This window comes from Pongo abelii, chromosome 2 (assembly GCF_028885655.2).
Source record: "Pongo abelii isolate AG06213 chromosome 2, NHGRI_mPonAbe1-v2.0_pri, whole genome shotgun sequence".
NCBI classification, from domain to species: Eukaryota; Metazoa; Chordata; class Mammalia; order Primates; family Hominidae; genus Pongo; species Pongo abelii.
Genome location: NC_085928.1, coordinates 205,650,783 through 205,722,871, shown reverse-complemented (window position 1 = coordinate 205,722,871; position 72,089 = coordinate 205,650,783). Strand labels below are relative to the sequence as shown.

Here is a 72,089-nt window from a genome sequence, read left to right as displayed (position 1 = left end):
ACATCAGCTCCTCCCCCAGTCTTCAGCTGGATGACCCTCAAATTAGAACATCAGCTCCTCTCCAGGTGTGCAGCTGCACGACCCTCAATATAGACCATCAGCTCCTCTCCAGGTGTGCAGCTGCACGACCCTCAAACTACAACATCAGCTCCTCTCCAGGTCTGCAGCTAAAAGATCCTTAAACTAGAACATCAGCTCCTCTACAGGTCTGCAACTGCAAGATCCACAAAACAGAACATCAGCTCCTCTCCGGGTCTGCAGTTGCAAGATCCTCAAACTACATCATCAGCTCCTCACTGGGTCTGCAGCTGTAAGACACTCAAATTAGAATATCAGCTCCTCTCCGGGTCTGCAGCTGCACGACACTCAATCCAAAACATTAGCTCCTCCCCGGGTCTTCAGCTGCACGAAACTCAAACTAGACCTTCAGCTCCTACCCGGGTCTTCACCTGTGCAACACTCAAACTAGAACATCAGCTCCTACCTGGGTCTGCAGCTGGAAGATCCACTAACTAGAACATCAACTCCTGTCCGGGACTCCAGCTCCATCACACTCAATCAAGATTATCAGCTCCTCCCTGAGTCTCCAGCTGAAAGACCCTCAATGCGAACAACATCAGCTCCTCCCCGAGTCCTCAAATGCACGAACCTCAAACTACAACATCAGCTCCTCCCCGAGTCTTCAGCTGCACGACCCTCAATCTAGAACATCAGCTCCTCTGCTGGTCTGCAGCTACAAGAACGTAAAACTAGAACATCAGCTCCTCCCTGGGTCTGCAGCTGGAAGATCCACCAACTAGAACATCAGCTCCTGTCCGGGTTTCCAACTCCATGACCCACAATGAAGATTATCAGCTCCTCCCTGAGTCTCCACCTGAAAGACCTTCTACGCAAACAACAGCAGCTCCTCCCCGAATCCTCAACTGCACGAACCTCTAACTACAACATCAGCTCCTCCCCGAATCTTCAGCTGCATGACCCTCAATCTGAAACATCAGCTCCTCTCCGGGTCTGCAGCTACAAGAACCTAACAGTAGAACATCAGCTCCTCCCTGGGTCTGCAGCTGGAAGATCCACTGACTACAACATCAGCTCCTCTCCGGCTCTCCAGCTCCATGACCCTCAATCAAGATTATCAGCTTCTCCCTGAGTCTCTCCCTGAAAGAACCTCAACGAGAACCACTTCAGCTCCTCCCCGAGTCCTCAACTGAATGAACCTCTAAGTACAATATCAGCTCCTCCCCGAGTCTTCAGCTGCATGACCCTCAATCTAGAACATCAGCTCCTCTCCGCGTCTGCAGCTGCAAGAACCTAACAGCACAACATCAGCTCCTCTCTGAGTCTGCAGCTGGAAGATCCACTGAGTAGAACATCAGCTCCTGTCTGGGTCTCCAGCTCCATGACCCTCAATCAAGATTATCAGCTTCTCCCTGAGTCTCCTGCTGAACAACCCTCAACACGAACAACATCAGCTCCTCTCCGAGTCCTTAATGGCACGAACCTCTGACAACAACAACAGCTCCTCCCCGAATCTTTAGCTGCATGACCCTCAATCTAGAACATCAGCTCCTCTCTGGGTTTGCAGCTGCAAGAACCTAACAGTAGAACATCAGCTTCTCCCTGGGTCTGCAGCTGGAAGATCCACTGACTAGAACATCAGCTCCTCTACGGGTGTCCAGCTCCATGACCCTCAATAAAGATTATCAGATCCTCCCTGAGTCTCCAGCTGAAAGACCCTGAACGCAAACATCAGCTCCTTCCCAAGTCTTCAGCTGCACGACCCTCAATGTAGAACATCAGCTCCCTTCCAGGTTTGCAGCAGCATGACCCTCAAATTAGAACATCAGCTCCTCTCCCGGACCGCAGCTGCAAGACGCTCAAACTAGAACATCAGATCCCCTCCGGGTCTGCAGCTGCAAGACTCTCAAACTAGAACATCACCTTCTCTCCAAGTCTCCAGTTCCGTGACCCTAAATCTAGAACATCAGCTCCTCCCTCAGTGTCCAACTGAAAGACCCTAAACGCGAACAACATCAGCTCCTCCTCAAGTCTTCAGCTGCAAGACCCTCAATCTAGAACATCAGCTCCATTCCAGGTCTGCAGCTGCACGATCCTCAAACAAGAACATCAGCTAATCTCCAGGTATGCAGCTGCAAAACCTTCAAAGTAGCACATCAGTTCCTCTCCAGGTCTTCAACTGCTCGACCCTCAAACTAGAACGTCAGCTCCTCTCCAGGTCTGCAGTTGCAAGACCCTCAAACTAGAACATAAGCTCCTCTCCAGCTCTCCAGCTGCAGGTCCCTCAATCTAGAACATCAGCTCCTCTCTGGGTCTGCAGCTGCAGGGCCCTCAAGGTAGAACATCAGCTCCTCCCCGAGCTAGAACACCTCTCCCACCTGGATCTCCAGCTCCACGACTCTCACAGAACAGCCACACTGGCTCCTTCGTTGTCTTCAGCTCCACAACCTAAGACATCAGTGAGAGCACCGGCTCCTTCCTGGACGTCCACCTCAACGACTCTCATAGACTTAAAAGGTAGCACCTGCTCCTCCCCAAGGCTCCATCTCCACCACCCTCAGATTTGAACAGCGGTAGCACCAGCTCCTCTCCAGGTCTTCAGCCCCACGACCCTCCCTGAACAATCCCTTCTCATGAAATTCAGCAGTCAAGAAATCTGCAGCAGAAGTAAATGAATAAATGTTTTGTTTTCAAATCCATATCTCTTTTATGTTCAGGAGTTAACTTTTCTACTTTCCATTAGCCTTGAAATCTACTTATGTCCAATATGAAACAGAAACACACCATTTGAAATCACGTTTTAAAACTTAGTAATATTTTTAAATAAAATCATCACACAGCTGTAGTCACGATCTTATTTCTCTCTGCCTTTGCAGAAGTCTTATGAAAATTCCAACTATGAATTTGCTTTGTTGAGATTCCCAGAATACACATTCATCCCAACTCTTACTCCCCTCCTTAAAATCTTTTCACACATTCCCATCACCTGAGCATAAATGCCAGCTCCCATCCACAGCCCGAAGTGCCCAGCACGGCCCTGCCCTCTGCCCTGGTCTATGGTCTCCCCTCTTAAATGCCAGCACCATCCACAGCCCACTGTGCCCAGCACAGCCCTGCCCTCTGCTCTGGCCTAAGGTCTCTCCCCTGTGCCGTTCCCTTCCTGCTGGACAGGCCTCTGTCCGTTCCTCAAAACACACAGACTCAGGCCTGACTCCAGGCCTTTGCCCTGCTGTGCCCTCTGCCTGGGGTGCCTTTCCTGGGCTCTGCATCCTCCTCTAAACCCGCTGAGCTCCAGCCTGCTGGTCGCCCCTCAGGTGGATGAACACACGGTGTCCTCTCACCCCGCCAGCTTTTGCACAGGCTCTTCTCTGTGCCAGACACACACCTTCTCTATCGGGGTTTACTCTCTGAACACCATTCATCCTTGCAGTCTCCACTGAAATATCGCTCCCGGCCCACCCACCTCACTTGGACTTCACCTTTGTTAGGTTGCCAACCCCTGTCTCCTGACTCCGGGAAGCTAGATGCTCTCCTAGCACTCGGAACTCGCCCATCGCCACATTTTGCACAGCCGTGGTTACTGTGTTAGCTTGGTGCACAAGTCATCGCGGTTTTTGCCATTACTATTAATGAACTGCAGCATCGGCTCCTGCCCGTTTTTTTTTTTTTTTTTACCATTACTTTTAATGACTGCTGCACCAACCTATTAGAATCATTTACAGTTATTATCCATCATCTGCCCTCCCCTCTAGAAAGGAAGCGTCATGAGAATAGAGGCCAAATCTACTCAAATCTCTCCACCTTCCCAGCACATGGTTTGTCAATAATCATTTACCAACTGACTGATAGAGAAATGCCTTCCCTGTTGCTGGGATGAGGCACATGACACGCCCCTTTGAAAGTCAATTCCATAGACAGTTAGCATTTGCTCTTCACTCCTGCACCTGTGGCGTGGCTGGCCTTAGGCTGATCTAGTCTGGCCTTAGGCTGATCTAGTCTGGCCTTGACTCCAGGCTTAGGATGGGAACCATGTCTGCTCCACACGCCTCTCATCATGCAGCCAGAGCCGCCGTTCCCTGCGGCACGCACATCTCATGGGGAAAATCAAGAGCCTTAGAGGGCAGGCCTGGCCAGTGCCCACACATTCCAGGATTCTCCTTGTGCCGTATCTGTGAAAATCTCGTTGGCAGAAGCAAGTCACCCAGCCACGAGCATCACCTATGGGATGGATAAGTCCATCCACCCTCCCTCGGGCCCTGGTAAGGTTGTGGCTATGTCATACTCTTACGGCGGGAGTGAAAAATTGAGGCCCAACATTAAATCACCCATGCAAGAAATGTCAGCCTCTGTCCCCACGCTGGAATCATTCTTCACCAGCGGGTTTGCCTGAATTCCCTTTGCAATGGTGTCTGCAGGTTTAGGCCAATGCTGTTCCCCGTGGAGGACAGAGAAGCCTCCATGGGCCTCCGTCTGTTGGGAAGAAGAAGATATTAGGTTGGTGCAAAACCACCGCAAGCCCCAGGGGGCCCTTGCACCATGAGACAGGAGAGGGGCAGAGAACTGTGGGAAATCAGGAAAGCTTGCATCCCCAGCCCCTCCCATGCATCCCCAGCCCCTCCCCTGTGACCCCAGCACCAGCCCTCTCTCCTGCTTGCCCCATCTCTGCTTTCTTTTTTTCATGTTCTTTCATTTTTTTTGAGACAGGGTCTGGCTCTGTCACCCTGGCTGGAGTGCAATGGCACAATCTCGGCTTACTGCAACCTTCACCACCTGGGCTGAAGCAATTCTCCCTCCTCAACCTCCCCAGTGGCTGGGACTATAGGTGCATGTCACCACACCCAGCTAATTTTTTTTTTTTTTTTTTTTTTTTTTGTAGAGACAGGATTTGCCATGTTGCCCAGGCTGGTCTCAAATTCCTGAGCTCAAGTAATCCTCCCACCTCAGCCTTCCAAAGTGCTGGGATTACAGGCGTGAGCCACCGAGTCCAACCTACTTTATTTTTCTCTACAGTACTTGAAACCTTCTAATGTACTAAGGACACGTGTATTTTCTTTCTTTTCTGTCTTCCCTAAAACAGGAGCTTAATGTGGACAGGTATTTTTGTTGATCTCACTTATCACCCTATCCCCAGTGCCTGGAACAGGGTCTGGCACATGAATGGTGTGTTCTAAATAAATATTTTTAATAGATAAATAAATGAAATATCCTACAAGAGAAAGCCAGTATCTGGAACTCACCCATCAACAGAACCTAAAAGCCAAAGACCTTTAGCCTGTCTCCGCCTCTGAACACACCCAACCCCGGAGGAGCCAGCAGAGGAAAAACAGGAACAAAGGTGGGGAAGTGAGCAGGTGGTGCCCACCAAGTAGGGAACCCTGAGGCTTAGGCCGAACCTGAGCTGGAGAATGGACTAATCTAGGAACTGGGTGTGAGATTAAAGTTTAGATTTGTCTGGCCTGGGTTTTGTAACACCTAAACAAGAGTTATTCTATGTTTTTTTTTTTTTTTGAGACGGAGTCTCACTGTCCCCCAGGCTGGAGTGCAGTGGCACTATCTCAGCTCAATGCAACCTCTGCCTCCCGGGTTCAAGTGATTCTCATGCCTCAGCCTCCCGAGTAGCTGGGATTACAGGCGCACACCACCATTCGCAGTTAATTTTGTATTTTTAGTAGAGATAGGGTTTCACCATGTTGGCCTCTTGGCTCACGCCTCTAATCCCAGCACTTTGGGAGGCCGAGCTGCGCGGATCACGAGGTCAGAACTTTGAGACCATCCTGGCAAACACGGTGAAACTCTGTCTCTACTAAAAATACAAAAAATTAGCTGGGCATGTGGCAGGTGCCTGTAGTCCCAGCTACTCAGGAGGCTGCAGCAGGAGAATCACTTGAACTCTAGATGCAGAGGTTACAGTGAGCCAAGATCAATGCCACTGCACTCCAGCCTGGGTGACAGAGTGAGCCTCCATCTCAAAAACAAACAAACAAAAAACCTTCAAACGAATGTAACAATTATTATTTTTTTAAAGTACAGCTTTAAAAATGCCCCTTACAAATACATCAGTGTTATATTAAGGCAAACCCGCTTCAGAAGCACAAAGTTAATTTCTTATAATTCCAAGAAATATGTGAATGTTAAAAAAAATCCAAACACCCAAAAAGGGATCAAACTCAAGATACTTTGTAACATTTTATTGCAAAAAGAAGGGCAGAGAACAGTCTTCTTCTTCATACCTGTTCACCACAGTAATTTTTGCAACTCTCCTTTGCAAAGAAATCTAATCAATGAATCAGCATACCGGCCACAAATACCATCTCAGTGCGGATTCACCTAGAATACAAGCACTCAGAAGCAGAAATTTAACTGAAGTGACAAACCAGGCCATTTTGTAGCTTCAGTATTTCTATCAGTAATATATTAATTTCTTCAAATAGCCTAATAATTTAGTTCTACTATCAAAACAGAAGCCAATCTGGGAGAACATTATAGAAGTCAAACTAATTTGAATCATATTAGTATAGGAATTCATATTAGTATAGGCTAATAATTCATATTAGCAGAGGCGGGAGGATCGCTTGAGCCTAGGAGTTTGAGACCAGGCTGGGCAAGACAGTGAGACTCCATCTCTAATTTTTTTTTTAAATAAAGAAATTTAGAGAGGAGAAGGAAGCAGATTGATATGTGTCTATCCAAGGACAAATTTTGTGTGCCTGTACAGACAACACAACTATGAACCTTCCTTCACGCAGCTCACAATCTACCAGTGAGAGGAAACTACAAAAACATGAGCTCCCACGGTGAGGAAAAAGTGCACATCAGAGAAAAGAAAATGGCTGTGATGATCCAATGGCAGGAGCAGCGCACATCCACTTTCTTTGCTTTTTTTTTGAGATATGGTTTCCCTCTGTCTCCCAGGCTGGAGTGCAGTGGATTGGTCTCAGCTCAATGCAGCCTCAACCTCCCAGGCTCAAGTGATCTTCCCATCTCAGCCTCCCAAGTAGCTGGGACTACAGGCAGGCATCACCACACTTGTTTAGTTTTTGTAGAAACAGGGTCTCACAATGTTGCCAAGGCTGGCATCCTGAAGGGTGGGTGCGGCTTCATCCTTCAGAGATGAAAGGCAGAAGAAGCTCAGAGCCCAAAGCAAAGGGGTGGACGACAATGGCACCTTCAGAACAGAGTGGCTCAACTGAGACATCCAGTAGGATGCCACCAGGCAGAGGTGTGGTGCAAAAACACAGGGCCACAGGGTGAATGCTCACATGTGAGGAGCAAACCACCACAGAACATGACAGAAACACGGTGTACTAAATCACGTTTCAAATCGCAGCCCTGCAACTTCAGAGCTACCACAGGTAACCCAGAAAAGGAGCAGGGACAGCACCACCCACTGCCTGAGGCTATGAGATAGACCAGAAACCTGTGCTTACTAACAACCTGCCTTATCCCAGAAGGAATTCAGGAAACACAAAGACACTCACAGTACAGCAAAATAAAGTAAATGTGAATCACGATGGCTGAGGAGAAAGTGAAGAGTCTAAGACTATGTCATAGAGTTTACCTCTACTCTAAACTCTCATTACTGGTGAGCCACCAATCTGACTTTAAGTTTTCTAGCAGCTAAATTGCAGAGGAAAATGTAATCAGGTAAAGGTTTATAAGATGCAAACAAAACAGAACAGCCACCACAGTTGCTGAGAACACACGCAGCTCCAGCTCCAGGAGAAACAGGGTGGCCATCTCCTGGGGCTGCCCCACAGCAGGCGTGTGAGCCCCAAAGCCAGCATCTCTCAGGGTGAACGGTGACTACGGGCTTCATGGGACCACATGCGTCCAGCATAAGCTGAGGAAATCTCCCAGGGCAATTCAAGGAACAGAGTCTCACAATGTTGCCCAGGCTGGTCTGAAACTCCTGGGCTCAAGTGATACCCCTGCCTCAGCCTCCCAAAGTGTTGGGAGGTCAGATGTGAGCCACTGCATCTGGCCCCGCATGCACAATATAGAGGAGGGGCCAGATGCATCCTGAAGGGTGGGTGGGGCTTCATCCTGCAGAGATGAAAGGCAGAGGAAGCTCAGAGCCCAAGGTGAAGGGGGGCACCTAAGAAAATGACTCCATTGGGACCACGGTGAGAGGGTCCCGATACACAGCTTGGGTTAAGCCAGACACTGATTTCAAAGTATCTCAGGAATGGTGGACTCGGCACCTGTCAGGCAGTTCTCTCTCTCAAGCAGGCTCCTGGTAGATATTTAGTAGCAGTTGAAATCAAGATTATGTTCTGACTGACACTTGCTGATGGTTAAAGAGCTATGTATGCTGTGAGGACAAGATGAACTGGGGCAGGACTAACGCCCTCTGGTGAAAATACGGGAACCCAAACACACAAGTCAGAGCGGGAGGTGTCTCCCCCATCCCCAAACAATAACGCTGACCTTGGATTTGGGTTAAGTGCCTAGCCCAGCATGTGAGTGTTCAGTAAGTGGAAACCATCATCACCGTCGTCAGGTAATGGAAAACCATCAAAGCTTTGAGCTGGCTTGTTAGCCAACAACAGTAGTAGTGTATTAGCTACTACTAATATTCACAGCTGACAATTACTGAGCACTTGCTCTGTGCCAGGAATCACGGGAAACACCTCACATGCATTTCCTCAATACTCCCTCCCAGTAACGGCGAGGACACAAAACTGGTAGAGCCAGGACTGGAATCCAGGCGGGCCCCAAAGCACTCCAGTGGAGCCTGCCAAGGTAGGCAGGCTATCATGCTAATGAGGTCCAGTATTTGACCACCACTCCTAGTTCAGCAAGTTTAACAGAAAACCTAAAACTAAACCTAAAATCTAAAAATTTCAGCAAATGCATAAAAAGCAGGCTGTTAAAATGGATCATAAATCTTGCATCACTCGCTGGAAACCCACTCAAAATAAACATCTCTGAGACATGGCCTCTGAGGAGGGCACTCCGTGTGGCTCGTATCACCCTGGTGACAAACCACTTGCACCTGGGTGGACATCTGATCATATTTAACAGATGATGCACGGAGCCATTTGCATCCACTGTGGTCAACATTTAGGAAGTTTTAAGCTAAGATTTGCCAAACTGTAGCCTACTGGATTCCAGGTTCTCTTGACATCTCTTTCTAGTAGCCGTGTCTTGCACTTCCCAAGCATAAGTGAACTGAGATGCAAAAAAAAAAGGAGGATTCAAGAATAATGAAAAGAGAAAAATGAAGAAAGCACAATCACTAGTGTAGAGATAACAGAATTTCTGAATTCCCTGAAAACAATCTATATAAATGCATGGGAAATAATACACCGGCATCTGTGGCCCACACGTCACATATTAGGAACTGATGTCATAATATAAGGTAAACATGTTACTCTGAAAACACAAATCCTCACAAATCATTAGGCACTAAGGCAAAATCCAGCACCCCCCACCCACAGCGCAGTGAGACAGTGTCTAGCAGCCGTAGTGCTCCCCGCGCCACAGTTCAGTCTCTGGCAACATCAGATACTTCCCACTAATAACGAGGAGCCTTTCAACATTTTCACAACATCTCAAAACTGACCCCTTTTCTAGCTTAAATGGCACGGATCTGGAAAGGCAAACTATACACAGCATCAGAAAAGATGACTGCCCCTGAGGGATTACAGAAAAAGCAGCAGTCAGGTGTTCAATGAAGTAAAATGTATCCAATGACAGCTCAGGGGAGGGGGATCAGTTGAGCTGAAACTGGCAAGAACGTAACTCCAGGGAGCTCACAACACGCCAGGACCCGGATTTCCCGCTGCCTGAACGCCAAGTATTCACACACTGGTAAGAACACCTCTCCATAACTCCCCTGCCAGCACCTCCAAAACCCCCAATCCTTTCCCCAGGAACCCAGTCCCAGTTTCTGGAGTTCCTGTAACAGCCACGTTCCCACACAAGTGCTGCCTGAGCTCCCCAACCCCTCCAACAATCACCCCTCAGTGCCCTCGAAGGTCCATTCAGAGAAGTCACCAAGATGCAGTCACCGAGGAAATTCAAGGACCTCCAACTTACCAAAAGGCTTTCGGCTGTACAGAGCTAACCTTCCTATTCCCCTCCTAAACCTACAACCTAGTTTTCATTTCTCAAGAAGCCTTTCCCTGTGCTCATGCACGCAGTTGTTAGCTGGCTCAGTGAGGCACTCCAAGCAGTAACAGCGGTAGCCACAAAATAAACCAGAAGCATCTCCACCATGAACCAGTAATAGTAATTTGTCCTAATGATTCCTTTGTCCTTGGAAAATCAACTTCAGAAAGAAAGTTATCCACTGTGAGCAGGGCAGACTAGCGGCTTCTTGGTCCCGAGGCCCAGGTCCCACTGGCCCACTCACCGTGGAGACAGCTTGCTGAAGCTCGGTGTCTGATATCACTCCACTCCTGTCTTTATCAACCCTACAACATCAAGAAGACCAAATAAGCTGGCGATCGAAACTTCAGGAAAAGCAAAATGAACGTCTCCTGTCAACCCTGCACCGACTCTGGAAGGCTCCCTCCTGGAACCTCCGCCTCTCCCACCCCGCTGAGGAGTACAGGGGAATCAAGGAAGTGCCCCAGGAGCCGACGTCCAAGTGTGGTCTTCCCCTAAGAGGACAATCATCTTTCTCTCTTCTCACACCTCAATCCTTCCCTTCCTTCCCTCCTGGACTGTCTGAATTCGCATTTGCACCAGTTTCCCTTTCTCAGAAACAAGAAAATATTCCCTCAGATAACTAAGCCATTCCCTGGCCATGAGTCACTACAGTTTCGGTCATTCATTCAGTGGAAAAGCGACCAGGGACAGAAGGCACCACCATAAAGGTCACCTGGCCCGACCAGACGCCAGGTCACTGCTTCTTCCTTGGCTGCTGACATTTTAACAGTGGTCCAGGCAGTCTGTTTCTGCTTTCCCCAAAAAAGCACCCTGGAGAACCTCCCCCTGACGGCTCCTGAGGCGAGAAAAAGGGCCTGGCCCACTGCAACCTCGTCTCCCGGGTTCAAGCGACTCTCCTGCCTCAGCCTCCTGAGTAACTGGGTTTACAGGCATCCACCATCATGCCTGGCTAATTTTTATGATCTTTAGAGATGAGGTTTCACTATGTTGGCCAGGCTGGGACAATTCTTAAACTGTCATTCTTTACTCACTTATTTGCAGGAATTCTTCTGTAAAGAACTTTCCCTAATCAACAAGGTTTCCCTGAATTGCAATTTGTAGAAACAAGGCAGGATAATCGCTGATCTTCCCCCAAGTGTCCATTCCCAGTGTTAGGAGTTAGTGTCCTGGGTACCTCCAAGAGTGACCAATTACATGTGTTTGTTTGTTTGGTTTGGGCTTTGAAACCATCACTATGAATTCATGGTTTTCATGTATTAGAGACCACTTTCTAGGTGCTTGATGTGTCTACTGCTACTGGGGCAGAGCTAGGAAATGTGTCTACAGTAAAAGAACAACAAATGAGTTCACGCTTATATTTCTATTTCAAATTTAGTATATGGTTTTACAACTTTTTCTCAGAAAAATCTTGTTTTATTTTTTGAGATAGAGTTTTGTTCCTGTTTTCCAGGCCGGAGTGCCATGGCACAATCTCGGCTCACTGCAATCTCCGCCTCCTGATTCAAGCGATTCTCCTGCCTCAGCCTCCTGAATAGCTGGGATTACAGGCACCTGCCACCATGCCCAGCTAATTTTTCAATTTTAGTAGAGATGGGGTTTCACCATGTTGGCCAGGCTGGTCTCAAACTCTTGACCTCATGTGATCTGCCCACCTCGGCCTCCCAAAGTGCTGGGATTACAGGCGTGAGCCACTGCATGTGGCCAGAAAAATCATTTTAGCATTAATACAGTTATTAGCTTTAACTCCCACCTCACATAATTTCAAAGGATTAATACCAATAAGACAAGTAACAAGGAGATGACGGATTGAAATTTAGGATTTAGTGGCTCTATTTGTCTTTAGACTATGGCTCACTAAATCTGCACACTTGAAGTGCTGTGTTCTAGCGATGCTCTGATGACACATGAAGTAATAGGCTGCATGACCGTCACCAGCCTGATGTGCAGTTGGGCTGCAGGAACCCGTGATGCTGCCTAGCCCATCCAGCCCCACATCACTCCTCAGACTCAAACTCCATTCTGACACCACCAGCACCTGGGACGCTGCCTAGGGGCTTCCCTGGTGGCAGGAGCATGTCCTGGAGCAGGCTGGGGGTTCCCAGAACTGACCATCTTGAACCTGTGGAGCATGGGCTGTTGAAGGAACACACCAGCTCCCACAGTGAGCACAGGCCCAGCTGCCCACGTGGGACCCGGCTCCTGGATGCCCCATGCCTCCGCCTCTTTCCTGTCTCACCTCCCACTTCCCTTCAGCTGCTGCTCAGGGCCACCTTGCAAATTTTGGTCTCAGGGTTGGCACCTGTAGAATGCAATCCAAAGAATTCAGATTCATTTATTTCAGATACTATTCTTTCAATTTTAGGGACTATCTTAAAAACTTAGTTTGGTAATATGTAAAACACTTACAATTTCAAAGTCCAGATATTACTTCAGAGTCTGTTTCGGTCTCACTTCCACCACTGACCCCTGTCCTCCACAGCAACCACTTTAGATTTTTATCTTTATACTGTTTTAAGAAAAAGCAAATATATATTTGCATTATATGATATGTACTCTGCCCCTTATCCATAGGCCTTCCTCATTCCTGCTTCTGGTACTGAGTTCCCCACTGCACGAATTAATGTTCCTAATCCCCTACTGATGGACATTTTGATGTTTCCAGTTTTACAAAGGCCACAGTGAAGAACTTTGTTGCAAACACATTAGGGCTGTGAAAAGAACTCTGTGCATAAAGTCCTTTCACTTCTTTGCCAGAGTTTTTTTTGAGGGAGGTTCTAGAATTGCTGAGTCAAAGGGCAAATGCCAGGTAGTTTTCTTAGACGCTGCCAAATCCTCTTCCATGAGGCTGCAACGTTCTGCATTCCACAGTGACGTATCAGAGTCCCTGTAACCCACAGCTTCATAAACAAAGCATGACAGCAAACCTGCACATTTACCCATCACACAGTTGAGAAATTTTATCCTAGTTTCACCTTTTTTTTTGGTTAGCATTTTTATTACCAGCTTTTTTGTGGCATAATGCGCAGAAGGTAATGAACACATTCTACCTGCAAGCTTCTTCCCGTGCCTTTGGAATCTGCTCCTGCTGGTCTCCAGGGAACCACGGATCTGCTTTCTGTCACGTAGAAGGCATTCTCAACACCTTCTGTACACAGCATCTACTTTATTTGGCTTCTGTTATGCAGCGTAGTGACTTTCAGATTTATTCAAGCTGCTGCGTGTGCCAATAGTCCACGCCTTCCTAGTGCTGAGGCCCCCATCACATGAACACAACTGTTCCCTGTGTGTGATGTGTTGTTCTCTCGCTGTGCACTGCCAAAAAAGACATCATTAAAAAAAAAAACTAAATATAATGTAAACCCTGCCTTAAGAAAAGTTTTTCTGGCTGTGGCTCACACCTATAATCCCAATACTCTGGGAGGCTGAGGCAGGAGGACTCCTTGAGCCCAGGAGTTTGAGACCAGCCTGGGCAAGATGCTGAAACCGTGTCTCTAAACATTAGCCAGGCATGGCGGCTCACACCTGTAGTCTCAGCTCCTAGGGAGGCTGAGGTGGGAGGATTGCTGGAGCCCGGGAGGTGGAGGTTGAAGTGAGCCGAGATCACACCACTGCACTCCAGCCTGGGCAGCATGACAAGACTCTGTCTCTACCAAGAAACAAAAAAAATAATAGAAGGAAAACCAGGTTTTTCTTACCAAAAATACACTTTAAGGAACAAATTTATCATATTAAGTTGGTACAAAAGTAATTCTGGCTTTTACCATTGAAAGCAATACAAAAACCGCAATTACTTTTGCTCCAACCTAATATTATTTTCTAATGACAAACTTGGAAATAACTGTCATTGCTCTCTAAAAGCAACAGCCTAAAAATAAAGCAGCAGCCCATTTACTTCTATGCCAGTTCTTTTAGCATTTGGTTATTTAAACTGGCAGTCCCTAACCTTTTTGGCACGAGGGACTGGTTTCATGGAAGACACTTTTTCCACTGACAAGTGTGGGGATGGTTTGGAGATGAAACGGTTCCACCTCAGATCATCAGCATTAGATTCTCATAAGTGGGGCATAACCTAGATCCTTCGCATACACAGTTCACAATAGGGTTCCACTCCTCAGAATCTAATGCCACCACTGATCTGACAGGAGGTGGAGCTCACACAGTAATGATCTGACAGGGGGCGGAGCTCAGACAGTAATGATGTAACAGGGGCGGGGCTCACACAGTAATGCTGACAGGAGGTGGAGCTCAGACAGTAATGACGTGATGGGGGCGGGGCTCACAGTAATGTTCTGACAGGAGGTGGAGTTCACACAGTAATGCTCTGGCAGTGAGTGGAGCTCACACAGTAATGCTCTGGCAGGGGCGGAGCTCACACAGTAAAGCTCTGGCAGGGGGCGGAGCTCACACAGTAATACTCTGGCAGGGGGCGGAGCTCACACAGTAAAGCTCTGGCAGGGGGTGGAGCTCACACAGTAATACTCTGGCAGGAGGCGGAGCTCACACAGTAATGCTCTGGCAGGGGGCGGGGCTCACATAGTAATGCTCTGGCAGGGGGCGGAGCTCACACAGTAATGCTCTGGCAGGGGGCGGAGCTCACACAGTAATGCTCACTGGCCGGCTGCTCACCTCCTATTGTGTGGCCTGGTTCCTAACAGGCCATGGACTGGTAACAATCTGTGGCCTGGGGATTGGGGACCCCTGTTTTAAATAATTGAGGACACACTCACCTAGTAAACCATCTGCCAACAAAAAAGGAGGAAAAGCACCAACATTAATTTGAACTTACAAATAAACTACAATAAGGCCAGACATGGTGGTTCACACCTATAATTCTAGCTCTTCGGGAGGCCAAGGAGGGACGATCACTTGAGCCCAGCAGTTTGAGACCAGCCTAGGCAACACAGTGAGACCCTGTCCCTACAATTACAAAATAAATGAGCTGGCCATGGTGGCGCACACCTGTATCCCCAACTACTCAGAAGGCTGAGTCGGGAAGATCACCTGAGCTGCCCAGGAGTTTTGACGCTGCAGTGAGCTGAGACTGCACCACTGCACCGATCCTGTCTCAAAAAAAAAAACAAAAAAAAACCTACAACAAAATATCTGGATTTTGATGTCACAGAATACAAAGATAATTACATTTGATTTTTAGGTCAACAAATATGACTAAAGTCACAACAGTAAAATATTTTAAATGGATTTGGAAATAAAAGAAAGTTTGTTCATTTCTATTTAAGAGCTGTGCCCAGTTTTATCATGTCACAAGAATGAAGCAAGGGACAAAGCTAAGTGCCACGCTCCCTGGCCACTGGGTTCCTGGCAAGCTCCTGGCCACTGGGTGCCAATCTCCCCTCAATGTACTCCTTCTTCCCCGGAGTGCAGAAGTGTATGAAGACAGTTATGACTTGGACACATGCAGGAGCTTTTATACGTAATTACAAAAGCTGATTCTGTCATCTCCGCATCTTGTCTCATCAGTAGGAGCGAATGGCTGAGGGGATGGTGGCACAGTCAGCCTCCTTCAAAGTTTTGTTGATTATGGGTCTATATTCCAGGGTGACCTTGAAAAGAAGAGTCAGTGGTAAGCACAAAAATGTACAAAAAGCCATCTCTTGTGTTCTTTTCGAAAAATTTTAACTATAAAAGTAGATTTACAGCATGTGAACTTTAAGATATTTGCTGCAGTATTTTCCAATAACAAATTCAAAAATGATCTACATGCACAACAGCGGACAGTAAATGATAGCAGATCCGTAGACTGGAACGGAGCAATGAAAATGACACCGTACCAGACTCTCAGTGCTTTACAAAAATGCTCCCGTCATGAAAAGTGGGAGAACCCTTGTCTATACGAAGACACTTGATGTTTAAACCATCTACTTCCAGTTTCTCTACCTCAAAGTAAATACTTATATAGGTTGAACATTCCTAATCCAAACATCTGAAATTCTCCCAAATCTAAAACTTTCTGAACACCAACATGACATTCAAAAGAAATGTGCTATGGAGTCAGATCTTCCGATTAGGGATGCTCAGACAGTAAGTATAACGCAAACATTCCAAAGTCTGAACAAGCCTGAACTCCAAAACACTTCTGGTCCCAAGGGTTTCAGAGAAGGAATACTCAAGCCGTGTATTAAATATGCACACATAGGAAAAGGTAGGCACATATACAAAGAAATTTAAACCATAATGGGTCATCTCTGGTTAGTGAGCTCTTATTTCAATCTCTTTGTACTTTCTAAAATGAGTATGTATTTCTTGAAAAATCACTGAAATGGCTGGGCGTGTTGGTTCATGCCTGTTGGGGAGGCCAAGACACGTGGATCACTTCAGCTCAGGAGTTCAAGACTAGCCTGGGCAACATGGCAAAACCCCGTCTCTACAAAACATACAAAAATTAGCCAGGCATGGTGGCATGTGCCCGGGAGGCTGAGGTGGGAGGATCACCTGAGCCGGGGGGAGGTTGAGGCTGCAGTGAGATGAGATCGAGCCACCACATTTCAGCCTGGGCAACAGAGATGAGACTCTTATCTCAGAAGAACAAAAACAAAACAAAAAACCCAAACCCGGAAACATGAAAAACAGACTTGTGCTGAGTGAGTGAAGTGTGACTTCTCTATACTATCAGGCAATGGCCTTCATGATAAATCCTGAAAATGACCTACTGCCTGAATCACAGACACACTAGATGATAGTGAGGGTCCAAAGGTAACTTCCACAGACACAGCTAAATGATTATACGACTATCTCTTTCAAGTTACGAAAAGCTTAAGGGTAAAAGCTTTCTATCTTCATTATTTCTGAATCTCAATGCCCAGCGGAAATGCCACATGGGTGAACTGTGCCTGTGTGGAACAAGGCTGCAATTCCCCTACCAAACCCTCAGCTGGCTGTTCCCAGGATGCTGCTTACCCCAACCCCTCCTCAATTTCTTTTTTTAGAGACGGAGTCTCGCTCAGTCGCCCAGGCTGGAGTGTGGTGGCGCAATCTCGGCTCACTGCAAGCTCCACCTCCTGGGTTCATGCCATTCTCCCGCTTCACCCTCCAGAGTAGCTGGGACTACAGGCGCCCACCACTACACCTGGCTGATTTTTTTGTATTTTTAGTAGAGACGGGGTTCCCCTCCTCCATTTCTGCCCTTCTCTGCTTGCTCAGTGCCCAGGGGATGCTAAGGGCTGCACCACATCCCCTCAGCTCCCCTGCAGACGCTTCTAGTTGGCCCAGCCCATGGGAGGAGAGGGGAGGGGTCTCTTCTGGGTTCCCTTGGCTTGGGACTGGTTTCTGGTAGTGGCTGTGTCCCCACCCCACAGATGCTGACTTTCTCGCCAGGTCCACAATCATCATCTCTTCCCCGCCACCAGGCCTTGGACATCTGCTCCTGCCCAGTGACTTCCATCTGGCCCACACCATGGAGCAACCCTTCCTTAAGGCTCCTCTGAACCACCTGCAGGCACTGGATTCTGTTTCCGCCCGAAGCCTGACTGCTGTCAGAGTGCCTTTTTCAGTGGTGCCTCAAATCTGTCAGGAGTTGATTTAAATCTGGCCTGCTCCTCCCCGTTCACCATCAGCAAGGCCAGCCCGCAGACCTGGGCGGGGCCATGTGGGTGCTGGGCTGTGGTGAGAACGAGCTCCACACTGACCTTCCCAGTGCTGACATACATATAGGACAGGGTGTGCTTCCTCCAGTGCTCCTCAAAGGGCTTCTTCTGTTGCCCCTGGATGGGCTTGGAGTGATCATACTCATCAATCCACACCTGAGGCCAGAAACACAATCACATTTCTCATTACTCTAACAGAGCAATACAGAAAAAACACAGGAAACATTAAAATGATCTAAGAGACAGATGCCCTAGAACTCATTCCATTTCCACTTCAGCCCAGGAGGTTGGTGCCATCAACACGTTCAGAACCCACAGAGGCCACATGGCTGGCCAGGGGTGTGCAGCCAGCAGTGAGTCCAGAGTAATCCACGTCCGCATGTTCCCTTAGACATCCTTTACGTACCTAGGAGTTTATCAAATACTTCGTCTTTTTGCTCCATGCACTAGGAGACTACCTCAATCCTTTCTTTCAGCCTGTTTTTATTTAAAAATTTTGTTTTTCTTTTGAGACAGGGTCTCGCTATGTCACCTGGGCTGGAGTGCAATGGTGTGATCACAGCTCACCAGAGCCTTGACTTCCCGGGCTCAATCATCCTGCCTCAGCCTCCTGGGCAGCTGGTACTTCAGGCGTGTACCACCACGCCTGGCTAATTTTTTAATTTTCGTAGAGACAGGTTTCGCCATGTTGCCCAGGCTGGTCTAGAATTCTGGGGCTCAAGTGACCTGCCTGCCTCAGCCTCCCAAATGCTGGGATTACAGGTGGGAGCCACTGCACCTGGCTTCTATTCTAATTAAAACTCATCACCAACTAAATTTATGCTCCTGGTCAGGGACAGTGGCTCATGCCTGTAATCCTAGCACTTTGGGAGGCCAATGTGGGTGGTTCACTTGAGATCAGGATTTCGAGACCAGCCCGGCCAACATGGTGAAACCCTGTCTCTACTGAAAATACAAAATTAGCCAGGCATGATGGCATGCATCTGTAATCCCAGCTACTTGGGAGGCTGAGGCAGGAGAATCACTTGAACCCGGGAAGCAGAGGTTGCAGTGAGCTGAGATGGCACTGCTGCACTCCCACCTGGGGGACAGTGAGACTCCATCTCAAAAAAATAAAAATAAAAATAATAAATTTATTATTATTCTGTATTCTGGCAAACACGGATTCATATACTTTGCAGGAAAGACTCTTAATATGTATAATGAGATGAGCAAGTTCTGAGCAGTGATCACAGCCATCAGCATATTGTAGTGGAGAGTAAATCAGTAAAATTTCACGGTGAATAAAAATGATTTTCCCATTCACCGTGTTCGGCTGACTGGAAAGGCTGACATTAGCCACCCACACACCGTCCTGAACCAGCCTGCGTGCCTGCCTTGTGGAGCCTTTGTCCTTTTGCTGATGTGGTTTGTCCTGAACTTGCATTTGCACTGCAAGCTTCCCTTTCCGTGGTTTTTTGCTATCATATGTGAAAAACTCTTACCCCGCAGAATCCAACACGTGTGCTCTACACAAAAATCAGTTCATTTGAAGAACAAGTGACCACAGGGCAGGCTCTATAATCAAACCACAGGGCAGGCTCTATAATACCTCTTCCAAACCACAAGACAGGTTTGAAACAGTGGCTTACTCGTTATTTAGTAAACTGGCATTTCCTCCACAGGGCAGGTCTGAAACAGCGACTTACTCATTATTTAATAAACTGGCATTTATTTCCCGGTCATGCCACTCTGGCTGCACTTCTAACCTTGGCCTTCTAACAGCAAAGCACATTGGCTTGGAGATGCCACTGCTGGCATCAGTGGATGCCGACCAAAAGCAAGGAAAAGGTCACAGTGATCCAGAAGATGGCAAGAACCCAGGGATCAAAGTTACCAGGGGGAAAAAGGCATGTTTTGGATTTACTTTCTGGGAAACGAAATAAAATGCAGAGAAAATGCAGGGGTGGGGCTGAGTCCCACCAGGCGGGAGGAAAAGGCAGGTGCAGGTGGGTGTGACGAGAAGGCGCACCTTGTATTCTTCCCTGGCGTACGCGCCCCATGACTCCTTCCGCGCCTCTGCTCCATTGATGGTCTCCAGCACACACAGCATCAGGTTCTGCAGCTCCAGGGTCTCCACCAGGTCCGTGTTCCAGACCATTCCTGGGGACACAAAAAGTTCCATCAGGGGCAGGCAGGGACCCAGTCACATGGGCCCTCTGAGCTGTCAGCCTGGACCTGCTAGTCCATGGAGTCACTGGTTGTGGCTTTACAGCTGAGGGCCAGGACCCATCCAGACAGCAAGCATGGAACTAAGTGAGCACTGATGGGACAGACACCACCCTACCCTGCAGAAGGCAGGGCCCAACAGTGTGCACACAACCCGCTGTCTGCTCACCCCGGTCAAACATCTGCAGGTGTTTCAGGTCTCTGTAGAGCTTGCTGATTTTCCCACAACCTTCTTGCAACACGCTTCCCACACGGAACATGGCAGCATGATTTTGCATTGACTGTGGCACAAAATATTATTTGTAAACTTTTAATCCATAGAAGCAGCCGTACCAAGAACTGCTTAACTTTTAGACCTGTTGTTTTGCATTTCATTTTATTTATGTAAATTAAACAGGAAAATTAGGAAATGCAGACTATGAGTTTATTACTCTGAACTTAAAAATGAAGTTCTGACTAAAGCTTCTGAATAAACAAATGTTTCTATTACATACATATCTTAGACCCACACACATCCTTTCCAGCGGGATACAGCCAGGGTCCAGGACTCCAAGCAGACTGCCTGTGAGGCACCATGTTCCATAAGGCTCCACAGCCAACCAGGCAGCACTGCCTCCCCACACCCCTGGCGGGACTCCTGACGTGGGGTCTGGTGGTCAACGTGACACGAGCCAGCAGCCCTGTGGTGACACACACAAGGAGGAGCTGAACAGAGCCCTGCTGATGGTGGGGTTGGAACCGAAGGTCTTCAAGGAGAGGGAGGGCGTGGGTGGCTGGGGCCCTTGGCCCATCTGGCTACTGTCTTTTGCCTATTTTGTAGAAGCTCCTTGTACACTGAGTTCCTTCATAGTTTTACCATGACGAGAAACATGCTATGCAGTGGACGTAAAGTTTACTGTAGGTATGCTGGGAACTGGGCATCAGCTTTTGCTTCCTGTGGGACAGACAGGCACCACCTCCGTGATCCCTCCTCCTCCTTGCTTCTCCCTCTAACTGTGCTTTGCTCCACTGACCCTAATTGTCTCTTCCTCTGCCAATGCACCTGCATGGTTTAATTTGGACATTTCGTCTGATTTTCCTTAGACTCATACACAATCGTAACACTGTAATGCACATCAACCTAATGATTTTTCAGGAAGAACAAATGAAAAAAATTGCACCTCAGAATCTAGTATTACATTCTTTCATGTCCTTTAGCAGCCACGTTTTCATATCCTTTCTTCGTATTTCTGGTTACATTATTTCAAGGCATTTTTAGTTTTTTGTTTGAAATGTGAATGACATATTTACTGATGTCTGAGCAGATTACTGCTGGCACATTGCAAAGCCACTGATTTCTACATACAAATCTCTTATCCAGACACCTTACTACATTCTTGTTTTGTTTCTGTTAGTTTTTCAGTTTCTTCTCTGGAAGTTTTTTGGAAATTATATCTGTAAATAATGGCAACTGTATCTATTCCTTTTCAATATTTACTGCCAAGACCAGCTGGGTCGTGGAAACCCTAACCCAGCGGCACTAGAGGAATTAAAGACACACACACAGAAATCTAGAGTGTGGAGTGGGAAATCAGAGGTCTCACAGCCTTCAGAGCCGAGAGCCTTCAGTGGAGATTTACCCACTTATTTATTGACAGCAAGCCAGTGATAAGACTTACTTAAAGTATTCCTTATGGGAAATAAAGGGATGGTTCTGGCTAGTTATCTGCAGCAGGAGCATGTCCTTAAGGCACAGATCGCTCATGCTATTGTTTGTGGTTTAAGAACGCCTTAAGAGGTTTCTCCCCCCTGGGTGGGCCAGGTGTTCCTTGCCCTCATTCCAGTAAACCCTCAGCCTTCCGGCGTGGGTGTCACGGCCACCACGAGCATGTCACATGCTGCAGAGATTTTGTTTATGGCCAGTTTTGGGGCCAGTTTATGGCCACAGTTGGGGTCCTGTTCCCAACAATTTACTTCATTTTTTTTATTGTTACTATTAATAGCCAGAGTCAGCAGAAAAATCCCTTCCCCCAAGGAAACACATTTCCACAGGCATAGGAAGCTCTGTTTGTTCAGTGCTGACTCCAGCACCTCACGGAGTCTGGGATACAGCAGGCACCAAGACACACCTTGTTTGGTGGGAACACTTCTAGTATTCTCACTTCAAACCATCTCAGATTTGCCATTTCTATATCCAAAGGCGTGTTCCCATTCTCTAATGCACTGGTTCCTTCTTTCCCAGCTGCCCTCCCACCCTACAAAAGCACTGCAGGGCATCACTCAGCCTTCTGTGCCTTAGTCACGCTGTTCTTCTCACCGTTCCACAAAGCCTCCCTCAAGCCCAGCCTCACCTGAAGACTGAAGGGCACAGACCTCTAAAAATGTCACCAGGGAACCTGTTCTCTCGTGTCTAACACCAAATGCCTTTCAGAATAGGACTGAAGCAATGGACTTCTTTTTAGAAAATACACAGGAATTCTTGCAAATAGTAGACAAGAGATCTCATTCTTGGACAAGAATCCTTGTTATTAGAGGAATTCAGTTTCTTAGACTGACTATATATCAGGTTCTCCACAGCCCCCATGGCTAATGGCTGCCATACTGGACGGCAAACACTCAACATTTCCATCATCACGGACGGTCTTACTGGACGGACCCCCAGCAGCACAGGCCGCACACATCACTTTCCACCTGCCTCCCACTCTCCCTCTCTTCTGAGTATGTTTAGGGGCAGCAACAGGTCCAGCTTAAAGACATTTCCGAGCTGCTGGAAGCCAGGCGTGATGACATGATCAGTATCTGGGCCTGAGATGTAAGCACCAGTGCTGTGTTGAACTCCAGGAAACCTCTAAGAGAAAGCGGCCCTGCTGGAGACTGAGCTTCTCTGGCGGTCCACGCTGTGACTCATCCATGACAGCCAGCGACGGTCAGGGCACGGAGGTCACGCCCAAGCACACACGAGTGAACCACAGAAGGCTGTCCTGGATGCTAAGCAGTCACTAATTCTGCCCTAGCCTGCTGACCTTCTATGTGGAAAACAAGTGCACTTCTGGTCTCTTTCATGTTCTTGATACAGTGAGGAGTATGTCCCACTGCTGTTCACCTCCAGATACTGGTGCAGCCTCGTATGTTTATTGCAGCACTAGTCACAATAGCAAAGTCATGGAATCAACCTAAATGCCCATCAACGGATGACCAGATGAAGAAAATGTGGTACCTATATACCATTAAATACTACTCAGCCATAAAAAAAGAATGCAAGCATGTCTTCTGCAGCCACACAGCTGGAACAGGGAGGTCACTATCCTAAGTGAAGTGACTCAGAAGGTCAAGTGTCACACATTCTCACTTGGAAGTGGGCGCTGAATGGTGAGTACACATGGACACACGGAGTGGACTAAGAGAGACTGGGGGCTCCAAAATGCGGGAGGAGTGGGGATGAGCGATTACCTGCTGAGTACGACACACACGACTTGGGTGACGGGTACATGAAAAGCCCAGACTCCACCACCTCACAGTACATCCACACAAAACTGCACCTACATCCCTCTAGACCTATTTTTAAAAAAACAAAACCAGTGCAGGGCCAGGTATGCAGCCAGCCTGCTCTCTCCAGAGCGAGTCCAGGCTCTTACCTTCCGCATGCTGAGTCGCAGTTCCCATGTTCTTCTGCTTCTTCCATCAGCAAATCTCAATTTCTCAAGATTCGTGACAGATTCTTCCCCAGCATTTGGTTTAATTGGAGGGACTTTATCTCCTAAAACAACAACAAAAAAAGCTAGAATTTAACTTTTGAAAACCGTTTTAAAAAACCAAATGGATTTAGAATGACACATAAATACGTAGCACAGCCACTCAAGGAGCCTGGAAACTGTGTAAGTCTCCTGAGCTAACAGACTGCCAGCCCACCCTACATCTGAGGCCATCTGTTGAGTTGGGGCCAATTTTAAAGAACAGACATAAAAGGCAAAACTGTTGGCACACAGTAGATATCCATTAAGTGATCTTAGAGTGAATAAACTAGAAATCATCTCTAAAATTAAAAAATTAAACATAGGCCGGGTGTGGTGGCTCACGTCTGTAACCCCAGCACTTTAGGAGGCCGAGGTAGGTGGATCACTTGAGGTCAGGAGTTCAAGAGCAGCCTGGCCAACGTGGCAAAACCTCATTTCTACTAAAAACACAAAAATTATCTGGCATGAGAACTGCTTGAACCTGAAAGGTGGAGGTTGCAGTGAGCCAAGATCGCACCACTGCACTCCAGCCTGGGCAACAGAATGAGAGCCTGTCTTAAAAAAAAAATTAAATGTATACAAATTTATATACATTAAGTGTATATAAATGTCACTCCACTAAGGGAAAAAAAAGACACCTTCCAGAAGGTGGTCCCGAGGGACCGGCCACCCCACTGTCCTTCACATCAGGGGGAGGAAGGTGGCTGCTGTGTGCTTGAAAGTCACCTGCTGATTTGGACTCTTATGTGCTCTCACCTATACTTCAAGATTTGCAAAATTTTTTTTTTTTTTTTGAGATGGAATTTTGCTCTGTAGCCCAGGCTGGAGTGCAGTGGCACCATCTCGGCTCACTGCAACCTCCACCTCCTGGTTCAAGCAACCCTCCTGCCTCAGCCTCTGGAGTAGCTGGGACTACAGGAGTATGCCACCATACCTGGCTAATTTTTGTATTTTCAGTAGAGATGGGGTTTCACCATGTTGGCCAGTCTGGTCTCGAACTCCTGACCTCAGGTGAGCCACCTGCCTCGGCCTCCCAAAGTGCTGGGATCACATGTGTGGGCCACTGTGTACGGCCAAGATTTGCAACTCTTGTGTTTCCAAGATGTCATGAAAAAAGTTTTAAACTTTTTTTTTAATAACATTATATTTTCTTCAACAGGTAACACATGCAGGAGACAGGAGATATGAAATGCAGGAGTCAAACAGGCCCTGCCCTGCCCACTGCCTCTCCACGGGACCAGGCTGTGGGTCTCTTGAGGGTCTGCTCAAATGCTTCTAGGCTTGCTGGTGTTGCTTTTCCTTTTGTTTATAATGCTTTAAAAATTGATCTTTCAGTAGAATTGACTTTTTCCTTTCGGTGAACAGTTCTACGATTTATTTTTTCTTTTTTTGAGACAGTGTCTCCTCCCTCTGTTTTCCAGGCTGGAGTGCAGTGGTGTGATCTCGGCTCACTGTAACCTCCGCCTTCCAGGCTCCAGCAATCCTCCCACCTCAGCTTCCCAAGTAGCTGGGACTACCCAAGTGTGAGCCACCATGCCCAGTTAATTTTTGTATTTTTGGTAGAGATGGGGTTTCACCACCTTGCCCAAGCTGGTCTCGAACTCCTGAGCTCAAGCAATCTGCCTGCCTCGGCCTCCCAAAGTGGTGGGATTATAGACGTGAGCCACTGCACCCAGCCTCAGTTCTACCAATTTTAACACATGTATAGATGCATGTAACCACTTTGGGAGGCTGAGACAGGAGGATCACTTGAGGTCAGGAGTTCAAGACCAATCTCGGCAACAGAGGGAGAACCTGTCCCCAGAAAACATTTTTAAAAATTAGCCAGATGTGGTGGCGTGAGCCTGATTGTACCACTGCACTGCAGCCTGGGCGACAGAGGCAGACTATGTCTAAAAATATATATATATGTATGTATTTTTTGGGGGGAGGGGTGGGGGAGAAGTAGTGATGCTACAAGCATTTTTCTTTCATTTTTAAAAATTAAAGCATGAAGATACAGTGAAATAAACTCATCATTTTTAATGTAGGGTTTTTCAAATTTTGACACACACAGAGCTGTGTCTGTAAGTCTCAGCACAATCAGGAAACAGCCTCTGGCAACCACCAATCCCTTTTCTTCCCTAGATGTGCCTTTTCCAGAATGTCCTATCAACAGAACCACAGGTGTGCAGCCTTTTGAGTCTGACTCCACAGCATTCTGCGTGAGATGCTGCATGTGTGAGCGGTTTCTCAGATGTACAGTATAGGGTATTCTTACAAAATGTTCTTTTCTGCATTTTCAAAGAAAGAGACGCTCAAAATTTCCACATTGCTCTGAGAGAAGTGGTATCAGTCCTCACTGCTACAAAGTGCAGGGCTATGGAATAAGACAAGCACAACCTGTGGCGTCAGGAACGATGGACCTGAACTCCGCCTTCGCCGATGATCGGCAACGGCTTGGGATAAGACGCCAGCTCTGCGTGTGCTGGCCTCCTGAGCTGTGGTCAGATCCACAGAGACACAGTGTCTGAAGTAAGCTACCCTTTTAATACTATCTGTACCTTTCTAACTACAGATATAAAAGGGCGCATGTTTATAAGTTACGGCAGTGCTAGTTTTTATTTCAATTGAGTCCACACAAAAAGCAAAAAGCACCTGTTCTATAAAAACAGCAGAAATGATGCCAACCAGTTAATGAAAGAGAAAGGTAACGGGAAGAACGTGGGCCTGGGGTCCCACCATCCTTGCCACACAAACATCCACCAGTGCCTCATCCACCTCACACTGTTCTGAGCACACGAGGCTGGATAACCACCGTGAAGATCTCTGGAGGTGGGAGTGATGCTAACTGTCCTGTTCTTAGTGTACATAAGACTCACACTCCCACACACGGTATTTCTTTTCCTGCACATTGTTTGACGCTATCATGAAAAGAAAACCAGCAAGTGAAATCCAATCTGACCGTAGAGGGTGGGAATCCTGTTCACTCTAAGTCAGCCCTTCTCCTCTAATAGAGGTTAGTTGTACTTTGTTTTTAGAATGGCCTAAATTATTTTTCTAAGTACCAAGAAGTTACATATTCATTCAAGCCAACTGTTTTAAATATTTCATTGCAAATAAGTGATTTTTATCAGGCAAGTAATAGGTAATGAACTTCCCCTAAAAATAACAACTTCCTAATAGTGCTTTCTCGAAGCAGAAAATAATGACTGCAAAATAATTAAAAAAAAAAAAATGTAACCCCAAAAATGTCACCTTAACTGTTAAGATCCCCAACCAGCCTCTATCTAGTCTCAACATTACCACCATATAATCTCTGGATTTCTCAGTTTAATCACTTCTAGGGGAAAAAACCCAGACTACCTCTATATGATCACTAAACAAATTTCCAGTAACAAATCAAGGCTTTGTAACCTGGCTGGGTGCAGTGGCTCATGCCTGTAATCCCAATACTTTGGGAAGCTGAGGCAGAAGGACTGTTTGAGTCTAGGAGTTCAAGACCAGCCTGGGCAATATTGTGAGACCCTGTGTCTACAAAAAAAAATTTTTTTAAATTAGTCAGGTGTGGTGGTGCACATCTGTAGTCCCAGCTACTTGGGACTCTGAAGGTTGAGGTGTTGAGGACTGCTTGAGTTCGGGAGGTCGAGGCTGCTATGACTGTGCCACTGCACTCCAGCCTGGGCTGACCCTGTCTCAAAAAAAAGAAAAAAGACTGTAACCTCCTGCGCCTTCTCAAATAGTCTGGATCCTGAAGAAAACACTTACCAGGCCTGCATGACTCTTTGATACTCAGGGCACATGCCTGACCAGACAACCAGGTCCAACAGTGAGTTTGCCCCGAGGGGGTTGGCACCATGTACCAAGGCACAGGCGGCCTCCCCACAGGTGTACAGGCTGGTCACAATCTGATCCTGGCCATTCGCGTGCTTCAGGACCTGTGGAAAGGAAGATTTCAGGTGAAATGTCAAGGTGCCTATTCCTCCACAAGCCCACCTCCCTCAACAGGGTGTCTGGGCTGCAGATCAGAGAAAGAGAAGGAAGTAGGCCGGGCATGCAGTGGCTCAAGCCTGTAATCCCAGCACTTTGGGAGGCTGAGGTGGGTGGATCACCTGAGTTCAGGGGTTCAAGACCTGTCTGGCTAACATGGTGAAACCCCGTCTCAACTAAAAATACAAAAATTAGCCAGGCATGATGGCGGGTGCCTGTAATCCCAGCTACTCGGGAGGCTGAGGCAGAAGAATCACTTGAACCTGGGAGGCGGAGGTTGCAGTGAGCCGATATTGAGCCACTGCACTCCAGCCTAAGCGACAGAGCGAGTCTCCAAATCCAAGAAACAAAGAGAGGGAAGTAAAGGCCATATCTAAGAAGGAAGTAAGGACCATAGCTACTCTTCTTCAGAGGAAAACTTCCGAATGTATCCCCCAGTTTCCCCTCTGCCCCTGAGCACCTGCTGTTACAAGCAGGTCAGAGGACCTCCAATGTCAGCATCTGCGACTGTCCCCCGTGTCCCATGTTCCCAAGGCCCTCACCACCTGTGCTCCGGCTCAGACCCAGGAGCACGGCAGGTGGAGGAACATCAGCAGGGGAGACTGATGTTCCAGACTCTTCTACCCCCTGTTCACCTCTTCATCTACGCAGGGAAAGTAGCAGCTTCCACCCACCTCACCCAACAAGGAGGCTAAGTGACTGACAAGCTCTGTGTGAACCGCAAACCACTCAAAGGTATGAATTATAAAGATCTCTCAATGTATAAGATCATTAGAAATAACACAAGATCATATAGGAAAGTAATTATAAAATGGAAAAAGCTGCAAATGATGTATCTATGACACTTTACTAAGGAGGAATAAATTATTAAGCCCCCTCCATCCTCCAGTAATAGAAATTTAAAGTGCAATTTAGAAAACAATACAGTACTTTCTTGAAGAAAACATCTGTCTTTTCCTCTAAGATCTAAAGAGACAACTGCGAGGTGGGCCCTGTCGTCCCAGCCTTCTTTCCAGCTGTGGGAGAGGAGCCAGCACCATCACCTGCCCCTTGTAGCTGGTGGGAATGCCGTCCACATTATAATGCACGGTGGGGAGGACATGGATCGGCTCCTTCGTGACGTCCACGCCAGTGAAGATCATGGCTGTCTCTGAAATACCAGGCAGGCGCGTGGCCAGCTGCTCTAGAGGTAGGTGGTGCAGCTGCAGGTAGACGTGATCTTTCTCAGGGCCACAGCCTCTGGTAAGACAGGACACCATCACATAAGGCAGAGAACGGCAACGGCAGGACACCTGAGAATACGTCATCTTGGAAGCGTATGAGTTTCAACATGTTTTGATACTGAGCAAAATTTCCCCTCATGTATGGTCACCCTCTCATCAATCTTTTCAAAGTATCTACTGTGTGCCAGGGACAATCCTAGGTGCTGGGACACAGCTGAGAACCAGAACAAAAACTCTGCCCTCACTGAACTCACACTCGTCTCAGGGATCACAGCCTGCTGCGGCTGTCCTTGGTAAGAGCATTAGAAAGGCCTCTATGCCAAATACAGTCGTCCCTGCGTATCCATGCCAGGATCCCCACGGATACCAAAATCCGTGGATGCTCAAGTCCCTAATATGAAATGGGATAGAATTTGCATATAACCTATGCACATCCTCCTCTATACTTTAAATCATCCTCATTTAAAGTTTTACATTTAAGTTTTACAGCAACTCCAGGATTACTCATAGTACCTAATACAATGTAAATGCTATGTAAACAGCTGTTACACTGTGTTGTTTAGGGAACAATGACAAGGAAAAAAAGTCTGCATATTTGTAAGGATGCAATTTTATTTTCAACACATAGTTGGCTGAAACCACACATGTGGAACCGATGGATACGGAGGGCCACCATATTCAAAAAAACCATCTGACTTCTTTTTTTTTTTTAAATATAAAAATGTAAAACCTCTAAAGCCCATATCAGCAGATATTTAGTAAGTGTCATTACATTAAAGAACAGGGTCAGGCAATGAAAGAACTGTAAATTGTTTTACTGAAAGCCAAATAACCCGCACACTTTGAAAGCTGCTGAAAAACATCTGTGGGTATCAGACACAACACCCAAGGCTCACACACCGACTTCAGGTTGGGTGTGTGTCTCTCTCTCCCATACTCCGTCACATACTCACACACACTAAGAGAAACTCTGTTCCACAGATTTGAGAAAGAAACTGGCTACAATTTTCAAAATGTAGGTCTTTGGGAAAATATCACAGACTAACAGACACCTGCCTGCAGCTGAGAGAGGTGGCTGTGCACGTGTGCCTGCACCCGAAGGTGAGGGCGAGCGGTGCTGAAACTCACAGAAGCAACCCCGGCCCGTGTGCCCACTCAGACAATGCTGGTGGTAAATCACACCCACCTTCCTTCGCGGATCTCCAGTCATCGACCGACACACCACAACTCTAGACGCCAGGTCCTTCGCGACGGGGGCGTATCGCTCCATAAACCTTTCACCTTGACTGTTAATCAGAATGCCTCCCTCTCCATGACATCCTTCCGTAATGAGACAACCAGCACCATATGTACCTGCAAAAAACCACACACATTTATAACCTAACAATTGCTAGGTCTCTATTTCAAATGCATTATTTTTTTCAAGATATTTTTTGGGGCAGAGAGGAAAAAGATATGCAGAAGGCAGTATATGTAAAACTGAATAGAAAGAACAGTTAAGATACAGTAGAAAGTCCGGATAACAAAAAGCACGGACAAGGCTGACAGCTGCAGCACAGGCTGGGGCACAGTGGCATCCCCAGAGAGGAGAAAGGCCGGCCCACAGACCTCTGGCCAATACTCTGATTACAGCCTGGTGTACGCTGGATGCCTCAAATTTTGTTTTAATTTTTGAACATTCTTTTGCACTATGATACTGGGGTGACTAGTTAAGAATACTAGCTAGGAAAATTCATATCTAAGTTACCCAAACAGCAGCAAGGACAGTAATAATGATTATTTTAGTTAATATTTACACTGCACTTGCTATGGGCAGTTCTAGCTGCTTTCCACATATTAAACTCATTTAAGTCTTACAACAACTCTGGGTAGTATGACCCCCTTTCTCAGTGACAAGCAAATTAATGCTTGGTAACATCCAGTCATGCAGCTGAGGACAGAGCTCAAACCCAAACCTGGGCACTCCGGCGGTCTGTGCTCCAAACAGCGGCTCTGTGACTCCTCAGTGTGATGAGAAACAGGGCGTGCCAAGCTCTTGAATTTTAACAAAGGAGATCAAAAACGCTAAACTAAAGGTATTTCAAAAGCTACAATTTTTATTAGTATATAAAAAGGGCAATCTTGCTTTCAAAACAAGAATGTGATTCTTGCATCTCACCTGCCTTTTGATTTTCTAAGTTTCAATGCTCTTTTTCTGTTGATTATTTCTCACATATTGAAGACAAAGCATGAGAAGTGGAGCTCTAAGCAAATTACAGAGGGAATTCAGGGGCTCAGTGACATTTTATTGATTAAAAACGGTAATAAAAAAATACAACAGGCCGGGTGCAGTGGCTCATGGCTATAATCCCAGCACCCTGAGGGGCCAAGGCAGGAGGATCGCCTAAGCCCTGGCGTTTGAGACCAGCCTGGGCTTAAAATGGTGACACCCCATCTCTACCAAAAACAAAAAAACCCTCAAAAATTAGCTGGAGATGGTAACACATGCCTGTAGTCCCAGCTGTTTGGGAGGCTGAGTTGGAAGGATCGTTTGAGCCTGGGAGACAAAGGCTGCAGTGAGTCAAGATTGCTCCACTGCACTCCAGCCTGGGCAACAGAGCAGGACCCCATCTCTAAACAAATTAAAAAAAACAAACCTACAACAAATTCATTTCTTATTTTCATCCTTTCCAGGGATCTGAAAGCTGACACTGACAGAGTAAGAGAAGACACAGGTCTGGTTCTTTAGCACCACTTCAGGGGTCTCCATCGTCCACAGGTCAGAAAAGCAACCCAGAAAAGTCCAGGATGAGTCATCTCAAACGAGAGGCAGATGTGTGCGTGTCTCTCTCTGACTCATTTTGAAGAACCTCCCCCAAAATCAAGACTTCAACTGTCATTTCTGTGTTAATGTCTCCAAATTGCACATTCGTAACCTCAACCGTCAGATGTCCCCAAGACGAGCTCATCTTCCCCACGACAAGCCCCCTCAGTGGTCATGTGGGCTGAGCCAAATGCCCAACGTCACATGGGGTTCTGTCACGGCTGTGTCCTAACTTCACATCCCATTATCGCAGAAGCTCCATGTTCTCCTACAAAGCTATAATCTGCCTGTGCTGCTTCTCAGTTCCACGGCATTCACCCAGCTCTCAGAATGCTCACTCAGTAAACCCCGATGAAGACCCAACCATGTGCTGGGCATAAAGCACCCCAGTTAATGAGAAGACCTGCCTGCCCGAGGAGCTGATGACCTCACTGCGAAGAGGGACATTGAACAAACCCTGCTTTTTTTTTGAGACGAAGTCTTACTCTGTTGCCCAGGCTGGAGCGCAGTGGTGCGATCTCGGCTCACTGCAACCTCTGCCTCCCAGGTTCAAGCATTCCTCCTGCCTCAGCCTCCCAAGTAGCTGGGATTACAGGTGCATGCCACCACACCCAGCTGATTTTTGTATTTTTAGTAGAGATGAGGTTTCACCATGTTGCGCAGGCTGGTCTGGAACTCCTGACCTCAGGTGATCCACCTGCCTCGGCCTCCCAAAGTGCTGGGATTACAGGCATGAGCCACCACGCCCGGCCTCAATCCCTGCTTTACTGCTGGCATAAGTATCACCAAGACAGTGTTTAGCGCTCTTGAGAAATGCATAAGACGGTGGCCCAAACTGCCTCAGGAGAAGGGGAGTGTGGGAAAAGTCTCCTTAAGGAAATGACATTGAAGTTAGGACCTGAGAGCTAAGGAAGCTGATCTTCAAAACCATGTTATCACATAAAACTATGGAAGAGCAATGAGTAGGCACCACACACTTACAAGACACACGTGAGCCGAACGCCTGCCGGGCAAGGCGTCCTGCCCTACCTGTGGGGTGGAACTGAACAAACTCGAGGTCCTGGCAAGGAAGGCCTTCCCTGGTGATCATGGCCGTGCCATCGCCGCTGCTGGTGTGGGCAGATGTGCAGCTGAAGCAGGTGCACCCGCAGCCTCTGGAAACAACAGAAAGCAGTGACTGCACACAGCGGCCCACGTCCGGACATCCTGTCTAGCGAGATCAGAATCGACAGGGCAGCCCCCAGCACCGTCTTCTCAGTGCTGTGTGCACACAGCCCCCTACTCACGCACACCCCACACACATCACTGGGGGCCACACCAGTGGTGCTGCTACCCTGCGCAGGTAGGAGAGAAGCCTGGGATCAGAGAAGGGACTTCCATTTGTATTTTATTTTATTTATTTATTTTGAGATGGGGTCTAACTCTGTTGCCCAGGCTGGAGTACAGTGGCGCAATCTCGGCTAACGGCAACCTCCGGCTCCCAGGTTCAAGTGATTCTTCTGCCTCAGCCTCCCGAGTAGCTGGGATTACAGGTGTGCACCACCACGCCCAATTAATTTTTGTATTTTTAGTAGAGATTGGGTTTTGCCATGTTGGCCAGGCTGGTCTTGAACTCCTGACCTCAAGTGATCCTCCCACTTCAGCCTCCTAAAGTGCTGGGATTACAGGCATGAGCCACTGTGTGTCTGACCCTATTTGTATTTTAGCTTTGTGCTGTTCAGAAGGTTTCCCCAATAAGCATATACTACTTTTATAATGAAAATTTTAAAATTTTTATGGATTTTTTCCCCCAGATTTACTGAGGTATGATTGATGAATTAAACAAAAAACAAAACTATATATATTTAAGGTGTACAACGTGATGATTTATTTTGTGAACTGATGACACAATCAAGTTAATACACATGTATCACCTCATACAATTATCCTTTTTTTGGAGATACAGACGCCTAAGGTCTACTCTGTTCGCAAATTTCAAGTTATAATAACGATAGCCACCGTACTGTATAATATTAACTCTAGCCACCATGCTGTATAATGTTAACTCTGGCCAACATTGCTGTATACTATTAACTCTAGCCACCATGTTGTATATTAGACCTTCAGAACTTCACCTTGTAACGGGAAGTTACGCCTTTAATCAGCATTGCCACAGTCTGCATTTCCCCAACCCCTGGCAACCACTGTCCTACTCTGTTTCTGTGAGTTGTGACTATTTTAGATCCACATATGAGTGACATGTAGTATCTGTCTTTCTGTGCCCGGCTCGTTTCACTTAACATAATGACTGTGGGTTCATCCACGTTGTCACACATGACAGGATTTTCTTCGTTTTCATAGCGGAATAATATTCAGTTGTGTATACACACCACATTGTCATTAAACACCAACAAATATTTAGGTTGTTTCCATATCCCAGGTATTGTCAATAATGCTACAATGAACATGGGGGTCCAGGTGACTCTTTGAGCTTCTGATTTCATGCCCTTTAGATATACACCCAGAAATGGGGTTGCTGGAGCACATGGTAGTCCTGTGAATTTTGAGGAACCTCCAGAGTTTTCTGTAATAGTTGTATTAATTTACATTCCCACCAACAGCACACAGGGTTCCCTTTTCTCCACATCCTCACCAACACTTACTATCTTTTGTCCTCTTGGTAAAAGCCATTCTAACTGGAGCGTGATGAGATGATACTCATTGGGGTTTTAATATGCATTTCTCTGGTGCTTAGTGATGTTGAGCATTTTTTCATACATCAATTGGCCATTTGCATGTCTTCTCTGGAAAAATATCTATTCAAGTCCTTTGCCCATTTTTAGTAGGGTTGTTTTTTAGTAGGGTTTAGTAGGTTGTTTTTAGTAGGTTTTTTTTTTTTTTTTTTTGCTATTTTAGATACTAAGATATCATTAGAGATATGGTTTGGAAAATATTTTTTCCCAACCTGTAGTTCTGCTGATTTTTTTTCTTGGCTGTACTGACACTTTTTAACTTTTAAAGTGGTTAAAGTAACTGACAGAATATAAAATTAAAGTTACTTATTTTCATTATGTGGAGAAGACAGACTTATCTATCCCCAGGAATCAGTATAAACACAGAACCCAATAAAACAAGAGAGATTTTGCCAGAAAACCCCATGTGACTCTTCAGGCCACAGTTTCCTCACCTAAAATCCGGAGAGGTAAGCTGTGAACCTGATGGCAGCCACTACCGACTACTGAGGGCCATGCTTTCTCACCCCCTGAGGCAGGTGCTGCTGTCCTCACCCTTTACAGGTGAGGAACCACGGCTGGGAAAGGCCATCACCCTCACACGGTTATATCAAGGCCTGTGTCTGAACCGTTATTCTACAATGCCTCTATTTTCCTTAAAATAAACAAACTCTAAATGAAATTTATTGATTTTTACAAAGGAAATAAAGTAGAAATTAGATTCCTACCCTGTGGCAACAACAGTGTTCTTTGCTCTTATGCGATGGATGGACCCGTCCTCTATGCACAGTGCGATGACACCACATCACTCCCCATTCTCCATCAGGAGATCCAAGGCAAAATACTCCACAAAACAGCTGGTATCACATCAAAGAGACTAAAAGAAAGAAAAAAAAAAGGGCAAGAAGTGTTAAGCCAACCTTTAAGGTTTTAAGGTGGTATCCGCTCATGCGAACAGGTGAAAGAACTGATCTAAATGGACCAGGTGAATCCAAGGAGATCAGCAACAGTGTCAACGACACTGTCGGAGCCTGAGAGGCATTCCACGCTGAGCAGTCCAAACAAGGCAGATGTGCTAGAGAAAGCAGCAGCAACAGCTCCTATTTTGGTGACACATTTCCTACTTCTACACAACCCGAAGAGGCACTCCACACTGTCCAGTGGCTGCATGCAGCTCCACTCAGAGTCTGGTGCCAGAGTGAGGTCCACAGACCATGGGGTCACAGCCCAGATGGGAGCTACTGGCAACACATAACCACTTAATTAATTAAAATCAAACAAAACATTCAGTTCTTCAGCTACATCAGCCACATTAGCAACAGCCCCACGTGCCTGGCAGCTACCAAAGCGGACGGTTGCAGACGAGCAGATTCCAGCGCCGCAGAAAGATAGGCACCGGACAACCCTGCCCGCCTGGACCTGCTGTTCCCTCAGCCAGAGCAAGTTGCTCTCGTAAGCCTGGGCCAGCTCCCCACGTGACAGCTCCTGCTCCGGACGGAGCCACTGTCCCCTCCCACCACACACTTCTCGATGCACTCAGCCACAGAAAAGTCACTGGTGTTCTAACAACCTGCAAATTAATGACCCATCCCCATTCATCAGAAAACAACAAAGTTCAGAATACTGATTACTCTGAATCAATACTGCTCAGAATATTATTTGGTCATGCCAAAGTGGACCCTGATTACCCAGTAACTACTGTCACCTCGAGTCTTTGTCCAGTGATAAGTTAATATTAAAACAATCCATGGCCGGGTGTGGTGGCTCATGCCTATAATCCCAGCACTTCGGGAGGCTGAGGCGGGTGGAGTGCCTGAGCTCAGGAGCTCAGGACAACATGGGAAACATGGGAAACCCTGTCTCTACTAAAATACAAAAAATCAGCAAGGCGTGGCGGCATGCACCTGTAGTCCCAGCTACTCTGGAGGCTGAGACAGGAGAATAGCTTGAACACAGGAGGCACAGGTTGCAGTGAGCAGAGATCGCGCCACTGCACTCCAGCCTGGGTGTCAGAGTGAGACTCCATCTCAAAAACAAAGCAAAACAAAACAAAACAAACAAAACCAATCCATTCAGGAACTCAGAGGTGGTAAAAGAGCCTTAAAATACTTGTTCTTTTTCTTTTTTTGAGACAGGTCTCCTGTTGCCCAGGCTGGAGTGCAGTGCTATAAACATGGCTCACTGTCTCAAGTGATCCTCCTGACTCAGCCTCCTGAGGAACGGGGATTACAAGCATGTACCACCATGTTCAGCTGCTCTTTAAACTTTTTGTAGAGACAGGGCCTTGCTGTGTTCTCCAGACTGGCCTCAAACTTCTGGTCTCAAGTGATCCTCCTCCCTTAGCCTCCTAAAGTGCTGGAATTACAGACGTGGGCCACTGTGCCTGGCCTGCTTGCTCTGTTCTTATATGCTGAGTGTCACATATCCCAAGTTAAAACCTGGTATATAAGATTATCAATTCAACTTTCCAAAATAGATGCAAGAAGTCACACATTGCCTTAGGGGCAGCTCCTCAAGGCACATGTCTGGTCCTGTCACATCAACAGTCGCTGCATGTGCCGCACACTGCTGTTCTCTATTGCTTTTTATGTAATCTCTAGCTGACTCACTGGGCACGCTAACCCATTCCCTGCTGTCACCATAAGCCCCAGCACTACATGTCCTGTCTCAGGTGGACCGGCGGTGGCCTTACCCTCCCATATAAGGTGTGCAATATTGAGTGGCCGGTCCGATCAGCCAAACAGCAGCACCGATGGGCCTGCCCGCCCTTTCCAAACCTGAGGCTCTGTCCACCAAATGCATGCTGATAAATCTTCCCATCTTCAGTGCTGTTAAACGGCATGCCATAATTTTCTAGCTCTGAAAGATAAAAACAAACAAAAATCTTATTACCTTAAAGGACTCAAGATATTCACAGCTAATCTACACTAAACAACTTTAATACAAATCTGCAAACCCAAAGTAACCTATTTTATGAACATGTCAACACTTCATCAAAGAGAAGTTTTTCTTGTTACATGTAATGCATAGTTCATGACGGACAAAGACTTCTCTTGTGAGCTTTTCTCATCACCATTCTTTCGGCTGCCACATCTGCCTCCATTGCTTACATTTTTTCCAGGACTCTTGTACTAGAAACAGACCACGAGAGCACCCACAGCCTCCCGCCCATCACCTCGACCATGGCAGTGGGGGCCTGCTCCGTCATGTATTGGATGGCATCCTGGTCCCCCAGCCAGTCGGAGCCCTTCACGGTGTCGTAGAAATGCCATCTCCAGTTGTCCCCCTCCATGTTCCCCAGAGCAGCATTGATTCCAACCTGGAAACACCAACCACTCCTTACAAGCCACAAACAGGAGCCCCAACTTTGTCTTCCAGGCCCAAATCCACCCGCTGGGGGATTCAGAGAAAGCCAACTACTCACGCAGTGACTCCCAGTGAGGGCTGACCTCAGCAGAGGAGCAGCAAGGCCTGACAGATTCCAGATCACAACCCCTCCACGACTCACCCAGTGATTCCATCCCTTAGCCTCAGTCTCCTCATCTGTGTGGTAGAGACAGAGGGAACTCCAGGAAGGGCTGACTGGAGCAGTGAGTGAGAGGCTACCTGTAATATGCTTATTACCTAACATATCTGGCACAGAAAAGGTACTCCACAAATCTTTCCAGATAATTTTATTAACAAATCTTCCCAACGGCACTTACGGGCATGTGTTAAAGATTACAAGTGCTTCCTGCCAAGTAATAAACTCCATACTCAGAGTCGCACTCCCCTGTACCCCTACTTCCTTTTGGCTGTGTGTGCCCATTGCCGTCTTACCCCTCAGAGAGTCCCAGAAGACAGCAGCACAGGGACAAATGAAACCCTTACCCTTTTCTTCCCCAGCCTAACTTCTGATTCCTTCTTTTTAGATGATCTCCTTTCCTTAAGGTGTTGGGGCGGCGGGGGTGGGTGGGGAGGCAGGGGTGGGTGGGGAGGCAGGGGTGGGTGGGGAGGGTACCAGGCGAGATGGTCAGAGAAAGTGTTGGGGAGGGAGGGGTGGGTGGGGAGGGTAGCAGGCGAGATGGTCAGAGAAAACCCAAGTGTGACTGGAGTCTCAATTAAGACCGACAACAAGGCTCCCGCCCTTCAAAGTCCTCAGGGAAGAGGCTCCAGGGAGAGACCCCTGAGAGGGTGAGCTGAGTGAGTAAGGCACAGCAAGAGGCCATGTGGCTGGAGCACGGGGAGGAGGCAGGAGGCTGCCCAGGTAGAAAGTGTGAGGCTGTGCAGGACCTGCACGGAGTGGGAGCACAGTGGGGCACCTTTCTCTTACCTGCGCTGCAACAGTGTGTGACCTGGTAGGAAACAGCTTTGTAACACATGCCGTATTAAACCCTGCCTCAGAAAGGCCAAATGCAGCTCGCAAGCCTGCCCCTCCAGCGCCTACCACCGCTGCATCAAATTCATGATCCACTACTGGATACTGAGCAGAAATCTGGAAAAGAAAAATTCACCTGTCAATCACATGTTCCACTATGACAAACATGAAGACTCTTGTGACAGTGAAAGAGCTTGACAAAGATAAAACAAGCAACTGCTGGGCACACAGGGCCTCCATCCTGTCCTGGGGCTGAGCCCTGAACAGTGCGGGGAGAAGTGGGCACATTCGCACCTGGAGAAGGGACTGACAATCAGATTCTATGAATGGTAGAGGGTCTATTCCATGGGATCAGACTGAGGACACAACTCTACTTCAGGGCCTTGCCTATGCTTATGCCTGAGAAGGTGTCAAGGAGTATTCAGTCGCTATTGTGAGCTTATGAGAAAAGAACTTCGCAGCAAGTTTCGGTTTTCCAACAGAGAGAGAACAGGCACACTCAATACCAAGGAACCCACACCGGAAGGGCCCCATGGTCCTATTTTCAGTAGGATTTTATCATCTATCACAGCACATACTGTTCATTTTAATTTATTGCTTTACTTGACCTAAATTTAAATCTAGTTTATAGATACATAAGAGATACAAGTAAAAATGTTCACATCTATGTTTATATTTGGACTTGCAATTAAGTAGTATTACACTGAAAATAATTTCAGCATGCATTGGATACCTATGAGAAATTGTTCTCTTATGTCTATGACTGACATGAAAACAAACTGTATAGATCCTTACCCCCAAGCCAAAAAAATCATTTATAATGAAACAAAAAGCATGAACTTATGGAATCTGAAACTTTAGCAGATGCCCTCGTGTTCCTTCAACAGTGAAGTGAAAACCTCGGGTTCCTGTTTGCAACACTGTTGGCCACTGGAGACACAGAAGACACAGATCCAGAGGGTTAGTGTCCTGAAGGAACAAATGCTGTAGGGGACAGTAATTCAAATTTCCCCTTGCAAACTGTTCCCCTTCTGATGTATCCAGGTGCTCCTGTGCATCCAGAGAGCTCAGCTGGGACCCTCTACTTAACCCTGAAGGGCAGCCCAAGGGGCAAGGAACGACTGAGCCCCCAGGTCCTCCTTTCCACCCTGACTTGGCACTCTAGAAAACCAGGATGAAGCTTGTTTCCAAACAGGATACTCACTGACTCAGATGCGAAATGAAAAAGGCACACTTCCTCTGTGAAGTCTTAATTTATGCTACTTAGTGGAGAAGGGGAAAGACATCTAGATCGTATTACTGTATGTGGTATTTTGCAAATAATGAAGCATTTTAACTGGCTCCATCAGAGCTCTTTCCACATTACACTTCCAATCGTCCATGAGGGCTTGCGGTCAGTTCAAAAGGCACTGGACACTGAATCAGGACATTTGTATCCTGGAACAGTAAAAGCTGACAGCCCAGAGGGAAGACGTGTCATCCCTTCATCACACAGGAGGATGTCAGATGCACACTCTCCCCTGCCTGGCTGCTGCTGGCTTTTCCCTGGCCAACGTCTACAACTTGATATATCTCGCTGCTTAAATTTTCCATCTTAGAAACCTTTACTCAAGAAAACTGGTTTTAGTGTTTAGTTTTTAGTGGCTCTGTGTGAGAGAGGTGACACTGTCCCATATGCTAAGATTGGCCAGCCATTTAGGGGATACGTTTTCCATTCTCCTGGCGGCCTTTTAGAAGACCACTGAATAGTCTCAGAAATATCATAAAGAATAGTTTTAGGGGCTGGGCGCGGTGGCTCACGCCTGTAATCCCAGCATTTTGGGAGGCCAAGGTGGGCGGATCACCTGAAGTCAGGAGTTCGAGACCAGTCTGGCCAACATGGCGAAACCCCCCTCTACTAAAAATTAGCTGGGTGTGGTGGCGGGCACCTGTAATCCCAGCTACTTGGGAAGCTGAGGCAGGAGAATTCCTTGAACCCGTGAGGCGGAGGTTGCAGTGAGCCTAGACTGTGCCACTGTACTCCAGCCTGAGCGACAGAGCGAGACAATGTCTCCAAAAAACAAAAGAGAAGAAAAAAAAGCTTTAGGAAATTATACACTCAGCAGTCAGAAGAGGGGACGTGAGGGATGTCTTCAAGTATTTAGAAATACTTGCAATTCAGAAATTACTTATGTGGGATAAAAAATTATTCTTCATTTCTCCAATTTCTAGTCTCTGTTTTTATTGACATAAGCTAATTTTTTCTTTTTTCAGAAAACGAGAAAGAACGAATATTCTTCTACCTCAGTATAATTTTTTACACGGTAAGATCATATTTTAAGAAACAAGTCTTTGAAATAATTTTAATACAAACGTTCTTGAAAATTTTGTAAAGTGCCCTATTAACATAGGTAATAGCACCTATAAAAACTATATATTATACCAAACGTAAGTAGAAACAGTGAGATCACTAAATGTTTATTTGTTCTTTCTAGGATGTTGATGTGGAATACACACTGCCCACCCCTCACCACACACACACACAGAGCTAGCTTAAAAGGGGCAGCTACTATAACACAATCTTGAACAAATTATCACGCCATCCCCCTGGGGAAAAGGACACTAACCCTCTGCATCTAAATCTAATCTGGGGCAGATTTCTGAATTTGGAAAGCCCAACTTTAAGCCAATGTCAGTCTTTAGATAAAACTCAAAACTAGTTTTGACACAAAACTAGTCTTGTGCCAATTATTAATTTTTTTAGGAGAAACTATCAAACATTTCCTCTAAGAAAAAAAATGGGGAACATATAACTAAAAGGAATACTTCGACCTTGCTTAACAATACAGAATTTCAGATGACAGGATTAGGAGGTGGAGGGGGAAAAGGAAGAAGTGCAGCGACATTAATATACGAAATCTAGCAAAGTAAGGGGTCCTCATCGAATAAAATGCACCTACAAATCATCAGCAAGAAACTAATCTGCATGTACAACCTACACAATCACAAAGGCAGCCAACGAAGAACCTAAAAACGCACGACTTTCTGTAGGAAAAACTACGTTCATCAAGATTTTTTTGTAAAAAAGACTTTTACAAAACCCAAGACTAAATTTTGGTTCCGTTTTGCTATCTTGCCATCTTATCTGAGGTGCCTGGGGTCTTAGTCTGCAGAAGGAACACTGGACACCATCTGGGTTGAGGACAGAGGAACTAGCTCTATCTAACTTTTCTCCAATCACAAGCTACCATTTCCCCTAAAAAGTCCCACTGACCATGGGCTTTACTTTCTGCTTGTGGACGCCCTCCTAGCAGCTCCTAAGAGCCCAAGATGCGGCGGGGGTCTCTGCTCAGTCAGCACCAACCACAGCAACACACTAGAACAGTTTACACGCTTTCTAATGTTGACAGGATGGCTGTATGACTAATCCTCACATTTAATTCAAAAAGATTTTTAATAACTATTTCAAAAAGGAGAAAATTGCACAATCACAGGCATAATACAAGTCAATATTGCTGAATGCCTTGGTTCCTATTGAGATTTTTACTCTGCAATTTAAAATTACTTTGTAATTAAGGATGTGGGTGGGTAAGTTCATTTAAAAGAACCAAGCAACTAAACCTATCCAATTTAGCTTGATTAAATAAAATCCCAGAAGGCCGATTCTGAAGATGCAATCGTAGAGGGCACATTCAGACAAACTCAGAGAGCAAGGGCTCAGGGAAGTATAACCCTGACCATCGTCCTGGACTAAGCGGAGCCCGGCCCTCGAGGTACTCAGCGCACAGGCAAGCACAGGTCCTGGAGTCCTCGCTCGGTCAGTGCCCTGAGCTCTCCGTCTCATTTTTAAAAACTGGCACAGCTGCTTTTAAACACTGGCACGTTTTTGGTGGCACAAGGGCCACCAAACAGGACCCAAAGTAGAGGCCCTTAGCTTACAAGGTCCCGAAGTGGACATGCACAGATTTGCGCTTTCTGGAAACGGGAACTGCAAGCCCAAGCTCGGGCGCGCCGCGCTTCCCACCGGAAGCCCACGCGGCCGAGCCCGGCCACTCCTCGCATCCACCCGGGCAGCTTCACCCGCCCCGCCGGCCCCACCCACCGGATGCGGGCGGCCCCTCAGGACAACCCGCACAGAGGGCGGCAGAGGCCCGGCCCAGCCAGGGCTCCACCCCGGTGACCTTCGGCAGACACGACTCCTCCCCGAGTCCACCCGCCAGGCGCTGAGGCGAGGGGCTACCTCAGCCCGCGAAGTCGCCGGACCCCAGGCCCGGACCAAAGCAGCGGAGGGGACGCCCAGCAAGCCCGCGGGGTCGTGACCTTCACCGGGACGCGGACTACCTGCTAAGGACCGAGCTCCCCAGGCCCCCGAGTACACCACGCGGCTCCCCCTCGCACCGGCCCGGGCTCTCCCAGCCCCTTCCCGATCCCCGGGCAGGGGGCGCGGGGACCTGGCGCCCGCTCCGCTCGGACCCGCTGGGGACCGTCCCGCTCCTACCGCCGCCTTGCCCCCGCCTGCCCTGCCGCGGTTCGCGGCAGGGACTCATCGCCTTGGCCAGCGCCAGGCGCCGAGCGCTTAGCAGTCGCGACAGGCCCCGGACCCCCGAAATGTCTGTAATCGCCGCCGCGCAGTCCTGCCAGTCCCTGCGCAGACTGCGCCTGCGCACCACACCGGGGTAGAGCTGGGGGGAAACCGGACCCGCGCACCACTCCCGGGTCAAAGGGAGACGGTAGTTGGGGACATCGCGCCTGCGCACCACGCCACGCCCGGACTGGGGTCTAAAGGGCGGGGGCGCCGCGCCTGCGCAAAACGGACCGGCGGACGGTGCCGCTGAGTGGACAGGACGTCCCGCGCTCCCCGACCCAGATAGGGCGGGCCCTATTTCGGGGACGTGTTGGGCACCAACATTTTTTAAAGCCCCGTGGGTGGTTCTCCAGAATCTCCCAGACCGAGAGGGCCTGAACGTCCAGACCGCAGGGAATGGGGTCGAAGGGGCGGCGCTCGTCCGCGGAGGTGGCGGGAGCGGCCCGGGGCCTCCGGCCTCTAGTGAGCGGGAGTGACCCTCGGTTTCCGGCCTCCGAGGGAGGGGGGAGCGATCCTTAGCCATGTCCCCAGCCTCTGGCTTCCGGCTGATTTTTAAATTTTTAGTAGAGGCGGGATCTTGCTCTGTTGCCCAGGCTGGTCTCGAACTTGTTGCCTCAAGCGATCCTCCCTCCTCGGCCTCCCCAAGTGCAGGGATTACAGACATAGCCACTGCGCACGGCCGTGGCAGCTTTGAAAGCTGGGTAGAGCCCTTTGGCTTATACGCCTTTCTGCTAGCTTACCCTGATTTTGCTTCTGGTTCAGATAGTATTTTAATATTTCTAGTGTGTCTTTTTGTAAGATATCTGAAACCTTTTTGTGGAATGAAGTGGCATGAAAAATAAACCAATAATCATTAGTAATTATGTTTCCTGTCTTTTCACTTTAAATTATTAAAAATCTTCATCTTGTGCATAATGTTTAACAATTTTGAGTTATTTTAGTAAATTTGCAAGGGTTCAGTCCAATTTTATTAATATTTGGGTTGTTTCCCATTTTTGCTCTTAATAACACCGTACACAACATATTTGTGACCATAACTTTATCTTTAGGATTTTTTCTTAGATGTATGCCCCAGACATGGCCTCTATTGGCTTGCAGGGAATGAACATAATACCTCCTAGACTTTTTTTTTTTTTAAGTTACGCTGTTTTAGTCCTCGGTTAGTTATCTAATTTTGTTTGGTTTGAGACGGAGTTTCGCTCTTGTTGCCCAGGCTGGAGTGGAATGGCGCGATCTCGGCTCACTGCAACCTCTGCCTCCAGGGTTCAAGAGATTCTCCCGCGGAGCTGACAGTGAGCGGAGATGGCGCCACTGCACTCCAGCCTGGGCAACAGAGCAAGACTACATTTACTCTGCCGGCTATCTGGAGAAATGCAACCTCATCAGCAGAAATTATTTCCACCCTGCTGCTTTTTAAATGTTATTTCCTATAGCCAGGTACTGAGCCCTTCAACTAAGGTCTAAACCCTCCACCCTCTCCCTCCGGGATTGCCAAGCCTGTGGTTTCAGTTCCGTGCTCCCAGGTAGATCATGGCAACTCAAAGTCAATGTGCTTATGAAATACTTTTTGTGCTTTTTTCTTAATTTTAAGAGTTTTTTTTTTAATATGTTTTTGTTTCATGGAGGTGACACCCTCTGTCTTTGAGTTGTGGGAGCCTTCCTCCTTCAGTCTGCATGTACTGAAGCCAGTGTTTGCTGTACAGCCCCTCAGCCGCAGCAGCCCACATTGAGGTGCAGGTGCTCACGCCATCGCCCCAGAGAGCTCCTCCATTTGCCCCTCCACCCGTAGCCCCTCGAAACCACTGCCCTGCTCCCCAACACGGTACACTGTCTTCTCCAAGATGTCATGTGTTGGCATCCTTTGGCCTGTGCCCACCGAAACTAGCTTCCTTCACCGGGCATGTGGCCTGGGAGACCTGGGGCATTTGGGTGCATCTTTCCACTGCTGGTTGGTGCCCCCTAGGTGGAAGCATCCGCGTTGGTTCATGCCTACTCCTGCTCCTGCCGATGGACATTTTGTTTTCTTCCAGTTATTGGCAATGAGGAATGAAGCCTAAACACTTGTGTGCAGGTTTGTGTGTGCACGTTTAAGTTTTCTCTTGGGGGACATTTCAGGAGCGGGGTTGCTGGATGATGTGGTAAGGATGTGCTTAACTTCATAAGAAACTCCTGGACCACTCTGCAGCATGGCGGGACCCCTCCCATTCCCACTGCAGCTTATGAGGGTCCCAATTCCTCTGCATCATCACTAGAACCTGGGTTGGCCCATGGTTTTTGTCTGTTTTTACCCATTTTAGTAGATTTGCAGAGGTACTGTTGACTGGCATTTCTCCAGCATCTCTATGATGTTGAGCCTCTTTCTCGTGCAATATGCCCTCCTTATACCTTCTTTGATGAGGCCTCCATTCAAATACTTGCCCTCTCTTTAATACTGGGGTTTTTACTTTCTTACAGTTAAGTTTTGATGGTTCTTCATATGTTCTGCGTGCCAGTACGTTGTGAGATGTGTGATTCACAAATGTTTTTTTCTAGACCATAGTTTGTGTTTCATTCTCTTTAGATTTTTATATTGCTTTATAGAATTATAATTTTAAATTTATGACTAAATTGAATTTGTCAATCTTTTATGAATCATGCTTTTGGTGTCATGTCTAAGAACTTTTCGTCTAACCCCAGGCCATACAAATTTTCCCGTGTTTTTACCTAAGGGTTTGATAGCGTTATGTTCTCCATTTAGGCCTTTAATAAATGTTGAGTAACATTTTGTGTCAGCCATGGCCATACCTTTCTCCATCTCTCACAGTATCGTGGGCGTTTACAGCTCCAAGTGCCCCATGCTGTTCCCATCTTCTTGGTCCGCTCTTCCTGTGAGTTTCAGGGCATGTCTTAGTGCTGGCGCTGTCCTGGTCCATCAGGGGGTCCCATGAGCTTGTCCGTGTGGGAAGGTCAGGACTGTGATGTTGACGGGATGCCCTGTGAGTCAGGAGGAGGTGCTGAAGGGTGTTTCCATGTAGGAGAGAGAGGTGTTTGGTTTTCCAGATGGGGCAGACTTGAGAGGGGACTAACTTGAGAAATGCCACCAATGAGAAGCCCAGGCAGAGCAGGTCTCGGGGCCACCCAGCCACGTGGGAGCCAAACGTGGATGTGTCAGTGGCCATGCCAGGAGGTAAACCCTCAACCAAGGGCCTCTGGGTGTCCAAGGCCAAGTCTTGTTCAAGAGGTGCGTTCAGCTGAGCCAACCATGGCAGAAATGCATAAGGGAGATCCCACGGTTCCTCTGTTCAAATCCCCTGCTAATCCCACCCGACTCAGAGAAGGAGCCAAGTCCTCACAGCAGCCTGCAACCCCCGCCTGACTTGGCCTCCTCCTGGCTCTGATTCTCTGCACCCTTCTATCCCTCTCTATCTCTTCTCCCATCAGAGAGGAGATCCAGCACGTTTATCCTGGTGGATTCAAACCCATCTTTGCCACACATATAGTCACCGGAATGAATAGGTATAATCTAGAAAGAGTCCTTTTGAAAAAGAAAAAGGCACGCCGGGCATGGTGGCTCATGCCTATAATCCTAGCACTTTGGGAGGCTGAGGTGGGAGAATCACCTGAGGTCAGGCATTTCAGACCAGCCTGGACAACATGGTGAAACCCCATCTCTAGTAAAAATATAAAAATTAGCTGGGCATGGTGGTGCGTGCCTGTAATCCCAGCCACTTGGGAGGCTGAGGCAGGAGAATCATTTGAACCCAGAAGATGGAGGTTGCAGTGAGCTGAGATTGCGCCACTGCACTCCAGCCTGGGTGACAGAGTGAGACTCTGTCTCAAAAACATAGAAATACGAATAATAAAGGAAAAGTGCAAAAATTTAAACAACTTAACAGAAACTGGGCAAAAGAGCTGTACCGGCCCTCCACAGAAGAGGAAATGTGGAGGAATGGCTAATGAAAACATGAAAAGGGGCTCAGCCTAACAGGGGGACATATCACGTGACACCCACCAGACGGGCAAAAATCCCACAATGCAATCCATGTCATTGTTGGGGAGAATGGAGAGAAGCAGGAACACCAGGCACTGCTAAGAATGGTTGTGAAGTGTATTTCTGTTATGCTTGTATATGAAAGAGTGTGTGTTGTGGGTTATGAGGAAAATTACATTTCTTACCTTGGATGAAATTTTAAAATTTGAAAGCTACTGACCAGAAGAAACTTGCACTTGTGTACAAAAGAAATGCTCAAGAACGTTCCCAACAAAACACAGTCCTCAGGGCTCCCACCTGGCCAAACACTCATCCACAGGAAGATGAAGACATTTCCCATGTTCCCCTCAGACGACGGGAGATCACGCAGCAATGAAAATGAACCATGTCAGTGTGGGTGGGTCTCAGGGAGGGAATGGAGGACAAAACTAGATATAGAGCAGATGCTCAGAGCCTTGCAGTGTAGGAGCAGTCACACAGGAGAATTTCCTCACATCAAAGTTCAAAACTACAGCCAAGGCAACAGAGCAAGACCCTGCCTCAAAAACAAAACAAAGTTCCAAAATGAAATGGCATATTTTTCAGGGATGTACACATCACGGTGAAAGAAACTTACTATGAAGGAAAGTGTGGGAATAATAAAGACTAAAGCAGGAAGTGATTCCCTCCATAGGAGAAGGGAAGGGACTGGGACTCAGGCAGGGCCTTCAGGGAGCATCCAAAGTTATGTCTCTTCAGTTTCTACTCCCTAAACCTGGTGGAGGTCCTGTGTGTCCAATGTGTCAATATTCTTAATACCTTACCCATACTGTACAAATGCTTTATTTCTATTCAATATTTGGAAGACAGTTATAAACAAGATGCATTAAATAGCAAGGTGGCAGATGAACATCAGGAAGGAACATCCATGAGCTTCCATCCACGGAACCTCACCATGGATACGCTTGTGATCAAGGGCCTGGTCTCCCCTCAAGACACGGTCACAGATCAGAGGCCACACCATCATAGCAGTGGAGCAGGACCAGGTGGGACAGGGTCCTTCTGTGACACCTGCTGCATCACCAGGCTGTGGGAACGGACTCAATTGCCAGAACTCACAGAATAGCAGTATCAGCACCAAAACCTCACAGGAAAAGTGGTAAGTTCTAAGTTTCTCCATTAATACTAACTCTGAGATTAATCTCTGTCATCCATCACTTCTCCAAGAAATAACTTTTTAGGGTGACGTGCCAGGCGCCATGTTGGAGGGCTGGTGGTAGCGGCTTGGGGGAGGTGCTCGCTCTGTCGGTCTCCCTCTCTCACACGTTTCCCTGGCTCCCTTCGTTCCCCCCCACCCCACTTGGCCTGCGAGCTGGAGTGTGTGGGAGGGAGTGGGAGGACGTGGGGGGGTAGGGGGAAGAGTTCCGGTCCCCAAGAGACCCGCGGAGGGAGGCGGAGGCTGTGAGGGACTCCAGGAAGCCATGGAGGTCAAGAGGCTCCAGGAGGCGCTGGAAGACTTTGAGAAGAGGGGGAAAAAGAAAGTTTGTCCTGTCCTGGATCGGTTTCTTTGTCATGTAGCCAAGACTGGAGAAACAGATTCAGTGGTCCCAATTTAAAGGCTATTTTATTTTCAAACTGGAGAAAGTGATGGACGATTTCAGAACTTCAGCTCCTGAGCCAAGAGGTCCTCCCAACCCTAATGTGGAATATATTCCCTTTGATGAAACAAAGGAAAGAATACTGAAAATTGTCACTGGATTTAACGGTATCCCTTTTACTATTCAGCGACTATGTAAATTGTTAACAGATCCAAGGAGAAACTATACAGGAACAGACAAATTTCTCAGAGGAGTAGAAAAGAACGTGATGGTTGTTAGCTGTGTTTATCCTTCTTCAGAAAAAAACAATCCGAATAGTATAAATCGAATGAATGGTGTTATGTTTCCTGGAAATGCATCAAGCTATACTGAGAGGTCTAATATAAATGGGCCTGGGACACCCAGGCCACTTAATCGACCAAAGGTTTCTTTGTCAGCCCCCATGACAACAAATGGGTCGCCTGAGAGCACAGACAGCAAAGAGGCACATTTGCAGCAAAATGAAGAGAAAAATCACAGTGACTCTTCAACATCTGAATCAGAAGTCTCCTCAGTGAGCCCTTTGAAAAATAAACATCCAGATGAAGATGCTGTGGAAACTGAGGGGCATGAGGTAAAAAGACTCAGGTTTGACAAAAAAGACGAAGTCAGAGAAACAGCCAGTCAATGGACTTGCAGCGAAGTTTCCTCAGTTATGGTAGAAGAAACAGAAGCATCATCTTCATCTCAGGATAAAGATAAAGAAAGTCGTTGTACCGGGCAGCGCGTACGGAAGAGGATGAAGAAGAGGATGAAGAGGAAGAAGAAGGTATTGAGAGACCATCCGTAAAAGGGAGGAGTAAGGAGATCCTCAAATTCTTGCATTCATTGTTTTCATGAAAGAATTGTACATCACGGAACTCCTTGTAATGCCGACGCTGGGCTTCTCTCCCACCTGTATGTAGCTGCCGCTGAATTTCAGGGGATGTGATTTGAACTATAGAACATCCGAATTCATGAAACTTAACTGTGGAGGAATTTTGAAAATAAAATTTAAGTACAACATTTGCTTATTTTTAGAGTCTTTTATGACATCAAGAGAAATGATCCCAGAAAGAAAAAATCAAGAAAAAGAATCTGATGATGCCTCAACTGTGAATGAAGAGACTTCTGAGGAAAATAATCAGATGGAGGAATCTGATGTGTCTCAAGCTCGGAAAGATTTACTACATTCTGAAGGTAATGAAAACGAAGGCCCTGAAAGTAGTGGTTCTTCTGACTGCTGTGAAACAGAAGAATTAGCAGGATCCAATTCCAGTGAAACTGGAGAGATTCTTTCAGAATCATCCATGGAAAATGATGACGAACCCGCAGAAGTCACCGATGAACCAATGGAACAAGATTATTTAGAAACATTTAGATGCAGTATTTTACATACAGTTCTGGTTTTAACACCGTATAAAACTTTTATGTAAAAAAGTAGACCTTCAGTTTTACAAGAAAAGCAGGTTGTAAAATAAAGTACTTTATGAATAATTCCTGAAAGAGTTGTACATGTAAGAACTGTGAATATCAGCTCCTCTGGGTCCTGCTTACCTTACTGCTGATTTTTCTTTCTTTCTTTCTTTTTTTGTTCTGGGCAAATCAGTGGTTTGTGTATAGATTCTTTTTTTTTAATTTAGGATTGAAGTTTTTAAACTGGAAAGTAATTATAATTTTGAACAGTTTTTTGAGATTATCACATTTAATTTATACATATGCAAGAAGCTTTTTGTCTTGTGTCTTTCTGATAGCTCTAGCAGTTTTCATATTTTGGTCATAGTTTCAGCATTTTAACATGTGAATAATGGGGTTTCATGCTGGTTTCCAGATTTTATTGTTCGGCTACATACAATGGAACTTTAAGTTATATATATATACATTATTCTAAGGGGGGAAATGTTATATTTTTCTGTTTCAATAAGAGATGAATACAGTGGATACTTTTTCTATTGGTAATGATTAGTTCACCTCATTCAGAAGACATTTTCTTTCTCTTCTAAGTAACTGAAATAAAATCTGGCCTTTGTGAAACCCTGGAAATACCACGACTCTCAACTAGAAACACCAATACCAGCTCCTCCGCGAGTTTCCAGCTCCACAACCAAAGACATCAGAGGCGGCATTGGCTCCTCACATAGATTCCAGCTCCAGGACCCTCATATTTGAACCGCAGGACCATCTCATCCCTGGATCTCCAGCTGCACCACACTCAAATTAGAACAACATCAGCTCCTCCCCAGGTCTCCAGGTGCACAGCCCTCTAACGGGAACGTCAGCTCCTCCCCGGGTCTCCAGCTACACGGCCCTAAAACTAGGACATCAGCTCCCGCCTGGGTCACCAGCTGCACCACGCTCAAACTGGAACATCAGATCCCCATGGGTCTCCAGATGCAGGGCCCTCAAACTGGAACATCAGCTCCCCACCAGATCTCCAGCTGCACGGCCCTCAAACTGGAACATCAGCTCCCCGCTGGGTCTCCAGCTGCACGGCCTGCAAACTGGAACATGAGCTCCCCACCGGGTCTCCAGCTGCATGGCCCTCAAACTGGAACATCAGCTCCCCACCAAATCTCCAGCTGCACGGCCCTCAAACTGGAATATCAGCTCCACCCCGGGCTCCAGGTGCACAGCCCTCAAACTGCAACTTCAGCTCCCAGCCAGGTATCCAGCTGCATGGCCCTCAAACTGCAACATCAGTTCCACCCCGGGTCTCCAGCTTCACAGCCCTCAAACTGGAACATCAGCTCCCCGCCCAGGTCTCCAGCTCCACGGCCCTCAACCTGCGACATCAGCTCCCAACCAGGTCTCCAGATGCATGGCCCTCAAACTGAAACATCGGCTCCCCACCGGGTCTCCAGCTGGATGGCCTTAAACTGGAACATCAGCTCCCAGGCCCTCAAACAGGAACATCAGCTCCCCACAGGGTCTCCAGCGGCACGGCCCTCAAATTGCAACATCAGCTCCCCACCAGGTCTCCAGCTGCATGGCCCTCAAACTGGAACATCAGCTGCCTGCCGGGTATCGAGCTGCACGGCCCTCAAATTCAGACATGACCTCCTTCCCCAGGTCTCCAGCTGCATGGCCCTCAAACCAGAACATCAGCTCCCCGCCAGGTCTCCAGCTGCATGGCCCTCAAACTGGAACATCAGCTCCCCGCCAGATCTCCAGCTGCATGGCTCTCAAACAGTAACATCAGCTCCCCACAGGGTCTCCAGCTGCACGGCCCTCAAACTGGAACATCAGCTCCCCACCGGGTATCCAACTGCATGGCCCTCAAACGGGAACATCAGCTCCCCACCAGGTATCCAGCTGCATGGCACTCGAATTCGGACATGACCTCCTTCCCCGGGTCTCCAGCTGCACGGCCCTCAAACTGGAACATCGGCTCCCCGCCGGGTATCCAGCTGCACGGCCCTCAAACTGGAACATCAGCTCCCCACCAGATCTCCAGCTGCACGGCTCTCAAACAAGAACATCAGCTCCCCACAGGGTATCCAGCTGCACAGCCCTCAAACTGCAACATCAGTTCCCCCCTGGGTCTCCAGCTGCACCGCCTCAACCTGGAACATCAGCTCCTCCCCGGGTCTCCAGCTCCATGGCCGTCAACCTGCAACACCATCTCCCCACTGGGTCCCCAGATGCACGGCCTTCAAACTGGAACATCAACTCCCCACCGGGTATCCAGCTGCACAGGCCTCAAACTGGAACATTGGCTCCCTGCCAGGTCTCCAGGTGCACAGCCCTCAAACTGGAACATCAGCTCCCCGCCAGGTCACCAGCTGCATAGCCCTCAAACTGGAACATCAGCTCCCCACTGGGTCTCCAGCTGCATGGCCCTCAAATTGCAACATCGGCTCCCAGCAGAGTCTCCAGCTGCACGGCCATCAAACTGGAACATCAGCTCCCCCGTGAGTCTCCAGCTGCACAGACCTCAAACTTGAACATCAGCTCCCCGCCAGACCATCAACTGCACGGCCCTCAAACTGGAACATTAGCTCCACCCCTGGGTCTCCAGCAGCATGGCCCTATAACTGGAACATCAGCTTCCCCCCGGGTGTCCAGCTGCACAGCCCTCAAATGGGAACATCAGCTCTCTGCCGGGTCTCCAGCTGCACGGCCCTCAAACTAGAACATCAGCTCCCCGCTGGGTTCAAACTGTTCCAGTTTGAGGGCCATGCAGCTGGAGACCCGGTGGGGACCTGATGTTCCAGTCTGAGGGCCGTGAAGCTGCATACCCGGTGGGGAGCTGAAGTTCCAGTTTGAGGGCCGTGCAGCTGGATACCCGGTGGGGAGCTGAAGTTCCAGTTTGAGGGCCGTGAAGCTGGAGACCCGGTGGGGAGCTGATGTTCCAGTTTGAGGGCCGTGCAGCTGGAGACTTGGGGGTAGCCGATGGTGCAGTTTGAGGGCCATGCAGCTGGAGACCCGGGTGGGAACAGATGTTCCAGTTTGGGAGCCATGCAGCTGGAGGCACTGCGGGGAGCAGATGTTCCAGTTTCATGTCCCTCCCTGGGTCTCCAGGTGCACGGCCATCAAACTGGAAAATCAGCTCCCCAGCACACAAACCGGAACATCAGCTCCCCGCCAGATCTCCAGCTGCACAGCCCTCAACATCATCTCCTCCTCGAGTCCTGAACTTCACGACCCTCAAACTAAAACATCAGATCCTCCCCGAGTCTTCAGCTGCATGATCCTCAATCTAGAACATCAGCTCCTCACGGGGTCTGCAGCTGCAAGAACCTAAAACTAGAACATTACCTCCTCTCTAGGTCTGAAGCTGGAAGATCCACTAACTAGAACATCAGCTCCTGTCCTGGTCCCCAGCTCCATGTCCGTCAATCAAGATTATCATCTCCCCCTGAGTCTCCATCTGAAAGACCCTCAAGGCCAACAACATCAGCTCCTCCCCGAGTCCTCAACTACATGAACCTCTAACTACAACACCAGCTCCTCCCCGAGTCTTCAGCTGCACGACCCTCCATCTACAATATCAGCTCCTCTCCGGGTCTGCAGCTGGAAGATCCACTACCTAGAACATCCGCTCCTGTCCGGCTCTCCAGCTCCATGACCCTCAATCAAGAATATCAGCTCCTCCCTGAGTCTCTAGGTGAAAGACTCTCCACGTGAACAACATCAACTCCTCCCTGAGTCCTCAACTGCACGACCCTCAAACTACAACATCAGTAACTCCTCGAGTCTTAAGCTGCATGACCCTCAATCTAGAAGATCACCTCCTTTTTGGGTCTGCAGCTGCAAGAACCAAACAGTAGAACATCAGCTCCACCGTGGGTCTGCAGCTGGAAGATCCACTGACTAGAACATCAGCTCCTGTCTGGGTCTCCAGCTCCATGACCCTCAATCAAGATTATCAGCTCCTCCCTGAGTCTCCAGCTGAAAGGCCCTCAACGCCAACAACATCAGCTCCTCCCTGAGTCCTCAACTGCACAACCCTCAAAATACAACATCAGCTCCTCCCCAAGTCTTCAGCTGCATGACCCTCAATCTAGAACATCAGCTCCTCTGCGGGTGGGCAGCTGAAAGAACCTAACAGTAGAACATCAGATCCTCCTTAGGTCCGCAGCTGGAAGATCCACTGACTAGAACATCAGCTCCTCCTTAGGTCCGCAGCTGGAAGATCCACTGACTAGAATATCAGCTCCTGTCCGGGTCTCCAGCTCCATGAACTTCAATCAAGATTATCAGCTCCTCTCTGAGTCTCCAGCTGAAAGACCCTCAACGCCAACAACATCAGCTCCTCCCTGAGTCCTCAACTGTACGACACTCAAATTACAACATCAGCTCCTCCTTGTCTTCAGCTGCACGACCATCAATCAAAAACATCAGCTCCTCTCTGGGTCTGCAGCTGCAAGAACCTAAAACTAGACCATCAGCTCCTCTCTGGGTCTGCAGCTGGAAGATCCACTAACTAGAACATCAGCTCCTGTCCAGGTCTGCAGCTCCATGTCGGTCAATCAAGATTATCATCTCCCCGAGTCTCCATCTGAAAGACCCTCAACGTCAACAACATCAGCTCCTCCCCGAGTCCTCAACTGCACGAACCTCTAACTACAACACCAGCTCCTCCCTGAGTCTTCAGCTGCACGACCCTCAATCTAGAACATCAGCTCCTCTCCGGGTATGCAGCTGCAAGAACCTAACAGTAGGACACCAGCTCCTCCCCAAGTCTTCAGCTGCATAACCCTCAATCTACAATATCAGCTCCTCTCCGGGTCTGCAGCTGGAAGATCCACTACCTAGAACATCAGCTCCTGTCCGGCTCTCCAGCTCCATGACCCTCAATCAAGAATATCAGCTCCTCCTTGAGTCTCTAGGTGAAAGACTCTCAACGCGAACAACATCAACTCCTCCCCGAGTCCTCAACTGCACGACCCTCAAACTACAACATCAGTAACTCCTCGAGTCTTAAGCTGCATGACCCTCAATCTAGAAGATCACCTCCTCTTCGGGTCTGCAGCTGCAAGAACCAAACAGTAGAACATCAGCTCCACTGTGGGTCTGCAGCTGGAAGATCCACTGACTAGAACATCAGCTCCTGTCCGGCTCTCCAGCTCCATGACCCTCACTCAAGATTATCAGCTCCTCCCTGAGTCTCCAGCTGAAAGACCCTCAACACCAACAACATCAGCTCCTCCCTGAGTCCTCAACTGCACGACCCTCAAAATACAACATCAGCTCCTCCCCAAGTCTTCAGCTGCATGACCCTCAATCTAGAACATCAGCTCCTCTGCGGGTGGGCAGCTGAAAGAACCTAACAGCAGAACATCAGATCCTCCTTAGGTCCGCAGCTGGAAGATCCACTGACTAGAACATCAGCTCCTGTCCGGGTCTCCAGCTCCATGAACTTCAATCAAGATTATCAGCTCCTCTCTGGGTCTCCAGCTGAAAGACCCTCAACGCCAACAACATCAGCTCCTCCCCGAGTCCTCAACTGTATGACACTCAAACTACAAAATCAGCTCCTCCTTGTCTTCAGCTGCACGACCATCAATCAAGAACATCAGCTCCTCTCTGGGTCTGCAGCTGCAAGAACCTAAAACTAGACCATCAGCTCCTCTCTGGGTCTGCAGCTGGAAGATCCACTAACTAGAACATCAGCTCCTGTCCAGGTCTGCAGCTCCATGTCGGTCAATCAAGATTATCATCTCCCCCTGAGTCTCCATCTGAAAGACCCTCTATGTCAACAACATCAGCTCCTCCCTGAGTCCTCAACTGCATGAACCTCTAACTACAACACCAGCTCCTCCCCGAGACTTCAGCTGCACGACCCTCAATCTACAATATCAGCTCCTCTCCAGGTCTGCAGTTGGAAGATCCACTACCTAGAACATCAGCTCCTCTCCGGCTCTCCAGCTCCGTGACCCTCAATCAAGAATATCGCTCCTCCCTGAGTCTCCAGCTGAAAGACCCTCAACGCGAACAACATCAGCTCCTCCCCGAGTCCTCAGCTGCAGGACCCTCAAACTACAACATCAGCTCCTCCCTGAGTCCCCAGCTGAAAGACCCTCAACGCGAACAACATCAGCTCCTCCTCGAGTCCTCAACTGCAGGACTCTCAAACTACAACATCAGCTCCTCCCTGAGTCTTCAGCTGCATGACCCTCAATCTAGAACATCAGCTCCTCTCCGGGTATGCAGCTGTAAGAACCTAACAGTAGAACATCAGATCCTCCCTGGGTCTGCAATTGGAAGATCCACTGACTAGAACATCAGCTCCTGTCCGGGTCTCCAGCTCCATGACCCTCAATGAATATTATCAGCTCCTCCCTGACTCTCCAGCTGAAAAACCCTCAACGTGAAGAATATCACTTCCTCCCTGAATCCACAACAGCATGAACATCTAACTACAACATCAGCTCCTCCCCGAGTATTCATCTGCAAGACCCTCAATCTAGAACATCAGCTCCTTTCCGGGTCTGCAGCTGCAAGAACCTAATAGAACAACATCAGCTCCTCCCTCGGTGAGCAGCTGGAAGATCCACCAACTAGAAGATCAGCTCCTGTCCGGGTCTCCAGCTCCATGACCCTCAATCAAGATTATCAGCTCCTCCCTGAGTCTCCTGTTGACAGACCCTCTAAGGGAACAACATCAGCTCCTCCCCGAGTCATCAAATGCACGAATCACTAAATACAACTTCAGTTCCTCCCTGAGTCCACAACTGCACGAACCTCTAACTACAAGATCAGCTCCTCCCCGAATCTTCAGCTGCATGACCCTCAATCTAGAACATTAGCTCCTCTCTGGGTCTTTAGTTGAAAGAACCTAACAGTAGAACATCAGCTCCTCCTTAGGTCTGCAGCTGGAAGATCCACTGACCAGAAGGTCAGCTCCTGTCTGGGTCTCCAACTCAATGACCCTCAATCAAGATTATTAACTCCTCCCTGAGTCTCAAGCTGAAAAACCCTCAACGCGATCAACATCAGCTCCTCCTCGAGTCCTCAACTGCATGAACCTCTAACAACAACATCAGCTCCTCCCCAAGTTTTCAGCAGCATCACCCTCAATCTAGAACATCAGCTCCTCTGCGGGTGGGCAGCTGAAAAAACCTAACAGTAGAACATCAGATCCTCCTTAGGTCCGCAGCTGGAAGATCCACTGACTAGAACATCAGCTCCTGTCCAAGTCTCCAGCTACATGACCCTCAATCAAGATTATCAGCTCCTCCTTGAGTCTCCAGCTAAAAGACCCTCAACGAGAACAACATCAGCTCCTCCACGAGTCCTCAACTGCACGAACCTCTAACCACAATATCAGCTCCTCCCCGAGTCTTCAGCTGCATGACCCTCAATCTAGAACATCAGCTCCTCTCTGGGTCTGCAGCTGCAAGAACCTAACAGTAGAACATCAGCTCCTCCCTGGCTCTGCAGCTGGAAGATCCACTGACTAGAACATCAGCTCCTGTCCGGGTTTCCAGCTCCATGACCCTCAATCAAGATTATCAGCTCCTCCCTGAGTCTCCTGCTGACAGACCCTCTAAGGGAACAAAATCAGCTCCTCCCCGAGTCCTCAAATGCACGAATCACTAACTACAACATCAGGTCCTCTCCGAGTCCACAACTGCACGAACCTCTAACTACAAGATCAGCTCCTCCCCGAATCTTCAGCTGCATGACCCTCAATCTAGAACATTAGCTCCTCTCCAGGTCTTCAGTTGAAAGAATCTAACAGTAGAACATCAGCTCCTCCTTGGGTCTGCAGCTGGAAGATCCACTGACAAGAAGGTCAGCGCCTGTCCGGGTCTCCATCTTGATGACCCTCAATCAAGATTATCAGCTCCTCCTTGAGTCTCCAGCTGAAAGACCCTCAACGAGAACAACATCAGCTCCTCCGCGAGTCCTCAACTGCACGAACCTCTAACCACAACATCAGCTCCTCCCTGAGTCTTCAGCTGCATGACCCTCAATCTAGAACATCAGCTCCTCTGCAGGTGGGCAGCTGAAAGAACCTAACAGTAGAATATCAGCTCCTCCTTAGCTCTGCAGCTGGAAGATCCACTGACTAGAACATCAGCTCCTGTCCGGGTCTCCAGCTCCATGACCTTCAATCAAGATTACCAGCTCCTCCCTGAGTCTCCAGCTGAAACATCCACAAGGCGAACCACATCAGCTCCTCCCTGAGTCCTCAACTGCATGAACCTCTGACTACAACATCTGCTCCTCCTGGAGTCTTCAGCTGCATGACCCTCAATCTAGAACATCAGCTCCTCTCCAGGTCTGCAGCTGTAAGAACCTAACACTAGAACATCAGCTCCTCCCTGGGTCTGCAGCTGGAAGATCCACTGACTAGAACATCAGCTCCTGTCCGGGTTTCCAGCTCCATGACCCTAAATCAAGCTTATCAGCTCCTCCCTGAGTCTCCAGCTGAAAGACCCTCTATGCGAACAACATCAACTCCTCCACGAGTCCTCAACAGCACAAAACTCTAACTAGAACATCAGCCCCTCCCCGAGCCTTCAGCTGCATGACCCTCAATCTAGAACATCAGCTCCTCTCCGAGTCTGCAACTGCAAGAACCTAACAGTAGAACCTCAGCTCCTCCTGGGGTCTGCAGCTGGAAGATCCACTGACTAGAATATCAGCTCCTGTCTGGCTCTCCAGCTCCATGACACTCAATCAAGATCATCAGCTCCTCCCTGAGTCTCCAGCTGAAAGACCATCAACTCGAGCAACATCAACTCCTCCCAGAGTCCTCAACTGCAGGAACCTCTAACTACAACATCAGCTCCTCCACGAGTCTTCAGCTGCATGAACCTCAATCTAGAACATTAGCTCCTCTCCGGGTCTGCAGCTGCAAGAACCTAACAGTAGAACATCAGCTCCTCCCTGGGTCTGCAGCTGGAAGATCCACTGACTAGAACATCAGCTCCTGTCCGGGTCTCCAGCTCCAGACCCTCAATCAACTTTATCAGCTCCTCCCTGAGTCTCCAACTGAAAGACCCTCAACGGGAACAACATCAGCTCCTCCCAAAGTCCTTAACTGCATGAACATCTAAATACAACATCAGTTCCTCCCTGAATCTTCAGCTGCATGACCCTCAATCTACAACATCACCTCCTCTCCGGGTCTGCAGCTGCAAGAACCTAACAGTAGAACATCAGCTCCTCCCTGGGTCTGCAGCTGGAAGATCCACTGACTAGAACATCAGCTCCTGTCCAGGTCTCCAGCTCCATGACCCTCAATCAAGATTATCAGCTCCTCCTTGAGTCTCCAGCTGAAAGACCCTCAACGCGAACTACATGAGCTCCTCCCGAGTCCTCAACTGCTGGACTCTCAAAGTACAACATCAGCTCCTCCCCGAGTCTTCAGCTGCATGACCCTCAATGTAGATCCTCAGCTCCTCTCCAGGTCTGCGGCTGCAAAAACCTAACAGTAGAACATCAGCTCCTCCCTGGCTCTGCAGCTGGAAGATCCAGTAACTAGAACATCAGCTCCTGTACGCTTCTACAGCTCCATCACTCTCAATCAAGATTATCAGCTCCTCCCTGAGTCTAAGAGCTGAAAGACCCTCAACGCGAACATTAGCTCCTCCCTGAGTCCTCAACTGCATGACCCTCAAACTACAACATCAGCTCCTCTGAGTCTTCAGCTACATGACTCTCAATCTAGAACATCCTCTCCTCTCCGGGTCTGCAGCTGCAAGAACCTAACAGTAGAACATCAGCTCCTCCCTGGGTCTGCAGCTGGAAGATCCACTAACTAGAACATCATCTCCTGTCCAGGTCTCCAGCTCCATGACCCTCAATCAATATTATCAGCTCCTCCCTGAGTCTCCACCTGAAAGACCCTCAACGCGAACATCAGCTCCTTCCCAAGTCTTCAGCTGCACGACTCTGAATGTAGAACATCAGCTCCCTTCCAGGTCTGCAGCAGCACGACCCTCAAATTAGAACATCAGCTCCTCTCCAGCTCTGCAGCTGCAAGACCCTCAAACTAGAACATCAGCTCCTTTCTGGGTCTGCAGCTGCAAGACTCTAAAACTAGAACATCACCTTCTCTCCAGGTCTCCAGTTCTGTGACCCTAAATGTAGAACATCAGCTCCTCCCTGAGTGTCCAAGTGAAAGACCCTCAAAGCGAACAACATCAGCTCCTCCTCAAGTCTTCAGCTGCAAGACCCTCAATCTAGAACATCAGCTCCTCTCCAGGTCTGCAGCTGCATGACCCTCAAACAAGAACATCAGCTCCTCTCCAGGTATGCAGCTGCAAAACCTTCAATCTAGTACATCAGTTCCTCTCCAGGTCTGCAGCTGCTCGACCCTCAAACTAGAACATCAGCTCCTCTCCAGGTCTGCAGTTGCAAGACCCTCAAACTAGAACATAAGCTCCTCTCCAGCTCTCCAGCTGCACGACCCTCAATCTAGAACATCAGCTCCTCCTCAAGTCTTCAGGTGCAAGACCCTCAATCTAGAACATCAGCTCCTCTCCGGGTCTGCAGCTGCAGGGCCCTCAAGGTAGAACATCAGCTCCTCCCCGAGCTAGAACACCTCTCCCACCTGGATCTCCAGCTCCACGACTCTCACAGAACAGCCACACTGGCTCCTTCATTGTCTTCAGCTCCACAACCTAAGACATCAGTGGGAGCACCGGCTCCTTCCTGGACGTCCACCTCAATGACTCTCATAGACTTAAAAGCAGCACCTGCTCCTCCCCAAGGCTCCATCTCCACCACCCTCAGATTTGAACAGCGGTAGCACCAGCTCCTCTCCAGGTCTTCAGCCCCACGACCCTCCCTGAACAATCCCTTCTCATGAAATTCAGCAGTCAAGAAATCTGCAGCGGAAGTAAATGAATAAATGTTTTGTTTTCAAATCCATATCTCTTTTATGTTCAGGAGTTAACTTTTCTACTTTCCATTAGCCTTGCAATCTACTTATGTCCAATGTGAAACAGAAACACACCATTTGAAATCACGTTTTAAATCTTAGTAATATTTTTAAATAAAATAATCACACAGCTGTAGTCACGATCTTATTTCTCTCTGCCTTTGCAGAAATCTTATGAAAATTCCAACTATGAATTTGCTTTGTTGAGATTCCCAGAATACACATTCATCCCAACTCTTACTCCCCTCCTTAAAATCTTTTCACATATTCCCATCACCTGAGCATAAATGCCAGCTCCCATCCACAGCCTGAAGTGCCCAGCATGGCCCTGCCCTCTGCCCTGGTCTATGGTCTCCCCTCTTAAATGCCAGCACCATCCATAGCCCACAGTGCCCAGCACAGCCCTGCCCTCTGCCCTGCCCTCAGCTCTGGCCTAAGGTCTCTCCCCTGTGCCGTTCCCTTCCTGCCGGACAGGCCTCTGTCTGTTCCTCAAAACACACAGGCTCAGGCCTGACTCCAGGCCTTTGCCCTGCTGTGCCCTCTGCCTGGGGTGCCTTTCCCAGGCTCTGCATCCTCCTGTCAACCCGCTGAGCTCCAGCCTGCTGGTCGCCCCTCAGGTGGATGAACACACGGTGTCCTCTCGCCCCGCCAGCTTTTGCACAGCCTCTTCTCTGTGACAGACACACACCTTCTCTATCGGGGTTTGCTCTCTGAATACCATTCATCCTTGGAGTCTCCACTGAAATATCGCTCCCTGCCCACACCCCTCACTTGGACTTCACCTTGGTTAGGTTGCCAACCCCCGTCTCCTGACTCCGGGAAGCTAGATGCTCTCCTAGCACTCGGAACTCGCCCATCGCCACATTTTGCACAGCCGTGGTTACTGTGTTAGCTTGGTGCACAAGTCATCGCGGTTTTTGCCATTACTATTAATGAACTGCAGCATCGGCTCCTCCCCGTTTCTTTTTTTTTTTTTTTTTGCCATTACTTTTAATGACTGCTGCACCAACCTATTAGAATCATTTATAGTTATTATCCATCATCTGCCCTCCCCTCTAGAAAGGAAGCGTCATGAGAATAGAGGCCAAATCTACTCAAATCTCTCCACCTTCCCAGCACATGGTTTGTCAATAATCATTTACCAACTGACTGATAGAGAAATGCCTTCTCTGTTGCTGGCATGAGGCACATGACACGCCCCTTTGAAAGTCAATTCCATAGACAGTTAGCATTTGCTCTTCACTCCTGCACCCGTGGCGTGGCTGCGCTTAGGCTGATCTAGTCTGACCTTGACTCCAGGCTTAGGATGGGAACCATGTCTGCTCCACACGCCTCTCATCATGCAGCCAGAGCCGCCATTCCCTGGGGCATGCACATCTCATGGGGAAAATCAAGAGCCTCAGAGGGTAGGCCTGGCAGTGCCCACACATTCCAGGCTTCTGCTTGTGCCATGTCTGTGAAAACCTCGTTGGCAGAAGAAAGTCACCCAACCACGAGCATCACCTATGGGATGGATAAGTCCATCCACCCTCCCTCGGGTCCTGGCAAGGTTGTGGCTATGTCATACTCTTACGGCGGGAGTGAAAAATTGAGGCCCAACATTAAATCACCCACGCAAGAAATGTCAGCCTCTGTCCCCACGCTGGAATCATTCTTCACCAGCGGGTTTGCCTGAATTCCCTTTGCAATGGTGTCTGCAGGTTTAGGCCAGTGCTGTTCCCCGTGGAGGACAGAGAAGCCTCCATGGGCCTCCGTCTGTTGGGAAAAACAAGATATTAGGTTGGTGCAAAACCACCGCAAGCCCCAGGGGGCCCTTGCACCATGAGACAGGAGAGGGGCAGAGAACTGTGGGAACTCAGGAAAGCTTGCATCCCCAGCCCCTCCCGTGCATCCCCAGCCCCTCCCCTGTGACCCCAGCACCAGCCCTCTCTCCTGCTTGCCCCATCTCTGCTTTCTTTTTTTCATGTTCTTTCGTTTTTTTTGAGACAGGGTCTGGCTCTGTCACCCTGGCTGGAGTGCAATGGCACGATCTCGGCTTACTGCAACCTTCACCACCTGGGCTGAAGCAATTCTCCCTCCTCAGCCTCCCCAGTGGCTGGGACTATAGGTGCATGCCACCATACCCAGCTAATTTTTTTTTTTTTTTTGGTAGAGACAGGATTTGCCATGTTGCCCAGGCTGGTCTCATATTTCTGAGCTCAAGTAATCCTCCCACCTCAGCCTTCCAAAGTGCTGGGATTACAGGCGTGAGCCACCGAGTCCAACCTACTTTATTTTTCTCTACAGTACTTGGAACCTTCTAATGTACTAAGGACACGTGTATTTTCTTTCTTTTTTGTCTTCGCTAAAACAGGAGCTTAATGTGGACAGGTATTTTTGTTGATCTCATTTATCACCCTATCCCCAGTGCCTGGAACAGGGTCTGGCACATGAATGGTGTGTTCTAAATAAATATTTTTAATAGATAAATAAATGAAATATCCTACAAGAGAAAGCTAGTATCTGGAACTCACCCATCAACAGAACCTAACAGCCAAAGACCTTTAGCCTGTCTCCGCCTCTGAACACACCCAACCCCGGAGGAGCCAGCAGAGGAAAAACAGGAACAAAGGTGGGGAAGTGAGCGGGTGGTGCCCACCAAGTAAGGAACCCTGAGGCTTAGGCCGAACCTGAGCTGGAGAAGGGACTAATCTAGGAACTGGGTGTGAGATTAAAGTTTAGATTTGTCTGGCCTGGATTTTGTAACAGCTAAACAAGACTTATTCTTTTTTTTTTTTTTTTTGAGATGGAGTCTCACTGACCCCCAGGCTGGAGTGCAGTGGCGCTATCTCAGCTCACTGCAACCTCTGCCTTCCAGGTTGAAGTGATTCTCATGCCTCAGCCTCCCAAGTAGCTGGGATTACAGGCACACACCACCATTCCCGGTTAATTTTGTATTTTTAGTAGAGATAGGGTTTCACCATGTTGGCCTCCTGGCTCATGCCTCTAATCCCAGCACTTTGGGAGGCTGAGGTGGGCGGATCACGATGTCAGGACTTTGAGACCATCCTGGCAAACACGGTGAAACCCTGTCTCTACTAAAAATACAAAAAATTAGCTGGGCATGGTGGCAGGTGTCTGTCGTCCCAGCTACTCTGGAGGCTGAGGCAGAAGAATCACTTGAACTCCAGATGCAGAGGTTGCAGTGAGCCAAGATCAATGCCACTGCACCCCAGCCTGGGTGACAGAGTGAGCCTCCATCTCAAAAACAAACAAACAAAAAACCTTCAAACAAATGTAAGAATTATTATTTTTTAAAGTACAGCTTTAAAAATGCCCCTTACAAATACATCAGTGTTATATTAAGGCAAACCCGCTTCAGAAGCACAAAGTTAATTTCTTATAATTCCAAGAAATATGTGAATGTTAAAAAAAATCCAAACACCCAAAAAGGGATCAAACTCAAGATACTTTGTAACATTTTATTGCAAAAAGAAGGGCAGAGAACAGCCTTCTTCTTCATACCTGTTCACCGCAGTAATTTTTAGCAGCTCTCCTGTGCAAAGAAGTCTAATCAATGAATCAGCATACCGGCCACAAATACCATCTCAGTGCGGTTTCACCTAGAATACAAGCACTCACAACCACAAATTTAACTGAAGTGACAAACCAGGCCATTTTGTAGCTTCAGGTTTTCTACCAGTAATATATTAATTTCTTGAAATAGCCTAATAATTTAGTTCTACTATCAAAACAGAAGCCAATCTGGGAGAACATTATAGAAGTCAAACTAATTTGAATCATATTAGTATAGGAATTCATATTAGTATAGGCCAATAATTCATATTAGCAGAGGGGGGAGGATCGCTTGAGGCTAGGAGTTTGAGACCAGCCTGGGCAAGACAGTGAGACTCCATCTCTAATTTTTTTTTTAAATAAAGAAATTCAGAGAGGAGAAGGAAGCGGATTGATATGTGTCTATCCAAGGACAAATTTTGTGTGCCTGTACAGACAACACAACTATGAACCTTCCTTCATGCAGCTCATAATCTAGCAGCAAGAGGAAACTATGAAAACATGAGCCCCCACGGCGAGGAAAAAGGCACACATCAGAGAAAAGAAAAATGCTGCGATGATCCAATGGCAGGAGCAGCGCACATCCACTTTCTTTGTTTTTTTGAGACGGGGTTTCGCTCTGTCTCCCAGGCTGGAGTGCAGTGGCTTGATCTCAGCTCAATGCAGCCTCAATCTCTCAGGCTCAAGTGATCTTCCCATCTCAGCCTCCCAAGTAGCTGGGACTACAGGCGTGCACCACCACACTTGTTTAGTTTCTGTAGCAACAGGGTCTCACAATGTTGCCAAGGCTGGCATCCTGAAGGGTGGGTGCGGCTTCATCCTACAGAGATGAAAGGCAGAAGAAGCTCAGAGCCCAAAGCAAAGGGGTGGAGGACAAGGGCATCTTCAGAACAGAGTGGCTCGGCTGAGACATCCAGTAGGATGCCACCAGACAGAGGTGTGGTGCAAAAACACAGGGCCACAGGGTGAATGCTCACATGTGAGGAGCAAGCCACCACAGAACATGACAGAAACACGGTGTACTAAATCAGGCTTCAAATCACAGCCCTGCAACTTCGGAGCTACCACAGGTAACCCAGAAAGGGAGCACGGACAGCACCGCCCACTGCCTGAGGCTATGAGATAGACCAGAAACCTGTGCATACTAACAACCTGCCTTATCCCAGAAGGAATTCAGGAAACACAAAGACACTCACAGTACAGCAAAATAAAGTAAATGTGAATCATGATGGCTGAGGAGAAAGTGAAGAGTCTAAGACTATGTCATAGAGTTTACCTCTACTCTAAACTCTCATTACTGGTGAGCCACCAATCTGACTTTAAGTTTTCTAGCAGCTAAATTGAAGAGGAAAATGTAATCAGGTAAAGGTTTATAAGATGCAAACAAAACAGAACAGCCACCACAGTTGCTGAGAACACGCACAGCTCCAGCTCCAGGAGAACCAGGGTGGCCATCTCCTGGGGCTGCCCCACAGCAGGCGTGTGAGCCCCAAAGCCAGCATCTCTCAGGGTGAACGGTGACTATGGGCTTCATGGGGCCACATGCCTCCAGCACAAGCTGAGGAAATCTCCCAGGGCAATTCAAGGAACAGGGTCTCACAATGTTGCCCAGGCTGGTCTCAAACTCCTGGGCTCAAGCAATCCCCCTGCCTCGGCCTCCCAAAGTGTTGGGAGGTCAGATGTGAGCCACTGCATCTGGCCCTGCACGCACTTTATAGAGGAGGGCTTTGCATCCTGAAGGGCAGGTGGGGCTTCATCCTGCAGAGATGAAAGGCAGAGGAAGCTCACAGCCCAAGGTAAAGTGGGGCGCCTAAGAAAAGTGACTCCATTGGGACCACGGTGAGAGGGTCCCGATACACAGCTTGGGTTAAGCCAGACACTGATTTCAAAGTATCTCAGGAATGGTGGACTCGTCACCTGTCAGGCAATTCTGTCTCTCAAGCAGGCTCCTGGTAGATATTTAGTAGCAGTTGAAATCAAGATTATGTTCTGACTGACACTTGCTGATGGTTAAAGAGCTATATATGCTTTGAGGACCAGCTGAACTGGGGCAGGACTAACGCCCTCTGGTGAAAATACGGGAACCCAAACACACAAGTCAGAGCGGGAGGTGTCTCCCCCATCCCCAAACAATAACGCTGACCTTGGATTTGGGTTAAGTGCCTAGCCCAGCGTGTGAGCGTTCAGTAAGTGGAAACCATCATCACCGTCGTCAGGTAATGGAAAACCATCAAAGCTTTGAGCTGGCTTGTTAGCCAACAACAGTAGTAGTGTATCAGCTACTACTAATATTCACAGCTGACAATTACTGAGCACTTGCTCTGTGCCAGGAATCACGGGAAACACCTCACATGCATTTCCTCAATACTCCCTCCCAGTAATGGCGAGGACACAAAACTGGTAGAGCCAGGACTGGAATCCAGGCGGGCCCCAAAGCACTCCAGTGGAGCCTGCCAAGGTGGGCAGGCTATCATGCTAATGAGGTCCAGTATTTGACCACCACTCCTAGTTCAGCAAGTTTAACAGAAAACCTAAAACTAAACCTAAAATCTAAAAATTTCAGCAAATGCATAAAAAGCAGGCTGTTAAAATCAATCATAAACCTTGCATCGCTCACTGGAAACCCACTCAAAATAAACATCTCTGAGACATGGCCTCTGAGGAGGGCACTCCGTGTGGCTCGTATCACCCTGGTGACAAACCACTTGCACCTGGGTGGTCATCTGACCATATTTAACAGATGATGCACGGAGCCATTTGCATCCACTGTGGTCAACATTTAGGAAGTTTTAAGCTAAGATTTGCCAAATTGTAGCCTACTGGATTCCGGGTTCTCTTGACATCTCTCTCTAGTAGCCGTGTCTTGCACTTCCCGATCATAAATGAACTGAGATTCAAATAAAAAAAGGAGGATTTAAGAATAATGAAGAGAGAAAAATCAAGAAAGCACAATCACTAGTGTAGAGGTAACAGAATTTCTGAATTCCCTGAAAACAATCTATATAAATGCATGTGAAATAATACACCAGCATCTGTGGCCCACACGTCACATATTAGGAACTGATGTCATAATATAAGGTAAACATGTTACTCTGAAAACACAAATCCTCACAAATCATTAGGCAGTAAGGCTGAATCCAGCACCCCCCACCCACAGTGCAGTGAGATAGTGTCTAGCAGCCATAGTGCTCCCCGCACCACAGTTCAGTCTCTGGCAACATCAGATACTTCCCACTAATAATGAGGAGCCTTTCAATATTTTCACAACATCTCAAAACTGACCCCTTTTCTAGCTTAAATGGCACGGATCTGGAAAGGCAAACTATACACAGCATCAGAAAAGATGACTGCCCCTGAGGGATTACAGAAAAAGCAGCAGTCAGGTGTTCAATGAAGTAAAATGTATCCAATGACAGCTCAGGGGAGGGGGATCAGTTGAGCTGAAACTGGCAAGAACGTAACTCCAGGGAGCTCACAACACGCCAGGACCCGGATTTCCCGCTGCCTGAACGCCAAGTATTCGCACACTGGTAAGAACACCTCCCCATAACTCCCCTGCCAGCGCCTCCAACACCCCCAGTCCTTTCCCCAGGAACCCAGTCCCAGTTTCTGCAGTTCCTGTAACAGCCACGTTCCCACACAAGTGCTGCCTGAGCTCCCCAACCCCTCCAACAATCACCCCTCAGTGCCCTCGAAGGTCCATTCAGAGAAGTCACCAAGATGCAGTCACCGAGGAAATTCAAGGACGTCCAACTTACCAAAAGGCTTTCGGCTGTACAGAGCTAACCTTCCTATTCCCCTCCTAAACCTACAACCTAGTTTTCATTTCTCAAGAAGCCTTTCCCTGTGCTCACGCACGCAGTTGTTAGCTGGCTCGGTGAGGCACTCCAAGCAGTAACAGCGGTAGCCACAAAATAAACCAGAAGCATCTCCTCCATGAACCAGTAATAATAATTTGTCCTAATGATTCCTTTGTCTTTGGAAAATCAACTTCAGAAAGAAAGTTATCCACTGTGAGCAGGGCAGACTAGCGGCTTCTTGGTCCCGAGGCCCAGGTCCCACTGGCCCACTCACCGTGGAGACAGCTTGCTGAAGCTCGGTGTCTGATATCACTCCACTCCTGTCTTTATCAACCCTACAACATCAAGAAGACCAAATAAGCTGGCGATCGAAACTTCAGGAAAAGCAAAACAAACGTCTCCTGTCAACCCTGCACCGACTCTGGAAGGCTCCCTCCTGGAACCTCCGCCTCTCCCATCCCGCTGAGGAGTACAGGGGAATCAAGGAAGTGCCCCAGGAGCCGACGTCCAAGTGTGGTCTTCCCCTAAGAGGACAATCATCTTTCTCTCTTCTCACACCTCAATCCTTCCCTTCCTTCCCTCCTGGACTGTCTGAATTCGCATTTGCACCAGTTTCCCTTTCTCACAAACAAGAAAATATTCCCTCAGATAACTAAGCCATTCCCTGGCCATGAGTTACTACAGTTTTGGTCATTCATTCAGTGGAAAAGCGATCAGGGACAGAAGGCGCCGCCATAAAGGTCACCTGGCCCGACCAGACGCCAGGTCGCTGCTTGTTCCTTGGCTGCTGACATTTTAACAGCCGTCCGGGCATTCTGTTTCCGCTTTCCCCAAACAAGCACCCTGGAGACCCTCCCCCTGACGGAGCCTAGCCCAGAAGCCGGTGGCGCGACCTCGGGTCTGCAGTGGCGCACTCTGCACCTTGGGAAGGGCCCGACACAGGACAGGGACCCGGCAGGAGGCAGAGGCGGCCACAGGAGACCGGGCAGGGGACGGGGGAGACCGCGAGGGGCCCGGCAGGGGATGGGGGCGGCCGCGTCCGTCGGGGCAGGGGTCAGGGGCCGCCGCGGGGGTCGGGGCAGGGGTCGGGGGAGGCCGTGGGGGTCGGGGCAGGGGTCGGGGGCGGCCGCGGGGATCGGGGCAGGGGATGGGGGCGGCCGCGGGGGTCGGGGCAGTGAACGGGGTGGGGGGGGCCCTCTGGGGACCCGGCAGGTGATGGGAGAGGCCGCGGGGCAACCAGCAGAGGATGGGGGAGGCCGCGGGGCAACCGGCAGCGAACGGGGGCGGCCGCGTGGGTCGGGGCAGGGGTCGGGGGCGGCTGCGGCGGAGGCGGGAGGTGCCTGGGCGGTGCCAGCCCGCCCCTCTGGAAGACGTTCCACAGGAAGCTCTGGTCGGGCAGCGCCCCGCCCGCAGCAGGCCCCGGGCCGCCCAGGGCCGGGGCGGTAGCAATGGGCGGCCAAAGGCCAAGGCGCGCGGCTGGCCCGAGGCGCCTGCGGCGACTGGAGATCTCTCAGGGCGACTGCGCTTCCTCCTCTGCGGGGGGCAGGGCCTGGCGTCGCCGCCACTTCCGGGGGCGCAGGAAATGCGCGTTGCCCCGGATCCTCCAGCGCAGGCCACCTGCGTGCGGGCGGGAAGGCGCTTGGAGAAAATGTCCTGCGCCGCCACCCGGGGCAGGCAGTGATGGAGCAGGGATTTAGTTTGCCTTTTAGTTCTTGTATAAAAAGAAGTTTTGACGTGAATATGATTCACGCTAACAGTCGGAAACTCCGGGCGGGGCGCGGTAGCTCACACCTGTGATCCCTGCGCTTTGGGAGGCGGAGGCAGGCGGAGCTCTTGAGCCCAGCAGTTCGGACCAGCCTGGGCAGGGTGGCTAGACCCCATCCCTACAAAAATTACAAAAAGTAGTCGGGCGTGGTGGCGGCCTCCTGTGGTCCCATCTACTCTGTGGGCTGAGGCGGGAGGATCGCCTGAGCCTGGGAGCTCGAGGCTGCAGGGAGCCCAGATCATTGCAACTCCAGCCCGGTGGACAGCCAGACTCTGCAAAAAAAAAAAAAAAAAAGCAGGCCAGGTGCGGTGGCCCACGCCTGTAATCCCAGCACTTTGGGAGGCCGAGGCCGGTGGATCACCTGAAGTCGGGAGTTCGAGACCAACCTGGCCAATATGGAGAAACCCTATATCTACTAAAAATACAAAATTAGGCGGGTGTGGTGGCGCACACCTGTAATCCCAGCTACTTAAGAGGCTGAGGCAGGAGAATTGCTTGAACCCGGGAGGCGGAGGTTGCAATGAGCCGAGATCAGGCCGTTGCACTCCAGACCTGGGAAACAGCAAAACTCCATCTCAAAAAAAAAAAAAAAAAAAAAGGCAAAACACAATTCGGGTGGGAAGGGCCGTGTGCAGCGTTCTCCGTTGTCTGTTCTGCCCCGAAAAGCTTCCCTCCTTTAGGTTTAACCTGCGCCCCCACGCTCTGCATCAGCGCCGCCCGCGACCCCGTGCAGTTGGAAACACTGGGCGCCTCCCTGCGGGTCCCCTTCCCACCCCAGTAGTGGTGCAGCCCTGCCTCCCCCGAGACAGCACTGCCTTGGTGCTGGACACAGTTCTACCGTGGAGCCTGGAGTGCCTGTAGCACTATCCCCAGAATTGGGAAGTGCCCAGCTTTGGGCCACTGTGATCCCTGGGTCTTTCCTGTGCGCGTAGTCTCCTGCCGCCTTCCACCCAGTCCTGTGTCCTGTACCCCAGTTCAGGATACTACAGTTATTATTTCATGGGGTTATTCCAGCTTTCCAGGTTCTTCAGTGCCTCATTCCATGAATGCTAACTTTTTTCATCCTCATAGTTCCTAGGGTTGTCTCTGAATTTTCACCCAGTTGCCTACCAAGATGTCTGTGTCTACTGCAGGGGATGATGCTGGTCTGAATATCTTACAGCTCACCTTTTTGGTGCCTTTGATCTGTGTTAGGAATTATCCACATCTTCTCTCTGGGAAATATTCTACTTTTTATATTGACCCAATTATTTTACTTCTTCGGTTTGTCCTTTCTCCTGACACATAGGGGTTCACTTTGAAACCTTGAAACCCACATTTACAAAAACATTTTCAATATGAAAGATTGTTCCATGACTCATTACTGGAGTACCATAAACATTTACATTTCCAGACCACCCACTGCCCAGTGGTTTTCTTGGTCTCAGTATTCATGAAAATGGTCTGAAGGTTTGTTTTGGGTTCCTAAGTAGTAGACACACACACAACACTGCCTGTCAGTTATTTCTTGGAAACTAAATCAGCCCTTCTGTTGCCAACTTATCATGCTTCAGGGGTGCCTGTGCTAATTTTTAATTCTTTGTCCTAACACTTAAATGTTTGCTCAAATGCCCACATTAATACTTCCTCTTAGTTTACAAAAGGATTTACTTTCTTAATGGTTGGGATGAAGCTGCCTGAGGTTGCCACCTGTTATTTTTCCTCATTTATTGGACTATGTCATCCCATTACATGTCTGCCATGGAGGTTTTCAAGCTGTGGTCCCTGGACACGTTAGAAAT

At 48.4% G+C, this 72,089-nt stretch overlaps 1 protein-coding gene, 1 long non-coding RNA gene and 2 pseudogenes across 2 annotated transcripts; 3 read left to right on the top strand and 1 right to left on the bottom strand.

Annotated features, from left to right (window-relative positions):
- Window positions 1-12,450: 12,450 nt before the first annotated feature.
- LOC129058312 (succinate dehydrogenase [ubiquinone] flavoprotein subunit, mitochondrial-like) lies at window positions 12,451-35,200 on the bottom strand (annotated as a pseudogene).
- Window positions 35,201-48,086: 12,886 nt separating this feature from the next.
- Window positions 48,087-52,898, top strand: LOC129058291 (uncharacterized). Its single transcript, XM_054551008.2, has 2 exons — window positions 48,087-48,391; window positions 50,853-52,898. The coding sequence occupies exon 2, from the start codon at window positions 51,228-51,230 to the stop codon at window positions 52,185-52,187; it is 960 nt and encodes a 319-aa protein (XP_054406983.2). The 5' UTR covers window positions 48,087-48,391; window positions 50,853-51,227; the 3' UTR covers window positions 52,188-52,898.
- Window positions 48,699-50,299, top strand: LOC112132671 (serine/threonine-protein phosphatase 4 regulatory subunit 2-like; annotated as a pseudogene).
- Window positions 52,899-53,539: 641 nt separating the features above from the next.
- LOC129058391 (uncharacterized) lies at window positions 53,540-61,178 on the top strand. The gene is made up of 2 exons (XR_010139328.1): window positions 53,540-54,421; window positions 54,469-61,178. It is a non-coding gene; the product is annotated as an uncharacterized LOC129058391 (long non-coding RNA).
- The last annotated feature ends 10,911 nt before the right edge of the window (window positions 61,179-72,089 follow it).

Bases quoted from the DNA above. Each gene is read 5' to 3' on its own strand.
- LOC129058291 (XM_054551008.2), top strand. From the start codon at position 51,228: ATGGGTCTCCAGATGCAGGGCCCTCAAACTGGAACATCAGCTCCCCAC.